The sequence below is a fragment of the Lolium perenne genome, chromosome 4, assembly GCF_019359855.2.
Source record: "Lolium perenne isolate Kyuss_39 chromosome 4, Kyuss_2.0, whole genome shotgun sequence".
NCBI lineage: Eukaryota > Viridiplantae > Streptophyta > Magnoliopsida > Poales > Poaceae > Lolium > Lolium perenne.
The window spans coordinates 132,176,087-132,248,175 of record NC_067247.2 but is presented as its reverse complement, the minus strand read 5'-3'; the positions used below and the strand labels follow the sequence as shown (position 1 = coordinate 132,248,175).

Below are 72,089 nucleotides of genomic sequence, written 5' to 3'. Positions count from 1 at the left end.
AATCTTCTCTTCTTTTGTTATTCCGGTTATCCCGGTGTTGTTCGTGGCGCAGCTGTTCCGGCTCAGGTTGCACTGCCGGCTGCGTTGGGTCTCCCAACGCATAGCTATCCGCCACGCGTATCATCTCTGCCAACGTTGTCGGCATGTTCCGCTGTAGCTTTTGCCACAACGGTGAACCTCTTCTGCACCCACTTCTAAACCAAGCAATGGCCTGTGCCTCGATTACCCCTTCACAGGAGTTCCTTGTAGTGTTCCACCGGGCCAGATAATCCCGGTCTGTTTCGTTCGGGCGTTGTACGTACAGAGCGAGTTGCTGCGGCCTGTTTGGCCTCTGATAGGTACTGCTGAAATTACTCACAAAAGCTTCCTCAAAATCCAGCCAACCATTTATGCTGCCTGCCGGCAAGTTGTTTAGCCAGATTCTTGCCGGTCCAACCAAAAACGATGGTATGATCCTCACGGCCCAACGCCGATTTCCTCCTCCTGCTACGGTTCCTCCACCGCCTGCGACGTACACCGCGGTCACGTAGTCCGCGAGCCAGTCTTCCGGCTTCGTAGTGCCATCGTATGTTTTTGTGTCACGCGGCAACATAAAGTTGCGAACTGGTGGTTTTTCTTTCATGATCCTTGGGCCAAAGCACTTTGGGCCTGGGGGACCTTCCTCCTCGATCATCTCCGACAAGTACACTCTATCCAGACGGTGCCTCGCATCCCGTTCCGGTAGGTATCTCTCTCCCAGGCGTTCTCCCAATGGGTTCCGGTATGCTGCCGGTCTTGCGGAATCAGCTTCATCGTAACATTCCGGTACCGCGGCCCTTGCCTGCCGGTACCTTGGGGGATCTATTTCCTCCTCATCGTACGCTGCCCTTGCAGCTCGATAATTTTGCCCGGTTTCGTATCTACCGGCATGATTGTTTCCGGCATAGCCTCCTCTGGCGTAGCCTCGTTCTGCCCCTTGGCTTTTTCTACCGGCATCGTGTTGCCCGGCTTGTTGCTTTCCGGCAAGAATCGGATCGTACACAGTCATCTGCTGTGCGTTCATCTCTTTTTCTCTTCTTCTATCCGGATGGGGGGACGATGCCTACCCATGGGACTTGCTTCCGGCATTCTTTGTTGAACGCACGGATTTTGAGGCCGCGGCCTTGTTCAGCTTAGCCAGCTGCTCAGCATTTTGCTGCTCAATAGTTTCCAGTAGCTCTCTAACACGCTCTTGCTGTTTTGCCAAAGCATCTCCGGAAAGCGACTCGCATAGCTCTACCGCAGCTTTAGCAGCTTTTATAGTTTTATCCGGGCTACTGTACTTAGGTTTTTCCATGATACTAACAGATGCAGAGGTACTCTTGCCGGCATGAATCTCTTTGCGCAAATCCTGATCTAGGTTGCGAGCTCTTAGCCGGTTTTCCGGCATCCTAGCAGCATGCGCGCTAACAGAAGCAAAGCCATGGGCAGCGTTGTACTCACGTAGGGTAAGGTTCAGCTCGCGCTGCGCCCGGAGGATGTCCTTGCCGCTCTCGAGCACCTTTTGGCGCTGCACCTCCAGCTCCGCCTGAGCCACAGCCGGATCGATGTTCTGCGCGATGGGGGTGGCGAGGACGTTCATCGCCACTTGGAGCGGTGTTTCCGGTGGCGCAGATGATGCTCCCGCTGCGCCTGCGTCGCGCTCCAGCGGCGGCTTGGCCGCACGGGTCGAAACCGCGCGACCAGCACCTTCACTCACAGCTTCTTTTCCTGCACCAACCACGCCGGTCATCATTACCTCGATGCTGCCGGCGGCGCGGCCTACACAGAGCCATCTCGGCGGGTCCGGTGCCACCAGCACCGGCGAGAGGCGCTGGCGCACAGGGACGGTGCCGAAGTAGACACGGTGGCTGCCAAACTCGATGATGCGGCCGTTCTTGGGGAAGATTCCGCCGTTGGCGAAGCAGCCCGCGTTGTCGTTGATGAAGTCCATGGCGTAGATGCGCTGCACGAGCGCGGACACTGTACGCTCGCCGGAGATCTTGAGGATGCCCGCCCGAATGTGAACTCCATCAAGCGCCACTTCATGCCCCACGGTGGGCGCCAACTGTCGTCGTGGTGAACGGACAGATGCCATAGGATGGCTTAGATTGGGGCCGAATGGACGCTAGAGGATTCGGGGGAGGGTTTGTGATCAGGTGGGATGAACTTCCGGATGGTTTCCTCAAGAACTTGGCCAAGGCCAGAGGTTGAAGAAGAAAGACACAAGGAAGAACTCGCTCTAGATCACCATGTTCATTGATTCTCACAGGTTACAGGTTTGTGCTTCGTGCCTTGCTACTATCGTGCGTCCGCCCGTAAGGAGGGCTGCCCCCTCTCCTTATATAGAGGAGAGGGTGGCTTACAGGGCAAGAAACCCTAATGGCATCTTTGACTAGACAAACTACTTTATAAAGCTACTTTACAAAGCTACTTTAATCATAGATGACACCGGGGTCCTCTTTAATCAGGGAGGTTGACGTCCTCCGGCTTCTTTCTTCGTCATCTTCTTCTTTATCGTCAGCCCTTCGTTTAAAGCTACTCTGCTTAGCTCATCTTTGTCTTCTAGCTCTGGAGAGGATCTTTGAACAGCCTTGCCGACAAGCTCTTCCTTCCGGTGGCCCGGTACCTTTTCTATCCGGTTCCGGTATCCCTCCTCTGAGGATACCGGCTTAGCCTGTTCAGCCAAACGCCTATCTTAGACTCCGGCATGAACATCTAACTGGTATCCTGATGGCTCAAACTATCCGGTTTGGCATGCCTTTGGCATACCGGGGGTCATCCCCCCAACATCATTAGAGGGTTAGTGCACAATAAAAATTAACATATTCAGAGGTGACACAATCATTCTTAACACTTCTGGACATTACATAATGCTACTGGACATTAGTGGATCAAAGAAATTCATCCAACATAGCAAAAGAGGCAATGCGAAATAAAAGGCAGAATCTGTCAAAACAGAACAGTTCATATTGACGAATTTTAAAATGGCACCAGACTTGCTCAAATGAAAATGCTCAAATTGAATGAAAGTTGCGTACATATCTGAGGATCATGCATGTAAATTTGCTTAATTTTCTGAGCTACCTACAGGGAGGTGGCCCCAGATTCGTGACAGCAAAGAAATCTGGAACTGCGCAGTAATCCAAATCTAGTACTTACTTTTCTATCAACGGCTTTACTTGGCACAACAAAACACAAAACTAAGATAAGGAGAGGTTGCTACAGTAGTAAACAACTTCCAAGACACAAAATAAAAACAAAGTACTGTAGGTAAAAACATGGGTTGTCTCCCATAAGCGCTTTTCTTTAACGCCTTTCAGCTAGGCGCAGAAAGTGTGTATCAAGTATTATCGAGAGACGAAGTGTCAACATCATAATTTGTTCTCATAATAGAATCAAAAGGTACCTTCATTCTCTTTCTAGGGAAGTGTTCCATACCTTTCTTGAGAGGAAATTGATATTTTATATTACCTTCCTTCATATCAATAGTAGCACCAACAGTTCGAAGAAAAGGTCTTCCCAATATAATGGGACAAGATGCATTGCATTCAATATCCAAGACAACAAAATCAACGGGAACAAGGTTATTGTTAACGATAATGCGAACATTATCAACTTTACCCAAAGGTTTCTTTGTAGAATGATCAGCAAGATTAACATCCAAATAACAATTTTTCAGCGGTGGCAAGTCAAGCATATCATAAATTTTCTTAGGCATAACAGAAATACTTGCACCAAGATCACATAAAGCATTACAATCAAAATCTTTAACCTTCATCTTAATGATGGGCTCCCAACCATCCTCTAGCTTTTTAGGAATAGAGGCTTCGCGCTCTAGTTTCTCTTCTCTAGCTTTAATGAGAGCATTTGTAATATGATGTGTGAAAGCCAAATTTATAGCACTAGCATTAGGACTTTTAGCAAGTTTTTGCAAGAACTTTATAACTTCAGAGATGTGGCAATCATCAAAATTCAAACCATTATAATCTAAAGCAATGGGATCATCATCCCCAATGTTGGAAAAAATTTCAGCAGCTTTAGCAGTTTCAGGCAGTTTCTCGCGCTTTGCATTAGAAGTGGAAACATTGCTAACACCAATTCTTTTATTAGTATTAGTAGGAGGTGCAGCAACATGTGTAGCATTAGCATTACTAGTGGTGGTAATAGTCCAAACTTTAGCTACATTCTTCTCTTTAGCTAGTTTTTCATTTTCTTCTCTATCCCACCTAGCACGCAGCTCAGCCATTAATCTTATATTCTCATTAATTCTAACTTGAATGGCATTTGCTGTAGTAACAATTTTACTATGATGATTTTCATTAGGCAAAACTTTTGATTTCAAAAGATCAACATCAGCAGCAAGACTATCGACTTTAGAAGCAAGTATATCAATTTTCCCAAGCTTTTCTTCAACAGATTTGTTAAAAGCAGTTTGCGTACTAATAAATTCTTTAAGCATGGCTTCAAGTCCAGGGGGTGAACTCCTATTATTGTTGTAAGAATTCCCATAAGAATTACCATAGCCGTTGCCATTATTATAAGGATATGGCCTATAGTTGTTACTAGAATTGTTCCGGTAAGCATTGTTGTTGAAATTATTATTTTTAATGAAGTTTACATCAACATGTTCTTCTTGTGCAACCAATGAAGCTAATGGAACATTATTAGGATCAATATTAGTCCTATCATTCACAAGCATAGACATAATAGCATCAATCTTATCACTCAAGGAAGAGGTTTCTTCGACAGAATTTACCTTCTTACCTTGTGGAGCTCTTTCCGTGTGCCATTCAGAGTAATTGATCATCATATTATCAAGAAGCTTTGTTGCTTCACCAAGAGTGATGGACATAAAGGTACCTCCAGCAGCTGAATCCAATAAATTCCGTGAAGAAAAATTTAGTCCTGCATAGAAGGTTTGGATGATCATCCAAGTAGTCAGTCCATGGGTTGGGCAATTTTTAACCAAAGATTTCATTCTTTCCCAAGCTTGAGCAACATGTTCAGTATCTAATTGTTTAAAATTCATTATGCTACTCCTCAAAGATATAATTTTAGCAGGGGGATAATATCTACCAATAAAAGCATCCTTGCATTTAGTCCATGAATCAATACTATTCTTAGGCAGAGATAGCAACCAATCTTTAGCTCTTCCTCTTAATGAGAAAGGGAACAATTTTAGTTTAATAATATCACCATCTACATCTTTATATTTTTGCATTTCACATAGTTCAACAAAATTATTAAGATGGGCAGTAGCATCATCGGAACTAACACTGAAAATTGCTCTCGCATAACAAGATTCAGTAAAGCAGGTTTAATTTCAAAGAATTCTGCTGTAGTAGCAGGTGGAGCAATAGGTGTGCATAAGAAATCATTATTATTTGTGGTTGTGAAGTCACACAACTTAGTATTTTCAGCGTTGGCCATTTTAGCAACAAGAATAAAACAAACTAGATAAAGTAAATGCAAGTAACTAATTTTTTGTGTTTTTGATATAGCAAACAAGATAGCAAGTAAAGTAAAACTAGCAACTAATTTTTTGTATTTTGATTTAGTGCAGCAAACAAAGTAGTAAATAAAACTAAGCAAGACAAAAACAAAGTAAAGAGATTGAGAAGTGGAGACTCCCCTTGCAGCGTGTCTTGATCTCCCACAACGGCGCCGAAATTTAGCTTGATGACGCGTAAAGCACACGCTCGTTGGGAACCCCAAGTGGAAGGTGTGATGCATACAGTAGCAAGTTTCCCTCGATAAGAAACCAAGGTTTATCGAACCGATTAGGAGTCAAGAAGCACGTCGAAGGTTGATGGCGGCGGGATGTAGTGCGGCGCAACACCAGGGATTCCGGCGCCAACGTGGAACCTGCACAACACAACCAAAGTACTTTGTCCCAACGAAGCTTGATGAGGTTGTCACTCTCACCGGCTTGCTGTAACAAAGGATTAACCGTATTGTGTGGAAGATGATTGTTTGCAGAAAAGAGTAGAACAAGTATTGCAGTAGATTGTATTTCAGTAAAGAGAATTGGACCGGGGTCCACAGTTCACTAGAGGTGTCTCTCCCATAAGACAAACAGCATGTTGGGTGAACAAATTACAGTTGGGCAATTGACAAATAAAGAGAGCATGACCATGCACATACATATCATGATGAGTATAGTGAGATTTAATTGGGCATTACGACAAAGTACATAGACCGCCATCCAAGCGCATCTATGCCTAAAAAGTCCACCTTCGGGTTATCATCCGAACCCCTTCCGGTATTAAGTTGCAAAGCAACAGACAATTGCATTAAGTATGGTGCGTAATGTAATCAACAACTACATCCTTAGACATAGCATCAATGTTTTATCCCTAGTGGCAACAGCACAACACAACCTTAGAACTTTGCATCACATCGTCCCGGTGTCAATGCGAGGCATGAACCCACTATCGAGCATAAATACTCTCTCTTGGAGTTACAAGCATCTACTTGGCCAGAGCATCTACTAGTAACGGAGAGCATGCAAGATCATAAACAACACATAGATATAACTTTGATAATCAACATAACAAGTATTCTCTATTCATCGGATCCCAACAAACGCAACATATAGAATTACAGATAGATGATCTTGATCATGTTAGGCAGCTCACAAGATCCGACAATGATAGCACAATGGGGAGAAGACAACCATCTAGCTACTGCTATGGACCCATAGTCCAGGGGTAGACTACTCACACATCACACCGGAGGCGACCATGGCGGCGTAGAGTCCTCCGGGAGATGATTCCCCTCTCCGGCAGGGTGCCGGAGGCGATCTCCTGGATCCCCCGAGATGGGATCGGTGTTGGCGGCGTCTCCGGAAGGTTTTCCGTATCGTGGCTCTCGGTGCGGGGGTTTCATCACGGAGGCTTTAAGTAGGCGGAAGGGCAAGTCGGGGAGGGGGCACGGGGCCCCACACCATAGGCCGGCGCGGCCAGGGGTGGGCCGCGCCGCCCTAGGGTTTGGCCACCCTGTGGCCCCACTTCGTTCGTCTTCGGACTTGGAAGCTTCGTGGAAAAATAGGCCCCGGGCGTTGATTTCGTCCAATTCCGAGAATATTTCCTTACTAGGATTTCTGAAACCAAAAACAGCAGAAAACAGAATCGGCACTTGCATCTTGTTAATAGGTTAGTTCCAGAAAATGCACGAATATGACATAAAGTGTGCATAAAACATGTAGATAACATCAATAATGTGGCATGGAACATAAGAAATTATCGATACGTCGGAGACGTATCAGTCCCTAATGTTGCTTAAGATGAATAAATTCCCTCTAATCACCATTTGGAGATCAAGACTAGTTCTTGATTTCCATTAGCTAGACTCCAATATGAATGCCACTGTGGTATCCTTTGAAGAAAATGGGAAGTTTCTGATGGTTTAAAAGACTAGGTGATGCTAGGTTATTAAGTTGGCTGTCAAGGTTGGTTTTATCTGGTTAACTTGGATAGGCTATGTGTTCTTGCTTACTTATGCATATCCATCTCTACTGGATTGACTAGCTCAGGCTTGGCCTCTCTCTTGCCAGCATCACTTGGTTACTACCAAGTGATGAGTAATCCCTTATGGTACCCCAGCTTTGTTTTGAACTCAACTGAGTAATGATAAATTTCTATTTCTTGTTGGCTTTGATGAAAATAGAGATATCCACAGTAGGGGATCATGTAAATGAATGCCACTGTGGTATCCTTTGAAGAAAATGGACTGTTTCTGATGGTTTTAAAAGGCTAGGTGGTGCTAGGTGATTAAGTCGGCTACCAAGACTTGTCTCATCTGGTTAGCTGGGATATGCTATGTGTTGTTGCTTGTTTAGGCATATCTATCACTTACTGGATTTACTGGTTCTTGATTGGTCTCTCTTTTGCCAGCATCACTTGGTCTATATACCAAGTGATGAATAATCCCTTTGGAGCATCTGCTCCATGCATGCTATGTGTGTTTGAGAATCTTGACTTATGTCACCATGGTTGCTGGTTTGGTGGTGTTTTTGTACTTGCCGATGATTAGATGGTTGGTCAATCACTCGTACACTCGGGGGTGGAGCAAGTGAGCCTGGTGTGATGGCACAAATATCAATATCTTGTGCATCCTACCTGGCCTCACTTACTCCATCCCTAGATGTTAATATTTGTGGCAATGTTGAGAGTGTCCACTAGTGAAAGTATGATCCCTAGGCCTTGTTTCCAAAACATCGAATCATCGCTTATTTACTGTTTTACTGCATCTTTACTTCCTGCAATATTATTACCATCAACTGCACGCCAGCAAGCACTTTTCTGGCACCGTTACTACTGCTCATATTCATTCATACTACTTGTATTTCACTATCTCTTCGCCGAACTAGTGCACCTATACATCTGACAAGTGTATTAGGTGTGTTGGGGACACAAGAGACTTCTTGTATCGTGATTGCAAGGTTGCTTGAGAGGGATATCTTTGACCTCTTCCTCCCTGAGTTCGATAAACCTTGGGTGATCCACTTAAGGGAAACTTGCTGCTGTTCTACAAACCTCTGCTCTTGGAGGCCCAACACTGTCTACAGGAATAGAAGCGTGCGTAGACATCAAGCACTTTTCTGGCGCCGTTGCCGGGGAGGAAAGGTAAAAGGCATTCATACTCCGGTCCCAGGTAACTAAGTACTTTTCTGTTGCCGTTGTGTGTGTGCTCGAAGCTATTTCCTTTAGATCCTGCAATTGCATCTTTTTGTTTCTTGTTTTACACTAGTAAGGCTTAATGGAAGACAACAACAAAATGAGAGATCTTTATGAACTTTATCTTGAATTAGGACATGATGTGTTTGAAGAGAAAATTAAAAAAACCCATGGAACTTATGCATGCTAATGGGAATGTTATTAGTATGAATGCTTTGAACACCATTGTTGCTAATGCTATGGAAGAATTTAAGCTTGGGGAGGTCGGTTTTGATGAAAATGATCTCTTTAGTCCTCCGGGTATTGAGGAGAAAGTTTATGTTGATTATGATATGCCTCCTATTTATGATGATTATAATGATAGTGGTCTTTTGGTGCCGCCTACTATGGAGAGTAAATTTTATTATGATTATACTATGCCTCCTACACTTGATGAGAATAATAATGATAGCTACTTTGTTGAATTTGCTCCCACTACAACTAATAAAATTGATTATGCTTATGTGGAGAGTAATAATTTTATGCATATAGCTCATGAAAAGAATGTTTCATGTGATAGTTATATTGTTGAATTTGTTCATGATGCTACTGAAAGTTATTATGAGAGAGGAAAATATGGTTGTAGAAGTTTTCATGTTACTAAAACACCTCTCTATATGCTGAAATTTTTGAAGTTACACTTGTTTTATCTTCCTATGCTTGTTACTTTGCTCTTCATGAACTTGTTTATTTACAAGATTCCTATGCATAGGAAGCATGTTAGACTTAAATGTGTTTTGAATTTGCTTCTTGATGCTCTCTTTTGCTTCAACTCTTATTTCTTGCGCGAGCATCATTAAAATTGCTGAGCCCATCTTAATGGCTATAGAGAAAGAACTTCTTCGGAGATAACCCATGTGTTTATTTTACTACAGTACTTTTTTTTATATTTGTGTCTTGGAAGTTGTTACTACTGTAGCAACCTCTCCTTATCTTTATTTTATTGCATTGTTGTGCCAAGTAAAGTCTTTGATAGTAAAGCCGGTACTAGATTTGGATTACTGCGCAGGAACAGATTTCTTGCTGTCTCGAATTTGGGCAGGGTTCTCTGTAGGTAACTCAGAAAAATCTGCCAATTTACGTGCGTGATCCTCAGATATGTACGCAACTTTCATTAAATTTGAGCATTTTCATCTGAGCAAGTCTGGTGCCACTTTAAAATTCGTCTTTACGGACTGTTCTGTTTTGACAGATTCTGCCTTTTATTTCACATTGCCTCTTTTGCTATGTTTGATGGATTTTTTGTTCCATTAACTTTCAGAAGCTTTGTGCAATGTCCAGAAGTGTTAAGAATGATTGTGTTACCTCTGAACATGTGAATTTTGATTATGCACTAACCCTCTAATGAGTTTGTTTCGAGTTTGGTGTGGAGGAAGTTTTCAAGGGTCAAGAGAGGAGGATGATATACTACGATCAAGAAGAGTGAAAAGTCTAAGCTTGGGGATGCCCCCGTGGTTCATCCCTACATATTTCAAGAAGACCCAAGCGTCTAAGCTTGGGGATGCCCAAGGCATCCCCTTCTTCATCAACAATTTATCAGGTTTCTTCTCTTGAAACTATATTTTTATTCGGTCACATCTTATGTACTTTACTTGGAGCGTCTGTGTGCTTTTATTTTCGTTTTGTTATTTTCATTTTCTGAATAAATGCTTGTGTGGGAGAGAGACACGCTCCGCTGGTTCATATAAACACATGTGTTCTTATCTTTACTCTTAATGTTCATGGCGAAGGTTGAAACTGCTTCGTTCATTGTTATTTGGTTGGAAACAGAAAATGCTTCAAGTGGTAAATGGTATAATGTCTTAAATAATGTGATACTTGGCAATTGTTGTGCTCATATAGATCATGTTTAAGCTCTTGCATCATGTACTTTTCACCTATTAATGAAGAACTACATAGAGCTTGTTAAAATTTGGTTTGCATGATTGGTTTCTCTAGAGTCTAGATATTTTCTGGTTAAGGTGTTTGAACAACAAGGAAGACGATGTAAAGTCTTATAATGCTTACAATATGTTCATATGTGAGTCTTGCTGCACCGTTTTATACTTGAGTTTGCTTCAAACAACCTTGCTAGCCTAAGCCTTGTATTGAGAGGGATTACTTCTCGTGCATCCAAATCCTTGAGCCAAAAACTATGCCATTTGTGTCCACCATACCTACCTACTACATGGTATTTCTCTGCCATTCCAAGCAAATACTTCATGTGCTACCTTTAAACAATTCAAAAGCTATTATCTCTTATTTGTGTCAATGTTTCATAGCTCATGAGGAAGTATGTGGTGTTTATCTTTCGATCTTGTCATTTACTTCGAACAGACTTTCACAATGGACTAGTGGCTTCATCCGCTTATCCAATAACTTTGCAAAAAGATATGACAATGGGGTTCCCAGCCCCCAATTAATCAACCTTCATTAATAATTCTCTTCACATGTTTTGCTCTGATTCATCAGTAAGCAACTTAATTTTGCAAATAGACACTCCTTCATGGTATGTGATTGTTGGAAGGCACCCGAGGATTCGGTTAGCCATGGCTTGTGAAAGCAAAGGTTGGGAGGAGTGTCATCTAAAAAATAAAAAATAAAGACTAAACTAAAGTACATGTGTAAACAAAAGAGAAGAGGGATGATCTACCTTGCTGGTAGAGATAACGTCCTTAATGGGAGCCGCTCTTGAAAGTCTGGTTGATGAGGTAGTCAGAGTACCCATTACCATTCGTTGACAACAACAAACACCTCTCAAAACTTTACTTTTATACTCTCTATATGATTTCAAAACTTAAAAAGCTCTAGCACATGATTTAATCCCTGCTTCCCTCTGCGAAGGGCCTTTCTTTTACTTTATGTTGAGTCAGTTTACCCACTTCTTTCTATCTTAGAAGCAAACACTTGTGTCAACTGTGCATTGATTCTTACATATTTACCTATTGCACTTGTTATATTACTTTGTGTTGACAATTATCCATGAGATAAACATGTTGAAGTTGAAAGCAACCGCTGAAACTTATATCTTCCTTTGTGTTGCTTCAATGCTTTTACTAAGAATTTATTGCTTTATGAGTAACTCTTATGCAAGTCTTATTGATGCTTGTCTTGAAAGTATTATTCATGAAAAGTCTTTGTTATATGGTTCAGTTGTTTACTCATTGTCTTTACCATTGCTTTGAATCGCTGCATTCATCTCATTTGCTTTACAATAATGTTGATCAAGATTATGTTGGTAGCATGTCACTTAAGAAATTATTCTTGTTATCGTTTACCTACTCGAGGGTGAGTAGGAACTAAGCTTGGGGATGCTTGATACGTCTCAAACGTATCTATAATTTCTTATGTTCCATGCTTGTTTTATGACAATACTTACATGTTTTGTTCATACTTTATGATGTTTTGATGCGTTTTCCGGAACTAACCTATTGACGAGATGCCGAAGTGCCAGTTCCTGTTTTCTGCTGTTTTTGGTTTCAGAAATCCTAGTAAGGAAATATTCTCGGAATTGGACGAAATCAACGCCCAGCATCTTAGAATCACACGAAGCTTCCAGAACACCCGAGAGCCGCCAGAGGAGGGCCCTGTGGGCCCCAGATGATAGGCTGGCGCGGCCAGGGGGTGGGTCGCACCCCCCTATTGTGTCACCGCCTCGTCAGCCCTCCGACTCCGCCTCTTCGCCTATTTAAGCCTCCTCGACCTAAAACCTCGATACGGAAAAGCCTTGGTACGAGAAACCTTCCAGAGCCGCCGCCATCGCGAAGCCAAGATCTGGGGGACAGGAGTCTCTGTTCCGGCACGCCGCCGGGACGGGAAAGTGCCCCCGGAAGGCTTCTCCATCGACATCACCGCCATCTCCATCAACACCACTGCCATCTTCATCACCGCTATTGTCTCCCATGAGGAGGGAGTAGTTCTCCATCGAGGCTAAGGGCTGTACCGGTAGGCTATGTGGTTAATCTCTCTCTTATGTACCCCAATACAATGATCTTATGAATTGCCTTGCATAATTGAGATCCATATGATGAGCTTTGTATCACTATTAGTCTATGTGCTACTCTTGTGATGTTATTAAAGTATTCTATTCCTCCTTCACGGTGTAATGGTGATAGTGTGTGCATCGTGTAGTACTTGGCGTAGGCTATGATCATAATCTCTTGTAGGTTATGGAGTTAATTATTACTATGATAGTGTTGATGTGATTTATTCCCCCTTCATAGTGTAAAGGTGACAGTGTGTATGCTATGTTAGTACTCGGTTTAAATTGCAAAGATCTATTATGCTCTAAAGGTTACTTAAATATGAATGCCGAATGTTGTGGAGCTTGTTAACTCTGGCATTGAGGTGCTCTTGTAGCCCTACACAACGAATGGTGTTCATTATCAAACAAGAGTATATGTAGCACAAAGGAAGAGAACTTATTTATTATGTGATCAATGTTGAGAGTGTCCACTAGTGAAAGTATGATCCCTAGGCCTTGTTTCCAAAACATCGAATCATCGCTTATTTACTGTTTTACTGCATCTTTACTTCCTGCAATATTACTACCATCAACTGCACGCCAGCAAGCACTTTTCTGGCGCCGTTACTACTGCTCATATTCATTCATACTACTTGTATTTCACTATCTCTTCGCCGAACTAGTGCACCTATACATCTGACAAGTGTATTAGGTGTGTTGGGGACACAAGAGACTTCTTGTATCATGATTGCAGGGTTGCTTGAGAGGGATATCTTTGACCTCTTCCTCCCTGAGTTCGATAAACCTTGGGTGATCCACTTAAGGGAAACTTGCTGCTGTTCTACAAACCTCTGCTCTTGGAGGCCCAACACTGTCTACAGGAATAGAAGCGTGTGTAGACATCACGCAGCTGGTCCATATGCGCCACAGAACACCTTGCTTCTGTGGCGCATGGTCCGGTGCGCCACAGAAACCCTATTTTTGTGGCGAAGTTTCTGTGGCGCACCGCCCATGCGCCACAGAATCATGTTTTCATGCGCCACTGATGAGGCTTTTCCTACTAGTGACCCGTTCTCGTTAGGAATCAATCCTAGGAGTGTGTTCATCGACTCATAACTAACCACGTGATAGACGAACCCAATGCATTGATATCGAGCTAATATCTTAGTCAAAGTTATCCTAAATTTGTAATATAGGTATCCACCTCGACGTGGAACACATAGGTATCCTAATCTTGGGCCAGAGAAGTTCCTTTTCAAACTAATAACATATCCATGCATGCATCTCATAGGATCCATGCGCTTTGTTGTGAGTATCCACAGTTGTCGTGTCCTGCATGATGTGACCCACAAGAGTGTATATCCCACATTTTACTAGTATATAGTTCTGTAGTCACAGTACAAGGTATCCATACCCATTATCGTTGGGAACCAATCCCAGGTGTAGTTTTTTTAACCGACCCTTGGATACATAGTTGATAAACAATCCCGGTCATAGTTATAGTAGATTGCCTCCATGAGGTGCTCTAGAAGCCAACTAAAGTTTCCCTGCGCTTTGGTGTGAGTATCCACCGTTGACGTGTCCCGCGTGATGTGATCCGCAAGAGTGTGTATCCCACATTTGACTAATAAAGTTCCATAGTCGCAGGACAAGGTATCCATACACATTCTCGTTAGGAACCTATCCCAGGAGTGGGTTTAGTATTGAACCGACCCTTGGATACATAGTTGATAAACAATCGCGGTCATAGTTATAGTAGATTTCATCAATAAGGTCCCCCAGACGACAACTAAAGGATTTGTGCGCTTTGGTGTGAGTATCCACCATTGTCGTCTACCACGTGAAGTGATCCACAAGACTGTGTATCCCACATTTGACTAGTAAAGTTATGTAGTCGTAGGACAAGGTATCCGTACCCGTTATCATTGGGAACCAATCCCAGGCGTGGGTTTTTTGTTGAACTGACCCTTGAATACATAGTTTATAAACAATCCCATGAGGTCCTCTAGAATCCAACTAAAGGATCCGTGCGCTTTGGTGTGAGTATCCACCATTTGTTGTGTATCTCGTGATGTGATCTGCAAGAGTGTGTATCCCACATTTGACTAGTAAACTTATGCAGTCGTAGGACAAACTATCGATACCCATTCTCGTTAGGAACCAATCACAGGAGTGGGTTTATTATTGAACCGACCCATGGATACATAGTTGATAAACAATCTCGGTCATAGTTATAGTAGATTTCATCCATAATGTCCTCTAGAAGCCAACTAAAAGATCTGTGCGCTTTGGTGTGAGTATCCACCGCTGTCGTGTCATGCATGGTGTGATCCACAAGAGTGTGTATCCCACGTTTGACTAGTAAGGTTCTGTAGTCGCATGACAAGCTATCCGTACCCGTTCTGGTTAGGAACCAATCTTTGGAGTCGGTTTATTTTTGAACCGGCCCTTGGATACATAGTCGATAAACAATCCTGGTCATAGTTATAGTAGATTGCCTCCATGAGGTGCTCTAGAAGCCAACTAAAGTTTCCCTGCGCTTTGGTGTGAGTATCTACCGTTGACGTGTCCCGAGTGATGTGATCCGCAAGGTGTGTACCCCACATTTAAATAATAAAGTTCTGTAGTCGCGGGATAAGCTATCCATACACATTCTCATTAGGAACCTATCCCAAGAGTGGGTTTAGTATTGAACCGACCCTTGGATACATAGTTGATAAACAATCCCGGTCATAGTTATAGTAGATTTCATCCATAAGGTCCTCTAGAAGACAACTAAAGGATCCGTGCGCTTTGATGTGAGTATCCACCGTTGTCGTGTATCGCGTGATGTGATCCGCAAGACTGTGTATCCCACATTTGACTATTAAAGTTCTGTAGTCGTATGACAAGCTATCCGTACCCGTTCTCATTAGGAATCAATCCTAGGAGTGTGTGCATCGACTCATAACTTACCACGTGATAGACGAACCCAATGCATTGATATCGAGCTAATATCTTAGTAAAAGTTATCCTAAATTTGTAATATAGGTATCCACCTCGACGTGGAACACATAGGTATCCTAATCTTGGGCCCGAGAAGTTCCTTTTCAAGCTAATATGATATCCATGCATGCATCTCATAGGATCCATGCGCTTTGTTGTGAGTATCCACAGTTGTCGTGTCCCGCATGATGTGACCCACAAGAGTGTATATCCCACATTTTACTAGTATAGTTTTGTAGTCACAGTACAAGGTATCCGTACCCGTTATCGTTGGGAACCAATCCCAGGTGTAGTTTTTTTTAACCGACCCTTGGATACATAGTTGATAAAAAATCTCGGTCATAGTTATAGTAGATTGCCTCCATGAGGTCCTCTAGAAGCCAACTAAAGGTTCTCTGCGCTTTGGTGTGACTATCCACCATTGACGTGTACCGCGTGATGTGATCCGCAAGAGTGTGCGCCAACTAAGATCATTTCTACATGTGTGAAAACGGGATCCTATCGTTGTATCATAGGTAACTGTGGGCACTGACTCATAAGTAACCGTGTGATAGATGAACCCAATGCAGCGATATCTTGTAGTTGCCCAGTGAAGTCCTTCTAATGTTAGCGAAGGTATCTGATGTCTACGGGTGCTTCTATTCTTGTAGACAGTGTTGGGCCTCCAAGAGCAGAGGTTTGTAGAACAGCAGCAAGTTTCCCTTAAGTGGATCACCCAAGATTTATCGAACTCAGGGAGGAAGAGGTCAAAGATATCCCTTTCATGCAACCTGCAACCACAAAGCAAGAAGTCTCTTGTGTCCCCAACACACCTAATAGGTGCACTAGTTCGGCGAAGAGATAGTGAAATACAAGTGGTATGAATGAATATGAGCAGTAGTACGGCGCCAGAAAAGTGCTTGCTGGCGTGCAGTTGATGGTAGCAATATTGCAGGCAGTAAAGATGCAGTAAAACAGTAAACAAGCAGTGATAGCAGTATTTAGGAACAAGGCCTAGGGATCATACTTTCACTAGTGGACACTCTCAACATTGATCACATAACAGAATAAATAAATAGATGCTAGACTCTACACCCTCTTGTTGGATGATGAACACCACTAACTGTGTAGGATTACACGAACCCTCAATGCCAGAGTTAACAAGCTCCACAATATTCGATATTCATGTTTAAATAACCTTAGAGTGCATAACAGATCAACATAACCAAACCAAGTACTAACATAGCATGCAATAATCGTCACCTTCACACTACGAAAGGAGGAATAGATCACATCAATACCATCATACCAATAGTTAACTTCATAATCTACAAGAGATCACAATCATAGCCTACGCCAAGTACTACACGATGCACACACTGTCACCATTACACCGTGCAGGAGGAATAAACTACTTTAATAACATCACTAGAGTAGCACACAGATAAATTGTGATACAAAACACATTGCAATCATAAAGGGATATAAATAAGCACTTCACTATGCCATTCATAACAGTGAATAAGTATTCTGTGAAATATAGCCTAAGAGACCCACACGGTGCACACATTGTCACCTTTACACACGTGGGACAAGGAGTCTCCGGAGATCACATAAGTAAAATCCACTTGACTAGCATAATGACATCTAGATTACAAGCATCATCATATGAATCTCAATCATGTAAGGCAGCTCATGAGATTATTGTATTGAAGTACATAGGAGAGAGATTAACCACATAGCTACCGGTACAGCCCCGAGCCTCGATGGAGAACTACTCCCTCCTCATGGGAGACAGCAGCGTTGATGAAGATGGCGGTGGTGTCGATGGAGGAGCCTTCCGGGGGCACTTCCCCGTCCCGGCGGCATGCCGGAACAGAGACTCCTGTCCCCCAGATCTTGGCTTCGCGATGGCGGCGGCTCTGGAAGGTTTTTTCTGGTTTCGTCGAACGTATCGTGGTTTTTAGGTCAGGGACCTTTATATAGGCGAAGAGGCGGAGTCGGAGGGTCGACGAGGCGACGACACACTAGGGGGGCGCGGCCAAGGCCTGGGCCGCGCCACCCTGTCGTCTGGGGCCCACAGGGCCCTCCTCTGGCGGCTCTCGGGTGTTCTGGAAGCTTCGTCCAAAAATAGGATGCTGGGCATTGATTTCGTACGATTCCGAGAATATTTCCTTACTAGGATTTCTGCAACCAAAAACAGCAGAAAACAGGAACTGGCCCTTCGGCATCTCGTCAATAGGTTAGTTCCGGAAAACGCATAATAATGACATAAAGTATGCAAAAAACATGTAGATATCATCAATAATGTGGCATGGAACATAAGAAATTATCGATACGTCGGAGACGTATCAGCATCCCCAAGCTTAGTTCCTGCTCGTCCCGAGCAGGTAAACGATAACAAAGATAATTTCTGGAGTGACATGCCATCATAACCTTGATCATACTATTGTAAGCATATGTAATGAATGCAGCGATCAAAACAATGGTAATGACATGAGTAAACAAATGAATCATAAAGCAAAGACTTTTCATGAATAGTACTTCAAGACAAGCATCAATAAGTCTTGCATAAGAGTTAACTCATAAAGCAATAAATCAAAGTAAAGGTATTGAAGCAACACAAAGGAAGATTAAGTTTCAGCGGTTGCTTTCAACTTGTAACATGTATATCTCATGGATAGTGTCAATGTAAAGTAATATAACAAGTGCAATATGCAAGTATGTAGGAATCAATGCACAGTTCACACAAGTGTTTGCTTCTTGAGGTGGAGAGAAATAGGTGAACTGACTCAACATAAAAGTAAAAGAAAGGTCCTTCAAAGAGGAAAGCATCGATTGCTATATTTGTGCTAGAGCTTTGGTTTTGAAAACATGAAACAATTTTGTCAACGGTAGTAATAAAGCATATGTATCATGTAAATTATATCTTACAAGTTGCAAGCCTCATGCATAGTGTACTAATAGTGCTCGCACCTTGTCCTAATTAGCTTGGGTTAATACTGATCATCATTGCATAACATATGTTTCAACCAAGTGTCACAAAGGGGTACCTCTATGCCGCCTGTACAAGGGTCTAAGGAGAAAGTTCGCATTGGATTTCTCGCTTTTGATCATTCTTCAACTTAGACACCCATACCGGGACAACATAGACAACAGATAATGGACTCCTCTTTTAATGCTTAAGCATTCAACAACAGTTAATATTCTCATAAGAGATTGAGGTTTTATGTCCAAACTGAAACTTCCACCATGATTCATGGCTTTAGTTAGCGGCCCAATGTTCTTCTCTAACAGTATGCATACTCAAACCATTTGATTGTGAAAACCGCCCTTACTTCAGACAAGACGAACATGCATAGCAACTCACATGATATTCAACAAAGAGTTGATGGCGTCCCCAGGAACATGGTTATCGCACAACAAACAACTTAATAAGAGATAAAGTGCATAAGTACATATTCAATACCACAATAGTTTTTAAGGCTATTTTGTCCCATGAGCTATATATTTCAAAGGCGAATGATGGAATTTTAAAGGTATCACTCAAGCAATTTACTTTGGAATGGCGTAGAAATACCATGTAGTAGGTAGGTATGGTGGACACAAATGGCATAGTGGTTGGCTCAAGGATTTTGGATGCATGAGAAGTATTCCCTCTCGATACAAGGTTTAAGCTAGCAAGGTTTATTTGAAACAAACACAAGGATGAACCGGTGCAGCAAAACTCACATAAAAGACATATTGTAAACATTATAAGATTCTACACCGTCTTCCTTGTTGTTCAAAACTCAATACTAGAAATTATCTAGACTTTAGAGAGACCAAATATGCAAACCAAATTTTAGCAAGCTCTATGTATTTCTTCATTAATGGGTGCAAAGTATATGATGCAAGAGCTTAAACATGAGCACAACAATTGCCAAGTATCAAATTAGTCAAGACATTTTAGAATTACTACATGTAGCATTTCCCGATTCCAACCATATAACAATTTAACGAAGAAGATTCAACCTTCGCCATGAATACTATGAGTAAAGCCTAAGGACATATTTGTCCATATGCAACAGCGGAGCGTGTCTCTCTCCCACACAATGAATGCTAGGATCCATTTTATTGAAACAAAAACAAAAACAAAAACAAACAGACGCTCCAAGCAAAGCACATAAGATGTGACTGAATAAAAATATAGTTTCAGGGAAGGAACCTGATGATGTTGTCGATGAAGAAGGGGATGCCTTGGGCATCCCCAAGCTTAGACGCTTGAGTCTTCTTAAAATATGCAGGGGTGAACCACCGGGGCATCCCCAAGCTTAGAGCTTTCACTCCTCTTGATCATAGTATATCATACTCCTCTCTTGACCCTTGAAAACTTCCTTCACACCAAACTTCAAGCAAACTCATTAGAGGGTTAGTGCATAATCAAAAATTCACATGTTCAGAGGTGACACAATCATTCTTAACACTTCTGGACATTGCCCAAAGCTACTGGAAGGTAATGGAACAAAAAAATCCATCCAACACAGCAAAAGAGGCAATGCGAAATAAAAGGCAGAATCTGTCCAAACAGAACAGTCCGTAAAGAAGAATTTTAAAATGGCACCAGACTTGCTCAGATGAAAATGCCCAAATTGAATGAAAGTTGCGTACATATCTGAGGATCATGCACGTAAATTGGCAGATTTTTCTAAGTTACCTACAGAGAATTCTGCCCAGATTCGTGACAGACAGAAATCTGTTTCTGCGCAGAAATCCAAATCTAGTATCAACCTTGTTATCAAAGACTTTACTTGGCACAACAATGCAATAAAATAAGATAAGGAGAGGTTGCTACAGTAGTAAACAACTTCCAAGACTCAACAAAACAAAAATTGCTGTAGCAAAATAAACACATGGGTTATCTCCCAAGAAGTGCTTTCTTTATAGCCATTAAGATGGGCTCAGCAGTTTTAATGATGCACTCGCAAGAAATAGTAGTTGAAGCAAAAGAGAGCATCAAGAGGCAAATTCAAAACAAATTTAAGTCTAACATGCTTCCTATGCATAGGAATCTTGTAAATAAACAAGTTCATGAAGAGCAAAGTAACAAGCATAGGAAGATAAAACCAGTGTAACTTCAAAAATTTCAGCATATAGAGAGGTGTTTTAGTAACATGAAAATTTCAACAACCATATTTTCCTCTCTCATAATAATTTTCAGAGGCATCATGAACAAACTCAACAATATAAGTATCACATAAAGCATTCTTATTCACATGCATACAAGTATCATTACTCTCCACATAAGCATAATCAATTTTATTAGTTGTAGTGGGAGCAAATTCAACAAAGTAGCTATCATTATTATTCTCATTATCAAATATAGGAGGCATATTGTAATCATAATCAAATTTATCCTCCATAACAGGCGGTACTAAAAGACTACTATCATCATCATAAATAGGAGGCAAAGTATCATCAAAGTAAATTTTCTCCTCAATGCTTGGGGGACTAAAAATATCATGCTCATCAAAGCCAGCTTCCCCAAGCTTAGAATTTTTCATATCATTAGCAACAATGGTGTTCAAAGCGTTCATACTAATATGTTCCATAGGTTTTTTAATTTTCGCATCAAACCATCCATGTCTTAAATCAGGAAATAGAATAAGAAGCTCATTGTTGTCTGATACGTCTCCGACGTATCGATAATTTCTTATGTTCCATGCCACATTATTGATGTTATCTACATGTTTTATGCACACTTTATGTCATATTCGTGCATTTTCTGGAACTAACCTATTAACAAGATGCCGAAGTGCCAGTTGCTGTTTTCTGCTGTTTTTGGTTTCAGAAATCCTAGTAAGGAAATATTCTCGGAATTGGACGAAATCAAAGCCCAGGGGCCTATTTTTCCACGAAGCTTCCAGAAGTCCGAAGGAGAGACGAAGAGGGGCGACGAGGGGCCACACCCTAGGGCGCGCGGCCCCCCTTGGCCGCGCGGCCCTGTGGTGTGGGGCCCCGTGCCGCCTCCCGACCTGCCCTTCCGCCTACAAATAGCCTCCGTGATGAAACCCCCGGTCACAGAGCCACGATATGGAAAACCTTCCAGAGACGCCGCCGCCGCCGATCCCATCTCGGGGGATCCAGGAGATCGCCTCCGGCACCCTGCCGGAGAGGGGAATCATCTCCCGGAGGACTCTACGCCGCCATGGTCGCCTCCGGTGTGATGTGTGAGTAGTCTACCCCTGGACTATGGGTCCATAGCAGTAGCTAGATGGTTGTCTTCTCCCCATTGTGCTATCATTGTCGGATCTTGTGAGCTGCCTAACATGATCAAGATCGTCTATCTGTAATTCTATATGTTGCGTTTGTTGGGATCCGATGAATAGAGAATACTTGTTATGTTGATTATCAAAGTTATATCTATGTGTTGTTTATGATCTTGCATGCTCTCCATTATTAGTAGATGCTCTGGCCAAGTTGATGCTAGTAACTCCAAGAGGGAGTATTTATGCTCGATAGTGGGTTCATGTCTACGTGAATGCGGAGGGTGACAAGAACCTCTAAGGTTATGGATGTGCTGTTGCCACTAGGGATAAAACATTAGTGCTATGTTCAAGGATGTAGTCACTAGTTACATTACGCGCAATACTTAATGCAATTGTCTGTTGTTAGCAACTTAATCTTGGAGGGGTTCGGATGATAACCTGAAGGTGGACTTTTTAGGCATAGATGCAGTTGGATGGCGGTCTATGTACTTTGTCGTAATGCCCAATTAAATCTCACTATACTCATCATGATATGTATGTGCATGGTCATGCCCTCTTTATTTGTCAATTGCCCAACTGTAATTTGTTCACCCAACATGCTGTTCGTCTTATGGGAGAGACACCTCTAGTGAACTGTGGACCCCGGTCCAATTCTCTATACTGAAATACAATCTACTGCAATACTTGTTCTACTGTTTTCTGCAAACAATCATCTTCCACACAATACGGTTAATCCTTTGTTACAGCAAGCCGGTGAGATTGACAACCTCACTGTTTCGTTGGGGCAAAGTACTTTGGTTGTGTTGTGCAGGTTCCACGTTGGCGCCGGAATCCCTGGTGTTGCGCCGCACTACATCTCGCCGCCATCAACCTTCAACGTGCTTCTTGACTCCTACTGGTCCGATTAAACCTTGGTTTCTTACTGAGGGAAACTTGCCGCTGTGCGCATCACACCTTCCTCTTGGGGTTCCCAACGGACGTGCCAACCACACGCATCAAGCAAATTTCTGGCGCCGTTGCCGGGAGATCAAGACACGCTGCAAGGAGTCTCCACTTCTCAATCTCTTTACTTTGTTTTTGTCTTGCTTAGTTTTATTTACTACTTTGTTTGCTGCACTAAATCAAAATACAAAAAAATTAGTTGCTAGTTTTACTTTACTTGTTATCTTGTTTGCTATATCAAAAACACAAAAAAATTAGTTTACTTGCATTTACCTTATTTGATTCATCATGTTTCCTTTTAATTTTACCACAAAAGACATACCGGTAGGACGTGGGTCTATAGTTGGGAAAAATAATATAGAAGAATTTTTCAATCATGTTAGTACTATTGAAAATTTTGAAGATAGACACTTGGTAGACCTTGCGCCTACTTATGAAATTGCTGCTGCGCATTTAGTTACTTTGTTGGAAACTAAATTTGTTAATCTTAATCCTATAATCCAACACATGTTTTTCACACTTGGCGATATGGAAGAAGGGGAAAAGAAAGATTTTGTATTAGAAACCCTTCTTAGAGAATTTGGTGGTCTAGCAAGAGAAGCTAGAAAGGTGTTTGCTAAATTTAATATGCTTGGTTCTCCTACTAATTTTGTTAGTCTCCTTGAAAAGATGGATATGGATAGAATAAGATACACTAATAATATTGATGATGGAGGGGAGATCAAAGCACCAATACCATGTAAGCTCCTAGCTATGAATGATGCACTAGAAAATAACTATGCTTGGCTTGTTCCTGAAAATTTGTTTGATGAGAGTAGCACGCCTAAGACTAATGAAAAGGGAGATGCTAAAACTTATGTATCAAATATACTATGCCTGGTTGAGAAAACTCCACACCCCGCTGAGAATGCATCATCCTTTGATAATACTTGATACACACTTTCTGCGCCTAGCTGAAAGGCGTTAAAGAAAAGCGCTTATGGGAGACAACCCATGTTTTTACCTACAGTACTTTGTTTTTATTTTGTATCTTGGAAGTTGTTTACTACTGTAGCAACCTCTCCTTATCTTAGTTTTGTGTTTTGTTGTGCCAAGTTAAGCCGTTGATAGAAAAGTAAGTACTAGATTTGGATTACTGCACAGTTCCAGATTTCTTTGCTGTCACGAATCTGGGTCCACCTCCCTGTAGGTAGCTCAGAAAATTAAGCCAATTTACGTGCATGATCCTCAGATATGTACGCAACTTTCATTCAGTTTGAGCATTTTCATTTGAGCAAGTCTGGTGCCATTTTAAAATTCGTCAATACGAACTGTTCTGTTTTGACAGATTCTGCCTTTTATTTCGCATTGCCTCTTTTGCTATGTTGGATGAATTTCTTTGATCCATTAATGTCCAGTAGCATTATGCAATGTCCAGAAGTGTTAAGAATGATTGTGTCACCTCTGAATATGTCAATTTATATTGTGCACTAACCCTCTAATGAGTTGTTTCGAGTTTGGTGTGGAGGAAGTTTTCAAGGATCAAGAGAGGAGTATGATGCAACATGATCAAGGAGAGTGAAAGCTCTAAGCTTGGGGATGCCCCGGTGGTTCACCCCTGCATATATCAAGAAGACTCAAGCGTCTAAGCTTGGGGATGCCCAAGGCATCCCCTTCTTCATCGACAACATTATCAGGTTCCTCCCCTGAAACTATATTTTTATTCCATCACATCTTATGTGCTTTTTCTTGGAGCGTCGGTTTGTTTTTTGTTTTGTTTGAATAAAATGGATCCTAGCATTCACTTTATGGGAGAGAGACACGCTCCGCTATAGCATATGGACAAGTATGTCCTTGGTTTCTACTCATAGTATTCATGGCGAAGTTTCTCCTTCGTTAAATTGTTATATGGTTGGAATTGGAAAATGATACATGTAGTAATTGCTATAAATGTCTTGGGTAATGTGATACTTGGCAATTGTTGTGCTCATGTTTAAGCTCTTGCATCATATGCTTTGCACCCATTAATGAAGAAATACATAGAGCATGCTAAAATTTGGTTTGCATATTTGGTTTCTCTAAGGTCTAGATAATTTCTAGTATTGAGTTTGAACAACAAGGAAGACGGTGTAGAGTCTTATAATGTTTTCAATATGTCTTTTATGTGAGTTTTGCTGCACCGATTCATCCTTGTGTTTGTTTCAAATAAGCCTTGCTAGCCTAAACCTTGTATCGAGAGGGAATACTTCTCATGCATCCAAAATACTTGAGCCAACCACTATGCCATTTGTGTCCACCATACCTACCTACTACATGGTATTTTCCGCCATTCCAAAGTAAATTGCTTGAGTGCTACCTTTAAAATTCCATCATTCACCTTTGCAATATATAGCTCATGGGACAAATAGCTTAAAAACTATTGTGGTATTGAATATGTAATTATGCACTTTATCTCTTATTAAGTTGCTTGTTGTCACACGATAACCATGTTTCTTTGGGGACGCCATCAACTATTCATTGTTGAATTTCATGTGAGTTGCTATGCATGTCCGTCTTGTCTGAAGCAAGAGAGATCTACCACCTTATGGTTAAGCATGCATATGTTAGAGAAGAACATTGGGCCGCTAACTAAAGCCATGCTCCATGGTGGAAGTTTCAGTTTTGGACAACAATCCTCAAATCTCAAATGAGAAAATTATTAATTGTTGTTATATGCTTATGCATAAAGAGGAGTCCATTATCTATTGTCTATGTTGTCCCGGTATGGATGTCTAAGTTGAAGAATAATCAATAGCGAGAAATCCAATGCGAGCTTTCTCCTTAGACCTTTGTACAGGCGGCATAGAGGTACCCCTTTGTGACACTTGGTAAAAACAATGCATTGTGATGATCCGGTAGTCCAAGCTAATTAGGACAAGGTGCGGGCACTATTAGTACACTATGCATGAGGCTTGCAACTTATAAGATATAATTTACATGATGCATATGCTTTATTACTACCGTTGACAAAATTGTTTCATGTTTTCAAAATCAAAGCTCTAGCACAAATATAGCAATCGATGCTTTTCCTCCATGGAGGACCATTCTTTTACTTTCAATGTTGAGTCAGTTCACCTATTTCTCTCCACCTCAAGAAGCAAACACTTGTGTGAACTATGCATTGATTCCTACATACTTGCTTATTGCACTTATTATATTACTCTATGTTGACAATATCCATGAGATATACATGTTACAAGTTGAAAGCAACCGCTGAAACTTAATCTTCTTTTGTGTTGCTTCAATGCCTTTACTTTGAATTATTGCTTTATGAGTTAACTCTTATGCAAGACTTATTGATGCTTGTCTTGAAGTGCTATTCATGAAAAGTCTTTGCTTTATGATTCACTTGTTTACTCATGTCATATACATTGTTTTGATCGCTGCATTCACTGCATATGCTTTACAAATAGTATGATCAAGATTATGATGGCATGTCACTCCAGAAATTATCTGTGTTATCGTTTTACCTGCTCGGGACGAGCAGAACTAAGCTTGGGGATGCTGATACGTCTCCGATGTATCGATAATTTCTTATGTTCCATGCCACATTATTGATGTTATCTACATGTTTTATGCACACTTTATGTCATATTCGTGCATTTTGGAACTAACCTATTAACAAGATGCCGAAGTGCCGATTCTTTGTTTTCTGCTGTTTTTGGTTTCAGAAATCCTAGTAAGGAAATATTCTCGGAATTGGACGAAATCAAAGCCCGGGGGCCTATTTTTCCACGAAGCTTCCGGAAGTCCGAAGGAGAGACGAAGAGGGGCGACGAGGGGCCACACCCTAGGGCGGCGCGGCCCCCCTTGGCCGCGCGGCCCTGTGGTGTGGGGCCCCCGTGCCGCCTCTTGACCTGCCCTTCCGCCTACAAATAGTCTCCGTGTGACGGAAACCCCCGGTCGAGAGCCACGATACGGAAAACCTTCCAGAGACGCCGCCGCCGCCGATCCCATCTCGGGGGATCCAGGAGATCGCCTCCGGCACCCTGCCGGAGAGGGGAATCATCTCCCGGAGGACTCTACGCCGCCATGGTCGCCTCCGGTGTGATGTGTGAGTAGTCTACCCCTGGACTATGGGTCCATAGCAGTAGCTAGATGGTTGTCTTCTCCCCATTGTGCTATCATTGTCGGATCTTGTGAGCTGCCTAACATGATCAAGATCGTCTATCTGTAATTCTATATGTTGCGTTTGTTGGGATCCGATGAATAGAGAATACTTGTTATGTTGATTATCAAAGTTATATCTACGTGTTGTTTATGATCTTGCATGCTTTCCGTTACTAGTAGATGCTCTGGCCAAGTAGATGCTTGTAACTCCAAGAGGGAGTACTTATGCTCGATAGTGGGTTCATGCCTGCATTGACACCTGGGACAGTGACAGAAAGTTCTAAGGCTGTTCGTCTTATGGGAGAGACACCTCTAGTGAACTGTGGATCCCGGTCCAATTCTCTATACTGAAATACAATCTACTGCAATACTTGTTCTACTGTTTTCTGCAAACAATCATCTTCCACACAATACGGTTAATCCTTTGTTACAGCAAGCCGGTGAGATTGACAACCTCACTGTTTCGTTGGGGCAAAGTACTTTGGTTGTGTTGTGCAGGTTCCACGTTGGCGCCGGAATCCCTGGTGTTGCGCCGCACTACATCTCGCCGCCATCAACCTTCAACGTGCTTCTTGACTCCTACTGGTCCGATTAAACCTTGGTTTCTTACTGAGGGAAACTTGCCGCTGTGCGCATCACACCTTCCTCTTGGGGTTCCCAACGGACGTGCCAACCACACGCATCATTGTCCATTATGCCTAACTAGTGTAAACAAGAAACAAAAAGATGCAATTGCAGGATCTAAAGGAAATAGCTTCGAGCACACACACAACGGTAACAGAAAAGTACTTAGTTACCTGGGACCGGAGTATGAGTGCTTTTACCTTTCCTCCCCGGCAACGGCGCCAGAAAATAGCTTGATGTCTACGGGTGCTTCTATTCTTGTAGACAGTGTTGGGCTTCCAAGAGCAGAGGTTTGTAGAACAGCAGCAAGTTTCCCTTAAGTGGATCACCCAAGGTTTATCGAACTCAGGGAGGAAGAGGTCAAAGATATCCCTCTCATGCAACCATGCAACCACAAAGCAAGAAGTCTCTTGTGTCCCCAACACACCTAATAGGTGCACTAGTTCGGTGAAGAGATAGTGAAATACAAGTGGTATGAATGAATATGAGCAGTAGTACGGCGCCAGAAAAGTGCTTGCTGGCGTGCAGTTGATGGTAGCAATATTGCAGGCAGTAAAGATGCAGTAAAACAGTAAACAAGCAGCGATAGCAGTATTTAGGAACAAGGCCTAGGGATCATACTTTCACTAGTGGACACTCTCAACATTGATCACATAACAGAATAAATAAATAGATGCTAGACTCTACACCCTCTTGTTGGATGATGAACACCACTAACTGTGTAGGATTACATGAACCCTCAATGCCGGAGTTAACAAGCTCCACAATATTCGATATTCATGTTTAAATAACCTTAGAGTGCATAACAGATCAACATAACCAAACCAAGTACTAACATAGCATGCACACTGTCACCTTCACACTACGAAAGGAGGAATAGATCACATCAATACCATCATACCAATAGTTAACTTCATAATCTACAAGAGATCACAATCATAGCATACGCCAAGTACTACACGATGCACACACTGTCACCATTACATCGTGCAGGAGGAATAAACTACTTTAATAACATCACTAGAGTAGCACACAGATAAATTGTGATACAAAACACATTGCAATCATAAAGGGATATAAATAAGCACTTCACTATGCCATTCATAACAGTGAATAAGTATTCTGTGAAATATAGCCTAAGAGACCCACACGGTGCACACACTGTCACCTTTACACACGTGGGACAAGGAGTCTCCGGAGATCACATAAGTAAAATCCACTTGACTAGCATAATGCATCTAGATTACAAGCATCATCATATGAATCTCAATCATGTAAGGCAGCTCATGAGATTATTGTATTGAAGTACATAGGAGAGAGATTAACCACATAGCTACCGGTACAGCCCCGAGCCTCGATGGAGAACTACTCCCTCCTCATGGGAGACAGCAGCGTTGATGAAGATGGCGGTGGTGTCGATGGAGGAGCCTTCCGGGGGCACTTCCCCGTCCCGGCGGCGTGCCGGAACAGAGACTCATGTCCCCCAGATCTTGGCTTCGCGATGGCGGCGGCTCTGGAAGGTTTTTTTTGGTTTCGTCGAACGTATCGTGGTTTTTAGGTCAGGGACCTTTATATAGGCGAAGAGGCGGAGTCGGAGGGTCGACGAGGCGACAACACGCTAGGGGGGCGCGGCCAAGGCCTGGGCCGCGCCACCCTGTCATCTGGGGCCCACAGGGCCCTCCTCTGGCGGCTCTCGGGTGTTCTGGAAGCTTCGTCCAAAAATAGGATGCTGGGCATTGATTTCATCAGATTCCGAGAATATTTCCTTACTAGGATTTCTGGAACCAAAAACAGCAGTGACAGGAGCGGCCCTTCGGCATCTCGTCAATAGGTTAGTTCCGGAAAACGCATAATAATGACATAAAGTATGCATAAAACATGTAGATATCATCAATAATGTGGCATGGAACATAAGAAATTATCGATACGTCGGAGACGTATCAGTATCCTAAAGTTGTAATGTAGGTAACTACCTCGACGTGGAACACACTGGTATCCTAATATTGAGCCCGAGAAGTTCTTTTTTGAGGTAATAAGACATCGAAGCATGTGTCTCAAACTAACCATTGGTGGTGTATCTCTAACCATTATTTCAATAGTAATATCGTAGTTAAATCCATGTAATAAATGAATCCAACGCATTGATATATTATGGTTGCCCGATGAAGTCATTCTGAAGTCTGTTTAACTACCTCGATATGGAACACTTATGTAACCATGTGGTAGATAAAATCTAAGGCATTGATATCGGAGTGTTCAATGGTTAGGTCCTTCAAATCATATATAACATCGCCATAGACTCTCACTATGGTTGTGGTGTAAGGCTGCCGGGTTAGTTAGGCCCTTTGATCTTTGGTGAAGGCTTCCTAAATCTTTAGGGTAGATATCCTCCTTGACGTGGATATGCATTCGTCGTGCACGCCAACTAAGATCATTTCTACTTGTGTGAAAAAGGGATCCTACCATTGTATCATAGGTAACCGTGGGCACCGACTCATAAGTAACCGCGTGATAGATGAACCAAATGCAGTGATACCTTATAAATGCCTAGTGAAGTCCTTCTAATGATGGAGAAGGTATCCTAAAGTTGTAATGTAGGTAACCACCTCGACGTGGAACACATTGGTATCCTAATATTGAGCCATCGAAGCGTGTGTCTCAAACTAACCGTTGGTTGTGTATCTCTAACCATTGTTTCAATAGTAATATCGCAGTTAAATCCATGTAATAAATGAATCTAATGCATTGATATCTCATGGTTGCCCGATGAAGTCATTCTGATGTATGTGAAGGTATCCTAAAGTTGTAATATAGTTAACTACCTCGATGTGGAACACATATGTAACCATGTGGTAGATAAAATCTAAGGCATTATTATCGTAGTATTCAATGGTGAGGTCCTTCAAATCATATATAACATCGCCATAGATGCTCACTATGATTGTGGTGTAAGGCTGTCGGGTTAGTTAGGCCCTTTGATCTTTGGCGAAGGCATCCTAAACCTTTAGTGTAGATATCCTTCTTGACGTGGATATGCATTCGTCGTGTACGCGAACTAAGATCATTTCTACATGTGTGAAAAAGGGATCCTACCGTTGTATCATAAGTAACCATGGGCACTGATTCATAACTAACCGCGTGATAGATGAACCCAATGCAGTGATATCTCATAGTTGCCTGGTGAAGTCCTTCTAGTGTTGACGAAGGTATCCTAAAGTTGTAATGTAGGTAACTACCTCGACGTGGAACACATTGGCATCCTAATATTGAGCTCGACAATTTATTTTTCAAGGTAATAAGACATCGAAGAATGTGTCTCAAATTAACCATTCGTGGTGTATTTCTAACCATTATTTCAATAATAATATCGTAGTTAAATCCATGTAATAAATGAATCCAATGCATTGATATCTTATGGTTGCCCGATGAAGTCATTCTGATGTCTCCGAAGGTATCCTAAAGTTGTAATATAGTTAAGTAACTCGATGTGGAACACTTATGTAACCATGTGGTAGATAAACTCTAAGGCATTGATATCATTGTATTCAATGGTGAGGTCCTTCAAATCATATATAACATCGCCATAGATGCTCAGTATGGTTATGGTGTAAGGCTCCCGGGTTAGTTAGGCCCTTTGATCTTTGGCCAAGGCATCCTAAAGCTTTAGTGTAGATGTCCTCCTTAACATGGATATGCATTCGTCGTGCGCGCCAACTAAGATCATTTATACATGTGTGAAAAAGGGATCCTATTGCTGTATCATAGGTAACCGTGGGCACTGACTCATAAGTAACCGTGTGATAGATGAACCCAATATAGTGATATCTTGTAGTTGCCCGGTGAAGTCCTTCTAATGTTAGCGAAGGTATCCTAAAGTTGTAATGTAGGTAACCAGCTCGACGTAGAACACATTGGTATCCTAATATTGATACCGAGAAGTTCTTTTTCGAGGTAATAAGACATCGAGGCATGTGTCTCAAACTAACCGTTGGTGGTGTATCTCTAACCATTCTTTCAATAGTAATACGGTAGTTAAATCCATGTAATAAATGAATCCAATGCATTGATATCTTATGGTTGCCCGATGAAGTCATTATGATGTCTGTGAAGGTATCCTAAAGTTGTAATATAACTAACTACCTTGATGTGGAACACATATCTAACCGTGTGTTAGATAAACTCTAAGGCATTAATATCGTAGTGTTCAATGGTGAGATCCTCCAAAACATATTTAACATCGCCATGGGTGCTTACTATGGTTGTGGCGTAAGGCTGACAGGTTAGTTAGGCCCCTTGATATTTGGTGAGGGCATACTAAAGCTTTAGTGTAGATATCCACCTTGATGTGGATATGCATTCGGTCATTTCCACATGTGTGAAGAAGGGGTCCTATTGTTGTATCATAGGTAACCGTGGGCACCGACTCATAATTAACTATGTGATAGATGAACCCAATGCAGTGATACCTTATAGTTGCCCGGTGAAGTTATTCTAATGTTGACGAACATATCCTAAAGTTGTAATGTAGGTAACGACCTCGAAGTGGAACACATAGGTATCCTAATCTTGAGCCCGAAAAGTTCCTTTTCGAGCTAATAAGACATCCAAGCATGTGTCTCAAACTAACCGTTGGTGGTGTATATCGTTAACTATGATTTCAGTAGTAATATCATTGTTTATCCATGTATTAGATGAACCCAATGCATTGATATCTTATAGTTGCGCGATGACGTCCTTCTAATGTTGGCGACGCTATCCTAAAGTTGTAATATAGGTAACCACCTCGATGTGGAACACATATGTAACTGTGAGGCAGATAAACAATAAGGCATTGATATCGCAATGTTCAATGGTGAGGTTCTTCAAATCATATATAATATCGCCATAGATGCTCATTATGGCTATGGTGTAAAGCTGCCGGGTTAGTTATGTCTATCAAAGAAAAAGGTATTAAAACTTCCCATTTAAAGGAACTTTCTAAAATGAGTGTTAAGCTCCCTATTGATGAACCATGTTTTTCTATCCAATTACATGTTATATGTTCTGATGAAGGTAATGGAAAGGTATCACCTACTAATGAGATATCTTATGTTGATCGTTGGGATGACTGTACCTATCATAAAAGCGATTTTAAGCACGATATTGAAAGAGATATAATGGAAAACTCTCATAACATTAAGGTCATTCATGATGCAGTAAGCTCTTGCATAGATTCTATTAAGATGACTATTAAGTACTCCCTCCGTCCCAAAATATAAGGCGTCTAAGGATTAGTTAAAAATCAATGTTTTTAAAGTTTGACCAAGTTTATACACAAAAATATAAATATTTACAATACTAAATCATTATCAATAGATTCACCCTAAAATATATAATCTTAATATGTCAATTTGATATTGTAGATGTAAATATTTTTTTTCTAAATATTTGATCAAAGTTTGTAAGATTTAACTTTTGAGTAATCCTTAGATGTCTTACATTTTAGGACGGAGGAAGCATTATAAAATAATGAATAATCAAGTGGAGCAAATGATTTCTCTCTTTCTCCCCTCAACATGAGACTACTTTCTCCAGCACTACTACGTGTCTCTCCTCTTTTTCTCTCCTTGATCCCCTCACCCTAAAAAATGGCGACAGCCACGAATAGAGAGAAAAAGAAGGAGACGGGCAAGGCAGCATGAGTCCCCGTCCATGCAGCGAGATCAGTTGGTCGGTTACAAGGACGGATCGATCGGAGATAGAAATTAAAGAACCATCCATGGCAGCCTGATCCCGATCGAATCCATCCGTCGTCAGATTATCACCAGAAGTATTCCACACCGATCCTATTTTTTCTGACGGCGATCAAGAATTAATTATCCACCGGCGGCGAGGGCGGCGGCGGTGACTGATAGGACGATCGACCCTCCCCGTTGGTCGCGATGGCGCGTTCAAGCGCGGACGACATGGACCTGAAGCGCGCGTGCGAGGCGGGCATTCTGAGCAAGGAGAAGGTCCCCGAGAAGGTGGCGCTGTCCATGCGCGTCGCCAAGGGCCGCGTCGGCCCCCCTCGGGGATTGGGAATAGCCGGCAAGCTCACCTCCCGCCACAACCAGGGCATGGCCAAGCCCCGCGTCCTCGCCGTCACAAGTGAGCATTTTAATCGATCTATCTATCGTCCATCTAAGCGCCCTTTATCGAAAAAAAAAAATCTATCGTCCATCTATCATGCATGCATTTACCCTCATGAATCTTCTTCCTTTTTTCCACTGCGTTCGTGTGGTGGTAGCCAAGGCGAAAGGGCAGAAGACCAAGGCCTTCCTGCGAGTTCTCAAGTACTCCAATGGCGGAATCCTCGAGGTGATTAATTTATTCAGTAATCAGTTCAATTCCTTGAGTAATTAGGAGTGACGGATTGATTCCTTACATACATATATGCCCCCATCGATTACCAGCCAGCAAAAGTGTACAAGATAAAACATCTCCACAAGGTGGAGGTCGCTTCCAGTGATCCCAGCGGCTGCACCTTCATATTGGTATGTGCATATCGCTGTTTGTTCCTCGCAGTTACTTACTTTGCAAAACTACCTCCGGTCACGGCAAAATGAACTCTGCAAAGAATTGTGTATCTTTTCTGTGCAACACAGGGGTTTGATAACCTCAAGAGCCAGAGTATTTCGCCTCCTCAGTGGACGTTGCGCAACAAAGACGACAGGTGACGCATCAATTGTTTTGACTCTATATATATCGCTGCCATAACTGTTGCATTCGTTTATGTCTGCATATATATGATATATCTGCATCTTGCAGGAACCGGCTGCTGATGTGTATTCTCAACCTGTGCAAAGAGCTGTTGGGTGGCATCCCCAAAGTTGTTGGCATGGACATCGTCGAGATGGCTATCTGGGCCAAGGTACACACACGAATAGTTTCTTCTTAGGAAACGTAAGAATGTGTTACTGAACATTCCCACCAGTAGAAACTTTCAAAATGCGATTACCCCGGTATTCCTGAGAATTCCAATAGTTAAGGAATGTGTAGTAGACTAGTGGTAAATGTCCACTCTGTTTTGCAAACCATCGTTTCTCCGATAGCTCAGCATGCAGATCAGGATTTGTGTCGCTAGAGAGTGAGGCGATGAGGTTGATAACCATATAGCATTAGCCTGTAGAATTCCTTCAACTTTATTGTGCTCTCAGTATGACTAGTGAGAATAACCTTTGAGCACTGGATCCTGCAATAGTCAGTTCGGAGTGGAGGGCTTCCATTGGCCAAAACGAGAGTGAACCTGTAGAGTTTCTATAGAGTTCAGGATTTTTGCCTGTTTAATTTTATTTCTTGATGTGTTGCATCTTTACCCCTGTAACTAGAGTTCCCCCCCCCCCCCCCCTTCTCTAATGCAATGAGCAGAGCACCTGTTTTTCGCCGTAAAAAAAAAAAGAGTGGAGGACTTGAGTTTTCGGTTCAGCGAGTTGGGGGACATTTTTCTGTTCAGATGGCCTGGAATTAGAACACCAGTTCTTTCAAATCCAACGGTATTGGCCAAGTTTCCGTGTCCAACAAGCATAAGCTCCAACTTTAAATACAGTACCCTCCAGTTTCAACACGAATGGGCACAGTCAGGAAATGCCAAAGTTGTGCATCCAGGCTCCGGCTCGCAACGGCGCCAAGGCGGAGGGTAAGCTGCAGCCTTAGCAGTTGAGTCCTCACGGAGGGTAAGCTGGCCCACGGACTTTTCCTAGCATCCACTGACATCGCCATAGGCTGTAGATATGGGAGTTTTGCACTTTGCTTGTTGCCACTGCGTTAAAGCTATTCGATGAAATGCCCAGCAGAGCAACAATGCAGTGACCGAGTGAGTTGCATCTTGTTTGAAGATATCAGATCTTCATAATCATAAAAAAGGTCATATTTGACCCGTCGAGTCTTGCTAGCTTATTTTTCGGTGTGCCCTTTACGCACCAGTTTATGCAAAAAAGAAAATTTATGGAAAATTGTGCATATGTATGGCACTTTCAGCACCGCAATTTGGACCACTTGCATTTATAAAAAGTACCAAGTTTCGCATAAAACAATACTAAGCTTTATCATGGATAGATTGTGTAGTAGTAGTCTAGCCGGTTTTTCGACTGCATCTATGTTTGAAGTTGTTACCTAGGACACATAATCCATACTCCTCATGGTGACGGCAGATATACATATTCCTGTATTTTACCTGTACTTGTACTATTTCGTTATTCAATACTATCGAAGATGTAGCATTTCAGACTCAGAGTTCCTATATCATTTCGTACAACACGAAGCACAATGCTAAACTATAATGCAGGAGAACACTACGACAAAGGTTACACAGGTCAGCACGAAAGATGGCCCAATTGAATCTGTATTTGGAGAGGTTGAGTCACAAGTTACCGTTGAAAAGGACCTGGTTTCACAAGCGGAGGAAGAGGACATTGAAGCTCTCCTTGGCACGTAAGTTACCGAATCTGTTGTGACTTACTTGAGCATCTCCGTGGAACAGAAACTTCAACTTTTTCAAGAAAATAGGATAATGATGTTGGTCATTTTATTATCACAGCTATGTCATGGCAATTGGTGAAGCAGAGGCATTTTCAGAAAGGATGAAACGTGAACTTGTAGCTCTGGAATCTGCAAATGTTTATGCCCTCATGGAAACAGAATCTGTTGTGGAAGAGGTATGTGAGAATTTTCGCTATTCTGTAGATGCATTCTCATTCTAGATGACAATTGGAGTACTACTGTTCCTTTGTGTAGCACCCAATGTCAATTCAGTATCTGACATTTGGCTTTTAATCTCGTGTATCCCCCGTTATCATGAGGTTCCCACCAAAATGTTAGTTATTTGAATTTTATACTACTTCCGTCCCAAAATAAGTGATTCGGCTTTGTATGGATAGAGATGTATCTAGAGGCATTTTAGTGTGTAGATTGTAGATACACCCGTATCTAGATAAAGTTGAATCAATTATTTTGGGACGGAGGGTATATTATTTTCAGTTTACCCTTCCATGTAAGAATAATAATTATCCGTAAGCACCTCCTTTTTTTGAAATGGGCATCAATCGATGCATATGACTTTTTATTATATTATTATAAAACTGAGTTGCACAAAGTGTTACAAATCATGAATCACTTAAAGTCTCTACAAAAACAAGCCAAAGAAAAATGAACAAGAGCACTAGGCGCCACAAGATCTTCATGTGAGTCGCCTCTCAGAACGCCAATAAATCCCAGGCTACCGTCGTCAAACGGTTGCACCCAATCCATGTCCTGGTGCACATCCTCTGGCTGGAGATAGGACCACATATGGATCCAGTGGGTAGCCAAAGGAATAATCTGCATAAAAGATGGGAAACTTTTTCCGTTAAAGATAACATCATTGCGGACCGTCCATACAACCCATAATAAGGCGCACACACCAACTCTAATGTGTCCCTTATCTTTCTTTGCAACTCCATTTAACCAATTACCAAACATATTTGTGACATTTGTTTGTGGAGGAATATTAAAAGTCATGTGTACAATACGCCACACTATTTTAACAAAAGGAAACGAAAAGAAAAGATGTTGTATTGTCTCATCTTGATCACAAAAGCAATATTTAGAGCAACCCTGCAAATTTCGTTTTAAAAATGAGGTAAATGGCCATTTTCATGAAGTAAGATGACAAAATGCAAAGTTAATTAGAGGTAAAACTTGGCAAAAAAACTAAGATACACCCTCTAAGCCGGCCATCCTGTAACATGGCAGCCTACAGCCTGCATCATTGACCATCGTACTACCAACAACAGACTCCATACACTCCATACAAAGATTAAATTATTATACCTGATTTATTTTTTTCTTGACCATGAAATAGTAGGAGAGCCCCCTTTGAATTGTATTTGATTATTGTGAATAATCACATTTGAATGTCCCAGTTCTGAACTTAATTTTACATTGTTATACATATTATTTATTGCCGGAGAAATCTAATGCCTTACAACTTCAAGTTTTGGGTTCACAGGTATTGCAGGGCCTAGAAGTAGCCAGTATATGTGTTGAAGATATGGATGAGTGGCTCGGCATTTTCAATATCAAACTCAGACATATGAGGGAGGATATACAATCTGTAATTTTCCTTGCCTCTACTAACCTATATTTGTGAACTATATTCTCTTGGTTCTCCTAATATGTTAATCATGTATATCGCTTCATCATTGCTTGATACCTCTAAATGCCAAGATTTGATACTGTCTTAAGCTAAAAGAGATTTGAATCATTTTTCTTGTAGTGTTGTTGTCACAGGTTCACAGCTGTGTTTACCTTATCATTTGGAACTCCAATATCTGGAAATCTAACACTTAACAAATATGATGGGTTTTTTCCTTAAGAAAATTATTATTGACTTTTCTCTTCACATATATTTCATTGAAACCGTAGTTAGAAGCAAGAATACTGAAGACAATCATAGAAAATTATAATATCCTGTTACTGTTTTAGAGTGTGTTTTCTGTAGGTACGTGGGTTGAAGTCAATGAGTAGAATATTTATTTCATCACCTTGAGTATAAGATTAAGTAATGCCTTTCTTTGATTTTGCAGATAGAATGGCGTAATAACAGGTTGGAGCTGCAATCTGTTAGTAATGTGGCATTAGGTGAAGAGCTAGACAAATTGCTTGTATTCTTGCAAATACCACCTGAGGTTAGCACTGAATAAGCTCCCTACTATATCTACCTATGATATGGTAATTACCAAACTCATGTGATTAATCATGGTGTAGTACGAGGAATCATTGACTGGAGGCTCATTCGATGAGGGTAATATGGTCAAGAATACAGAAGCCTGTGAATGGTTGACCAGTGCTATAAAGAACCTAGAAGCGTCTAATCTGGATCCATGCTATGCAAAATTGCGTGCTGTATGTTCTCTATTTTCCTTGTATCATCATTTTTCAGTCTTGGTGATTACCTTGCTCAAGTATTTCCTTAATATTTTTTATGCATAATTATTTTGGCATATTCCAAAAAATTCTGGTAGAACTCCATTTGCTGGTAAGCTTCCCAATGTTTTGGACCACATAAAGTACATTGAAATATTAATATGTACACAGTAAATGCATCCATCTACTAGAAACCTGGAGAAACTTACAGCAAACAAGTAGAATTTTCCAAAATGGAAGCTTGCTGAAATGATATAGTCACTACACATAAAATTACACATGAATATTTTAGAATCGCTTCGAAGCTTTGCTCTGTGTTTTTTTTCTTATGTAAAGTGATAGCAGTGTTCAGAAACTCATACTTTTGAAGCTGGTATTCAGTTCCTTCACAAGCTAAGTACTCAGGTTTTTCCTAGTTAACTTCCCTAGGAATTTCCAGTATCGATTGTACATCCTATCAACATCAAAAGTATCTTAGGGTTTAACTATCCATAGAGATCTTGAGTTCGTAATAGGAAAGATTCAACATATTTATTTTTAAAGGTTTCCAAAATAATGTTTTCTCGGATAATGTGCATTTTCCGTTGAAATTCATACAGGTTAGAGAAAAACGAGCAGAATTTGTACTTCTGAAGTGCACATTTGTTCGGAGGGCAGCAGAATTTTTACGGAATTACTTTCCAAGTTTGATTGATTCTATGCTAAATGATAAAGGCAACTTCTCTCAGGTAAGACTGGCTGCTATAATTGCAAAGATTTTAATTTTTGGATTAAAATAGGACTTGTGGGAACTTAACTGTTGAAACTTGCAGAAAGGGCAACTGCAGAGGCCTGACCATGCTGATATGAGGTACAAATGCAGGAAATATGCACGGCTTCTACAATTCATCAAGGTTACTTACGTGTCGTCTTGGTGTGAGATTTGTCCCTTTACAAATACGGAATGATTAACTTACTTGATGCTCACTTCATATTATATTTTTGTAGAGTCTGGACAAAAGTTGTTTGCCCCCTTTGCGGAAATCTTACTGTCATTCTCTGAATTTGCTAATTCGACGGGAGGTAAGGTAGTTTGTGTGCTTTCTCAAGTGAAACCTTAACTGTTTACATTTCAAGGTACATGATGAATCAATTTGGTAGAGCTTCTATGACTTGCAAAACAAAGACTTGTTTTTGCCATTTTTTATTACTGGACATTGATTTTGGTTTCACACGTACGCCAACAATGGCGTTTTTATCAACCCGTCAACTTGTGTGACATGCCATGAATGTGAAGCAAAGAGTATCGAGGTAAATGCCACACATCGGGATGAGCAACTTCTTTTTTTGATAAAGGGAATATATTAATATCGCGAAGACACCAATTACATCCAACCTCTGCAACATCGTCATACATTAATGGTAGTACGGATGCACACATCCAAAAAAAGAAGAAGAAGCTAAAAAAAAGTAAAAGACACGACGAGCATCTTATGTTAGCTATGTAGCACATTTACAAGAGTCTGGAAGGCACGGAAACAATCTACAAAATTGGTTGGAGATCAACTCAAGAATATCGCCTAACAAACTATATATCGAAACATACTTAACCTCTCTACTCAGTCACTTCACTCGGTAAGCAAACAAATAGACTATACTAGAAGTCCAAAAACAGCTGAGATGGAAATCCCTTTGCCATGATGTCGGCCAAGAACTACGTTGACAACATTTGAAGAACCCTTATGTGACCGAGGGACACCTTCTCGCGAACAAAGAGGATGTTGATCTGGATATGTTGTGGGCATTTATGTTACACAGGGCTGGAGGCCATGTAGACATGGCAAACATTGTTGCGGAAGATGATAATCGTTGTTTTGAGGGATGATGAACCTCATGGAGCTGGTGGATCCAACAACACTTCAGCATTGAAGTGAGAGACAGAAGCCTAACGCCCAGAGGACCATGTCATGAGGTTGTCTCCGAGATATGTATAGTAACCGGATATGGAGCGGCTAGTGTCAGGCCAGCCAGGAGAACCCTTTATGTAGAGAAGAATCCGCTTCACAAGGTTGAGATGAGAGGCTCTCTGGGGTGCATGCAAGTACAAGCCAAAGTAAAAAATAATAATCTAGTAAGTTACCTGTTTTTCTACTGTCTGTCGTCGACCTTGTTGTGGCGTGCCTAGGATTACACGTACATTGTATGGAATAACTGTAGCATGAGGAAAACTTGTATATAGGTTGTACTGGGAAAAAATATATGGAGAACAAAGAAATAATCTAGTTGGGTTGATCTAACCCATTACAGCACTGGCCCATCTACCAGTTCTCCTACTGTTAGAAAATTAGGGTTCATCCCTCAAGCCTTCGGGGTCTTCAAACTCTTTCTTTTCTAAGACACAATCTTGTACTTTTCGGAAGTCAACCATAGAAAAATAACATAGATGCAAAACCATAGACATGTAAATACCAATGAGGGTTCTCTCATATATAATTTTGAGCTGTAGTGCAAAGGCTAGGCGCACGACGCAACCAATAAAGTAATCAACCAACATCAGCAACATCAGCAAGAGTACCAACACCAGTATTCGGAAAAGCAACTCAACAACCTGGTCGACGTCGTTTGGAAGCCGAGAGTACGAATCACCATTGTCGAGGAAGTAGCAGCCGGGACAAATATTGTGAGGAATCCTCCTCGTCACAATCATGAGAACAAATCCAAAATAGATCTGACGAAGCAAGATCTAAAGATCCATACCTAGAGAAAATTAATCTTTCAACACCACCATTGACATCGGGAAGGAGGTCATCACTTATTGTAGACAAACCCATCTCCGTTGATGCGGAAGCTAATAAGAAGACGGCTATCGAAACCCCAACCTAATCTATTGAAAATGATATTCATAGATCAGGTTTCCCACCCCTCCCGACGTCGGAAAGGCCCGCCGGGGGGGCGGGGGGGGGGGGGGGGGGGCTGACGTATGGTGGAGGTGGAGGCAGTGGGTAGGTTTTGTTACAGGTGGAAAGATCACTTAAACCTTATGGTTTATTTATTTAAGTCAATGGCCAGATGTAACATAGCCCACTCAACTTCTTTCTAGCATGATCTCTGGCATGAAAGTTTTCTAAACCAACATTTTCCCCATCTCTTTTGCTAATGACATAAGTGCAACATGAGTGCTTTCATTTGCCCGTATCAGGAAATTCCTCAAATATTGGTCATTTCTGAATCTCTTGTTGCCACTATTTAGAATGGTTAGGCTGTTGGTGTTACATTAGGGGTAGTACCCATTGGCTAGTCAAAGCATAAGGTGATCGCTACCACTGCCATTGCCTCCGTTTAAGCCTTGACTTTAGTTGCCGTAGTGGGCAGTCTGCGGTGTCATCTGCCCGGTGTTGATGAGCTGTGTCTCGCGGAGCAGCAGCAGGGACCACATCTGCATGAATGATGAAGGTGATCTGCATGGTGACGAGTGTGGGCCAAGTGCAGATTGATACCGCGGAGGCAGGTCAGAATGATAGCCTAATTGCACACTCTTGACCGATGTCACGGAGCGCATAAGATGGCCTTCAGGCAGTGGCAGTAGGCGATAATGGTCAGGTCATCCTGGACAATGGAGCAGAACTGCGTTTCTAGGTAAACAGTGTGCTTCATCTGATTGTTGAGGAAGAGGTTGCGGATGAGCGTGTATGCCTCGTGAGCCATTTTCTCCTCTGCCATGATGATGTTGAGGATATCCTTGCTGATGGAGACACACAGCCACGAACCAAAGTTGTTTTTAACACAAGTGAAGGACCAAAAGGATCCAGTTTCTGCATTTACTCAAAAACGTGGGCATACAGATTATATATCAGACCTCCAAATGAAATAAAAATACATCGCAGTCCTAACTTTTGCAAAAGGTACCCTAAGAAGATAGTTGACCCTAAGAAGATAGTTGAAAACGCCATTGGGACCCTCTCCACCGGAGGTGTAGACAAGCTTGACGCCTTGGCCGCCCACACACCGTCGCCGGGAACGATGCCACTTGGAGACAGGCAGACATTGATCACCGCGATAGAGCTGCAAAAGACCCTCCCCTTTGGCATGCCTGCTAAGAGGGAGAAGATGGAGGGCCGCCTTTCAGCCATGAGAAGCAACGGGGCGCTAGCTGTTGAAGAACCGGTGCGAGGACAAACTCTCCAAGGCCGCCATTCGACCAGAATAATAAGCAGAGATAATGCCCTCAAGAGGAACCTCTAGATCCCGAGCCAGCGCAGTAGAACTGGCCACCGTGGGAGCTTGTTTAGGAGCTCCACCAGAGTGACGACCTCCAAACGCCGGTCGCAGACGTCGGAGTAGAACACCATGAAGCAGAATCAGACCAACCCGAAACGAGTCAGTCCACCTTTTCTCTTCCACATACATGACGATTGGGAAAAGAAGAGAAGACCGGCTCCTCGGCTCAATTTTCTCCACAAGTGACATGGGTATACCATATTGGGTACTCGACATTACCATCCCTGGTGCGGAGCGGATCCAGGAAGGAATATGCGAAGCCCATGAAGAATCCAGCATGGAAAGCTCACGAACTATGTAAAATAGGCAGGTTAGGTCCATATCGTGTAAATAGAGATACCGACATGTAACCGACCCGGGTGCAAACTCTGAGACCTAGCCCACTATATAAGGGCTAGGAGGATCCACCGGGGAGGGGATCCAGAATCATAATCACGCAACACCCCTGTAACCCCGATTTTGCAATACAATCTCGGCGACATCGCCCTTGATCTTACTTTCGTCGGATACTTAGTTTGTAAACCACCAGCGTTCTCCTTCCACGAAACCCTAAGTCCATAACCATGGGCATTGCCAAGGTTACCCCTTGTCAACAAGCAAGCTTATTTGAGGAGACAACACCAGATTCCGCCTCCACCTCTGCCGGCCACCATGGATGACCATCGCAAGGACCTAGGAACCACCATATGCCGCTTGAAGGCGCCATGGTGAAGCTCCAAACAGGCATAACGCTAAAATCCACGAGGGCAATAAATCTACCACTACAGCTATGTATAAAGATTTGCCAGCCTCCTAATTCATCACCGCAGCGACCGAGAGAATTCGGGAGATCCCAAGCGACTCCCGAACCAAATGTGAAGTCTTTGCATCTCCACGCAGGCGTACGATCGACAGATGGTGCTGTCACGTTAACATGGTCGGTAAGTTCATACTTTCCTATGTGGGTGCGACGAGCATGTCTACTTAACCAAATTCGACACCTTGAGGTTGAGGACTGTCTGCAAACACTAGCATTGCACCCTTTCTCTATGTTTTTATTAAAAGACTGGCCTTGAAGTTTGTGTAACTTTATTAGCGATGCTAACCATGCTGAAAGAACAATCCACCGACTCGTTGACCACGGCATATCCCAGCTTGTCGTGCCGAACGACAACTAGCCTATGGGAAGATATCCTGCAAAACAAGCAAGAACTATATCTATAATGCATAATAGTACCTCCGTTCCAATGAATAAGACTTATAAAGTTAGTTAAAAGTCAAATCATGCTAAGTTTGACCATATATATAGAAGAAAATATTCACATTAAAAATATTAAATAAATGTATTATGAAAGTATATTATATGGTGAATCTATTGATATTGATTTGGTATCGTCAATGTTTATGTTTTTGTTTAAAACATTGGTCAAACTTGGATATCATTGACTTTTAACTAAATTTATAAGCCTTATTCATTAGAATGGAGGGAATACAACCTTATTTGTTTTTTCTTAGGATTAGCTAACCGAAACCTTAGTTGTTTTGTAAGCATTTTTTTGAGCCATGCAGCAATATGGAAACTGGAACATAACATAACATGTGTATGTATGTATGTCTGTAGGCCCGGGAATTTTCTAATGAGCTCCGATCTAGTTCAAAAGTATCAAAGAGCAGCACACCATTGTTTGAGGGTCCTGCAGGTGCAAATCAGTTAGCTGGTATTACAGATAGTTCTGCAGATGCGTACTCCAAGATGATTACTGTATTTATTCCGCTTCTTGTTGATGAGGTTGTTCGTAATTCTACGCATTTTTTAAGTCCTGTTATGATACTATATGTCACATGAAATCTTTTTCATCATGCATATCCGTGATGCAGAGCTCGTTCTTGGCACATTTTATGTGCTTCGACGTTGCATTGGATGCTTCAGATAGTGAGGAAAATAGTACGTCTCCAAGATCTTCAGAAGCCTCTGGGAGTAGTGTTAAACCAAGTAAATGAGCCACCGACACTTAAGTTAAACAGTGTTCATGATGATTAAACTATTCATACTTTTTGCATGCTATAAAACTATCATCTTACCAATTTTTCCAGGTAGCAGTGGAGCTGATATTGGAGTGCTGAACCAATGCTTACAGGAGTTGCTCGATGGTATTCAGGTTGGTGTTCTTGTCTTTTCCACTTGTAAATTTTGGAGACAGGTTAAATACCAAAAGTTATTTTTGGATAAATACGAGACTAAATTTATGCTATTCCAGCCGTGGAAGCTTCACATGTTTTATATACCATATTTTCAGGAGGACTTCTACGCTATAGTTGACTGGGCATTCAAGCTAGATCCATTGAGTTGTATAGCAATGCATGGCATAACGGATCGATATATTTCTGCTCAGAAGGCAGAGGTTGCAGGATATGTGCCTGTGCTTCTTGATGACTTGGAGACAAGAATAACCATTTTGTTTGGCAGGGTTTGTCTCTACCTCTAGGTAGCCTCGCTCGAGACTCTGTTTCGTTCTTTACTGTTTATTTTTTTTGGGCAGGACAGTTCGTTGATGATGCATGTTACCAGATCGAAAAGTATGAGCGAAATGTAAGACAAATTGGAGTGGTGCCATATATTCCCAGGTACATTGTTATTTGTTTCAAAATACTTGTGCAAAATCCAGAAAGGCCAGTGTTTAGCTTAACGTATTGTGTAGCTAGCTTATGTCTATATCTATATGTAGTTTTCACTGTTTATTTTTTATATATAGGTTTTCTCAACTTGCAGCGCGTATGGAGCAGTATATCAATGGATCCAGGGATCTTGTTGACCAGGCATATACAAAAATTGTAAGACTTTACTGCAATGCGGAGCATTTGTTTCTCAGTGAACAAATTATTTTTAACTAAAAACCATGTTAGATGATAATCACTGACAGTTCTGTTCAACCTAGTTCAATACTACTAGTCGGCACTATAATTACACTATATAATAAGTTCCTGATTTAGGTAATATTTTTCTGTGGCTGAAATAGGTTACCATTATGTTTGTGACTCTGGAGAAAATTGCTCAAGTTGAACCCAAATATGTTGATATAGTACTCTTGGAGAATTATGCAGCTTTCCAGCACAGGTTTTATTTCTTGCCTTTGTGCACCTTCCTCATACAACATTTTCAAGAGTTAACACCACTTTTATAGAAGTGCTGGATATCTATGTATGTTTATCCAGAATACCTAATGGTCTCGACAACTCTTTAACCTGTTATATTATATCTTCTGTACAGTCTATATGATTTAGCGAATGTTGTGCCAACACTTGCTAAATATTATCATCAAGCCAGTGAAGCTTATGAACAAGCTTGCTCGCGCCATATTAATCTTGTTATATATATTGTAAGTTTTTTGTAACTCTTTTTGGTTCCATACTGCCTTTGGCCATGTATACAGTGAGGCCTCTATATTACCTCATTCCAACATTTTTTGTTTATTTGCTTATTTCAGCACTTTGAAAAGTTATTCCAATATGCTCGGAGAATTGAGGAACTGATGTACAACATGAGTCCTGAGGAGGTAAGTAGTGCCTTTAGGTTTTGCACTTCTTTTTTCGAGAAAACGCAAAAGACTTTTGCGCTTCATTTCATTGAAAAGATAGAGTTGGATTCCCACCTTAATTTTGTAATCCAATTCAGATCATGGTGCATGTCTTGATCAGTTATCTATTCTCGGTAGAAAAGTGATATACCACTTATATATGTCACAACTCACAACCCACAATAATATTAAATTAGTTATGCCGTGATATAATACAAACAGGAACACAGAAATACTACTGATTCTTTCCCTAATGAAGCTTCTTATTGTTCTAGATTCACGCACGAAGTTGTAATATGAAATCTCTCATGTAAAATATGTCGCTAACATGTATTTGCTTGCCATACACATACATTCCCTTGCAACTATTTAATGTATACAAAGTTTGAGTACTCCAGGTTTAGTCCATGTTGATCTTTTTGTTAATATCTATTTTCCATGGATCTTCCTTATGACATAATTGTACAGATACCGTTCCAAGTTGGAATGTCGAAGGTAGATTTCCGCAAGATGCTGAAGTCGAGCCTAACTGGTGTATGTAAAGAGTAGAACAATTTTTCTTCTGTTTCCTATGAATTATCTCAACTGATCTAAAAACATATTTTTGACCATTTTCATTTTAACTTTATGACAGCTTGACAAAACAATCAACGCCATGTATAGAAAACTACAGAAGAACATAACCGCAGAAGAATTGCTACCTTCTCTATGGGAAAAATGCAAGGTATTCCATCTTCTTCACTATAAGACTAATAAATAATAAACAGGGAAACTCACCATTGAATATTTTAAGGATGAAAGGTCGTTTACTTTGAATAGATTGCTGGACTGAAATAATGGAAGCGCTAGTGCTAAAAGTGCTAGTTTCAGTGGTACTTATAGTTTCATATTGGCTGGTGCATTTGATCACTGCACCCACTAAAGTTTAGCTTGTAATTCTCGAGTAGTCCGTTCCAATTAACATTGAGAATTATACTGCTAATTCTATGTTGTGTCATTTCTTGGTTGCAGAAGGAGTTTCTCGATAAATATGCAACCTTCCTCAAACTGATTGCCAAAATATATCCCAATGAAACCGTGACATCCGTCAACGATATGAGAGATACCCTAGCAGCTCTATAACAACATTGCTGTTTGATTAACTTTACAAGGTAACTTTGCCCAATTTCCCTTTGGTTATTGTATCTTGGTACTTACTTTTTCTTTTGGATGAATCTTATTGGCATTATATGTTCTTTCTAGTATGGCGTATGAGTTTTTTTTTGTAACATGTAGAGTATATTCATTTCACACCATGCTTTGAGGTAATATCATTGTAGAGAGGACTGAGCCAATCTGGGTATGAGCCTGAGCGAGTGAGGTGGTTGACGGCATGCTTCACCGACAGCTCGTGATCATGTAGAAGTATATCTAAATTAGCAGCAAGAACCCAACGTTTTTTTTTTCCTAATTGCCAAAAAAGGACGGCAGTGTTCCATCTACTTTTGCATGTATGTAAGAATAAAAGTAACACTGTAGATTTAGTCAGACTTAATCCTGCATGTATTCTGCGTTTGCATGTGAAACATAGCACCCGCGTATGTTGGCAAGTGAGCTTGCTAAAGTATTTTCACAAATGCAACCATACTCTGTGGATGATTACATGACATCGCAATGTTGTTGAAAACTGTCCCGATGAGTTTTAAGTTCTCAAGAAAACATTAAAAATTGAAATCGTATATAAACAAGTCTGCAGTATTTGAAGGCTCTTCCAGAAGCACCTCGGATGTTGAGTGTGCTCCACCACTAATATCCCGCATTACAGTTCTACATTGCCATGTGTTCCTTCACGAACAACCTGTTAACACCACTCTACTCAGAGGAATCTATTTCTCAGGAACTGGTATTACAAGCCATGAATTTAGGTCTTAGCCATTACAAAGGAGAAGAAGAAGAGCGGAGGAGGAAGGAGAAGACAGAAACAGGGAAGGCCGAAGCCGTTCAGACCCCCCTCGCAGTTGCTCTCTGCCTTGTATTTATATCACTGTCCAAGTCCAGTTTCATACCAACATGCTCACTGACGCTTGGGTCCCACCGTATTAGTAGAGGCAGGCATTAACACAACCATCCAAAGGTCATCGGCACTTTACCACAAGATGCTCCGCGCTCGGCATTTCACACCCCTAAGATAGATGGGTGCAAATGGGCAACGGAGGATGGACACCTTGTCAGCCGAATGTAGTGTTTGGCTATTTAGCTACGCACCTTTGTCCATCGTCTAAATTCTGTCCATTGGCTATTTGGCGACGTACTGTTACTGTTTTGAAGAGATTACACTGTCTAGCATATTTCGATGAAGTTCCATGGATGTTTCTACTTCTAAAGATCAATGAAACGTACGTGGCACACTAACTATGAAATATTTGTGAAACTCCCTCGAAATATCTCTCTCCGCGTGGAAGACTTGTTTTTGTTTGAACAGATACGAGCAAAATAAACGAACAACAGACAAATATGAAAGAACTAGCAAGATGATCTACATGCACACCCGATCACACAGCAACCAACAAAGTTCTGGTATTGTTACTGTTAATCCAGAATTTCTGCTAGTTAACAAGAATTTTGTACCTATATTTAAGCCTTGATTATTGTTAAGATACCAAGGAAAAATAAAATTTGTATATATACATTCTAGCGGCTTTTACATGCATGCAGTATTTATCGTGAAGAAAATACAGTTCACTACAACTATTGCTACGTTTAACGAGGTTCTGAACTGATATACATACTCCGTATTCTAGCAGATTGATCTTTTACACGACCATGTATTAAACATACCAGAAGTACAATAAAGAGACAAGTAGGAAATTACAGAAAAATAAACATGTGATATTTTTCCATAATAACGGGATAAATGATTAAGTATTTGCATAGTTGTGATCGATACAAATGAAGCTTTGCATAAGGTTGGAGTCAATTGAAAATTCTTCCAAAATTATCTGCAAAGTACTAGTTCGTAAGAAAAATGACTATGACATTCTGCAAATCAAACATGCCTTATAGGAAAAATGACTATGACATTCCTCTAAAAATCGAACTTTCCGAAATAGGATCGAACTAAGAAATGAAAAATGCTAACTAGCAACAGCAAGGGGTAGGAATGAGCGATCGTCACACCATTGTGTGCTCTCAGAGTTCTCTATTTGTTGGGTTGCCTGATAATTGGTTTTCTCTTGCGAGTCCTCTTGACAGAACGCCGATCGTCAGCACAATGTGGCGAGCATGCAGAAAATCGTTTATTTGACGAGTTTTTGCACCTGAGAGCATGTACAAGGGCATTCTGATAGTGTTCTTCTTCGTCATGGGGTTGTTGTAACCACATTGAAGGAAATGCAAGACGAGGCGAGAGTAGGCTAGGACGGTAGCCCCCATAGATGTTCCACCGTTTGTCTTCTTCGTCGTCTAGGTATACTTTTGGAGTCGCCGTCGCCGGTGCCAGTATCCGGTGGTCCCATTTCAAGAAAAAACTAGGGGGCGCTTTGTTCTCGGTGGTGGTGTCATACTTGTAGATACGATCACCCTGCCTGTAGCACAGCGTCCTATCATCATTGTCAACCCAGGCGCCCCTCGGGCAGTCAACACGGTAATTGTTGGCATCGTCCTTGTCCAGGTAGAAGCGATAGAGCAATTCCCACCCCAGCTTCTGGTCGTTCTTGCGGTCCACGAGCCTTCGACCCTGCAATGGTGGCATGACCCTGAAGTAGAGCTGCCGGTCCTCGAGGATGCGGTCTGCGATGCACAACCGTCCGTCGAGGTCGAATGCATGCCTGGCCACCATCTCCCCAGGGAAATCCGGGAGAAGGTAGGTGCAATGGGCCTCGCTCGCGATGTCGATCACTAGTACCCTTTCAGGGAAATCCCTTGAATGTTGAGTAAGCACGTAGAGCTTGCCGTCTATTAGCACCGGCGGTGCGTGCGTGCTCCTTGTCACGCAAAACGGGCGTGGGTGCCGGCGCCACCCGCCGGCGCCATCATCTAAGGTGCACACGTCCATGTAGCCGTCTTGCATCCCATGGAAGAAGAAGAGACAAAACAGCTTGTACTGGCCCGTGGACGGGCTGAACCCCATGGCGTACGAGTGCCCGTTCCTTGATTCAGCCTCCGGCGGAGGGGCAATCTTCAAATTCTCGCCGGCGATGGGGTTGCAAACATAGAGGCAGCCTTCGATGCAGGACTCGAAGAGAATAAAACCGTTGCAGGCGTTAGCGGGACCATACTTTCTGGGGAGGTCGGTGACGCGGCACAAAGGCTTTGCCAAGGAGGAGATGTTTTGGACCATCATGTGGAGACCAATATAGTCATCTCGGGTCTCCGTGATGAGCAAGGTCTCCGCTGTGGTGCCGCCGCCGGAGCCGGAGACGACGTGGGCGGCCTTGCCGTGGAGTCTGCGGAAGGATGGATCACGGAGGAGGATGGACCATAGCCTGGAGACGTAGCTGGATCGGGCGACGTCTCTGGTCGGCAGCTTCAGCAGGATCATGCGCAGAATCTCCTCTCCGATGGTTTCCATTGTCGAATCCTGAATCCAGTCGACGATCTACTCTTAGGGTTTTTTTTGGGAGGGCTATAAATATAGTTGATTGATGATGTACAGATCGCGTCGCAGCAAAAAAAAAAAAAAAAATTAACTGCAGCATGTTTTGTTTGACGGTGCACAGATCTCGTTTCTGGAGTCCTAACCAGGTCCTAACCAATCGGAACTCCACTTTTTTAGGAAAATTATATTGGGAAAACGTTCCCTCCGAGATCCCTGACAACTTTTTTTTTTTAACTTTTTTGCAAAAAATGTCTCGCTAGATCATGCGGCTTACAGGGCGTCAGCCGTCAGGCCAGCGTGCCTATTTCCAGACGTTCCCACGTTATTTTTGTCCTTTTTGTATCTCTGTTGTTATGGCCAGAAGCCTCTAGAAGGTTTCCTCGTATCGTCAAACTACATCGCATCGTGTACCCCTTCTCGTGACGGTGGTTGGATGTTGGTCGACCTGCGTCGGTCTTCCCAGGAGTCAGGCATTGCAAGCTGGCGCAACATTAATTTAGCCAATTAAAATGGTAGAAATATAACATATATAGTATGGCTATTATAGAAGAACAAACAAATCTAAGAATTAAGAGTAATAACTTCATTCTTCAGTCAATCAGTCTGATTGTGTGCACGTAGTATAAACTTAATAAAGAATGGAGGATTTTTCAGCAATTTCATCCGTTACAATCGATGATAATTGTAATGTAATCTTTGGAGAGGGTTTGATATTTTATGAAATTTGATGTGCATGGTTTCCAGTCCGTACGTGTCTGTGGAACATTCTAATAGAGAGCCAATCCAGTAGCGCATAAGCTTACTAGGGATGCTTTTTTTTTTGAGAAAACTAGGGATGCTTACATATCTTGTATTTTTTGTATTTGGGTTGATGGGTTCTCTAAGTTTATTCTTAGCAAGCTGACAAACGATGCAGTTATGTTATATAATCAATAAAGCATGCTGCGTGGCTTTCCCTCAACATAAAAAGAAATAAGAAATAAGAGTTGTTCATGTGTCAATTAATGGATGGGTTCCGGGGATTGATGGGTGAGCAGAAGGCATGAAGTCATAAGTCAAGCGCTAACCATACATGGCCATTGCAATGATGGGCTTACATATATAGAGGCATGTTGAAGAAAAGAGGTACTTCCTCCGATCTCTAATAAGTGTCAAAATATTTACTACAAAGCTATGATTTTGGTGGAGAGGATCGTTCGGATGCGTAGTGCCACAAAGTGGTGACGTGGAGGATGGTCGTGTAAATAAGGCATCTCCTAACTGAAGTGGGTAGGAAGAGAAATTGTCGTGCCTATTTCAAATGTGTGGTGGAGAGTGGCTGGACATTGGAGGGTATATTTACAAGAACCCATGTGGTTATGAACTCAAATTTTGAACTTGGCAAAAGTCATATTTGTACGTTTTAGATATAAATTACTTATTACACGAAGAGAAAAAGGGAAATTTTACTTTCAGATTTCTAAGAGAACGTAGTGTTCATTTATGTAAAAATACAAAATTCTTTTTTGTCTAAATATGTGATTTTGATATTCTATGCAAATGTACCGATCAAAGTAAGAAACAACATCATGACGCTTGATATGTTTGTTTTCAATATATAACAACCAAAAAATGCTATCCCCTACTATTCTGCAACAAGGCACCTGTAGGATACTAGTTCTTTATAGTCAAAAAAGTATACTAATTCTTTTTTTATTTACGGGCCTCAAAGAGGGGAAGGTGGTACCTGCAATTCATTTTAAGAAGAGAGATTTAACCTATTAATTAGGAAAACCAGGCAAAAAATCGCGCAATGCACAATTATGGAAGAAAACTGACAATGGGGAATCTCGAACTAGGCCTTCACCCAAGCGACAACCAAACCAGCAAAACTAAAGTACACCACCACGCACAACCATTATCACAAGGGTAGGAATGAAACTAGCTCTTCGGCAATGCCTCCAAGGAGGCAAAGAACACCCGGCGACACAATTATCAGCGGCATCGGCCCCTATTGGCTCAAGCTTTTGCTTAGAGCATCGGACTCACCTTTCCAATCCCCTAGCACTGGCATCGACCCCCATTGACTCAAGCTTTCGCTTAGAGCATTGGACTCACCTTTCCAAGCCATAGGAAAGGGGTCCAGTCCCACCAGCAAATGTAGCATCACTCCTCAGCAAAAAACGATAGACTAGGGGACGAGATAAACCACTCTTCGACGATGCCTCCAGCCCTCCACATAGGAAAAAAGACGCACAAAAGCATCGTCATCTCCGGTATCAACCCATGTCGAGGCTTTCGCCCAATGTTGTATCTCTCCGCCTAGTCGAACCTCGAGGAAAGAGGACCGGCGACAACCACTGACGAGATCCGGTCGCACCAACAACGAGGAATCAAGAGCCGCACCACGAGTCCCTACATGTCAGCCACAGGATCGCCACCGACCTGGCCGCCACGATGCACTTCACAGGTGCCCACAACCCAAAACCAACAAGATATGGCACGCTCCGCCCATTCCCATGCACCTACAGAGCAGAGACTCCGGCACCACACCGAAGAGCCACCAAACCAAGGAGAGGGTAGAGAGCAATGGGAAGGAGCACCTCTGTCCACCACCCTAGCCGTCGTGACAGGCATGTCGACTGTTGCATCTAGGCCGCAAGAGCCCACAAGCAGCCTGCCCACTACGCACACTCCTTGCCGCCAGCACCGAGCTCCATCGTGCCGCTGTGTGCTCCGCCAGAGTGCCCACCACCAAACATCTCCAACTCCAATCTCGATGCTCCACACTCCTGTCAGCCACATTCCCACACCACACGCCTTCATGAGGAGAAAGCGTCCCGCCACCACCCTCACCTTCCCTGCAGCGTGCCCAAGCTTTGTTAGCGACCCTTTCCAACAATGGCGAGACGGGGAAGCGAGAGGGTTGCTCCTAGAGATGGCGGCTATGGTTCCCCTTATCCCCAGAGGAGGGCAGCTATGGTTCCCTTTATCCCCAGAGGAGGGCAGCGAGGGGGACTTCATGGCAGACTATACATTTGTTGTCCGATACTAGTTTTCCACTACATGACGCACGAGGAAGAACGTAGACATAATTTGGTAGCAATCCCGGCATGATTCAGAACGCCATTTTGGCCTGCATTCTGCAAGATTTTCAGTTTCAAATAGCTGGACGGTGCGTTGCAAGCAGAGTGAGGCAATATCCCATATTTATAGGAAGCTGAATTAAGAATGCACATGTCTGCTCTGTCATTTAAGAGAGCAAGCAGGGGAACTAGTTGAGACAGTTCTAGAAGTCCAGTTAATTAAGGGTACCGTTTCTAGACAGTTCAATTCCAAGGGGAAATCATGGATAATATTCTGAACAACAGTGACATCGACTAGGTCGAGAGCATCAAGCATTGTAGCATTCTTTTCTTGGGCAAGATAATATACATAGACAGTATGATAATACTATTGAAATACCAGGATCAACATTATTGTAGGAATCAGATGCACAACTCCAGAGTGATGGTACAAAGACGCGAAAAATCTACCGCACAGCAGGACAGATATCTTCCAAGCTGCAATAAGAAAGAGTAGGAAAATTTCAAAATAAAGAACCGTCATAGAAGCTGAAATCTACTCTAGTTCAGATACAGCCATGCAGGTCACAGCATACCTTTGACCCAAGAACTCAATAATGTCCGTAGTGACGGTTGATCTCTTGTTCTTCTCAAATGCAAGCAATGCGGCTTTCCTGAGCAAAAGAGAGCCAGCTATGCACCCAAGGATCATAGGATTCACACTGCATTGCAGACAGACAAAAGCACGCCTTGTTTAGATGAGAGAGTTGAATTAATTAGAGACAAGAATAAGTATTACCTCTTCTCTGTAGGTTGCTCATTTGACAAGAGAAATTGCCGTCCCCATGATGCAAATACTGCCACGCTATCAGCGGTAAACGAGGTTAAACAACTAACTATCCTTAAATTCATTTGAAGTGTATTTGAGATAAAGGGAACATCAAAAGTCCGCATTCATGGTTACAAACTGAATACAATATTGAACACCAAAAGGAAAACGAAATAGAACATGTCAAAAACACTAGTACTTCATTAACTTGTGAACTAATGTTGAACTGTGATTAGTTTGCTTAAATAACACTGACTGTGCACAGTACAACTGATGTAGGGACTTGTCAGAAGTAAATTTATAAATCAACTATGGGCAAAGTGGAATTGTTAAAGAAATTTGAAGTATAAGCAACACACCAAGATAACCTCTGGTAATTAACTACAAGATAGTATTCCTGAGCAATTATGGGTCCAAGTCATATTTTCAAAGCACTATATCAAGGATTAAGAGTCGAGGAGTCGAGCCGATTCGCTGGGGTACCGAGTCATAGACTAGTCGTGACTAGTCTAGACTACTGCTCGACTAGTCGATATGTACTGCAGCAGTAGCTAGTAGAAAATACTATCGTATATAGTAACTAAAACGACATTAGTTCAGCACAAGTTACATAACATAATAATGCTAGAACCTAGAAGTTCACGGCATAGGCCTCAAATTATCTTGTCTAGATGATGAAGCAATGTCTTTGAACTTCAGCTTACTCCTCCGTGTCTAAATATTGCTCTATAGCTCTAAACTTCCTTGTATTTAAGAAGTTGTGAATTTCATTCTTAATTTCCACCGACGCCTTTGAACAGTAATCTATCCCGAATTGAGTCGATCGACTCGAATACCACGACTAGTCTAGACTAGTCCACAACTAGTCGCTTGACCGCTCGACTCTTCGAACTAGTCGAGTCGAACAAGCTAGTCGGCAGTCAAGTTAGGACTCATAGACTAGTCGTTAGACTCATAATCCATGCACTATATACATACATGCGGAGAAAACTTTAACGCATATCATCAACATGACCTCAGGAGAAGTATGGTTGTGTGGATGGGCCGTTAAAAATGTAGGCATAGGTATACATATTGTTTCACTTGTTTGGTATTTGACAACGACAAAGATAGAACTTATAAATATTTTAGAGAGAAAAAATGGCAGGTTAGAACTTAGAATAGACATAACTATTTTTTTCATAACGTTAGTTCATTACGTTAACTAATGAAGATTTACAGAAACAAATTCCCGAGAAAGCTACAACGAATAAAAGAATGTTTACAAATAAAATATTGATATTGGTGAAAAAGAACAAAGACATTAAGATCAAGTATATTAATGGTGAGCGCTAATGTAAAGCTGTACAAATCACAATGAGAGATAAGACAGTTAGCAGGGTGTGGGGAATACTCAGCAAATAGAAGGCAACATACCTTCCAGAGAGAATGTCGCCTTGACCACCACATCGCCTTGGGGAACCAAAGGTACTCACTTGTGTAACTTCAGAAAAGAAATATCAGTAGTTCAAAGAAAACGAGTTAGCAGTGATCCCAAACAGAATTGCAGCACTGAACACAAAAAGTAGGCAAGCTGCTTTCTAGCATACCTTTTTTACCATCACTAATCAGATCTGCTTTTCCTTTCCTCATGATGGTTACACCGCCAATTCTGAAAGAAAAGAATATTACAAACAAACATTATAGAAAAAAAATGTAGTAAATATTGTGTTCATACTTTTGACAAAGTGCAGTCAGTTGCTCCGAAGCATTTTCCTCATTTACTTCACAGTTGAGAACCTTCTGGATAAGACGCTTGTACTCATATACATTTGGTGTTAAGATGGCAAGAGGGTTGTCTTCAACAAGACCAATGTTATTGGTTATAAGGAAAAGGCCATCCTGCAGACCATACAAAAAAAATTCAAGATCGACACCTTAGATGAAGAACATTAAGTACATTAAGTTAAAGTCATACCCCATCGACAACAGTTGGAATATTAGCCTGACGCGCATGCCTCATGATATTACTGACACAATCCTACAAGTAGGTAAGGTGAGGTAAAGTTAAGACATAAGATAATTTGACTAAATATTTGTAGTTAGACCTAGATAACAGAATCCCAAGGACAAATCATTGATATGAGATGCTAATACAAAAGGGACTTTTTAATTATATTGAAGAATTATTGCATTGTTATATCTCTTTTAGTCTCAACTCTCAAGACTTTCAACAGTGAAACTTCCATGCCTAACGATTCAGGACTAAGTTTACCTTGTACATGTGCATATTCCTACACGCAATAAAAAACATACCCCTTACATCTATCAACTTTATGATTACAAAATTATTGCAAATGCTGGAAAGATTAACAAATTAGACTCGATAATAGGTTTTGACTTAGCAAAAATATGAATATAACTGCCACCTCATTCAAGGTTCAAGCTGACCACAAAACAATAAATGCAAAAGAGACAAAGAAAAATCTGAATTAAAAGATTTTTTCGGAGTCGATATTAACTGCAGCAACAGTTCAGTTGTATAACTAGCAACCAATCAAAAGAAGAAAAAATTAGGACAGAGGTATTAGTTATATTTACAGAAGATGCCAGGTATGTAAGCAAACCATAAGAAAGGAGTCCCTTCCGAGGCCGGGACCAACAACAATGCAATCAAAGCGCTCCATCCACTTTGTAACTTCAGCGAGAATGCTAGAAGAAACAGATTCTCTTTCATCCTCCCTACAAAAATAGATTTGAGGTTATCGAAAACATTATATTGATATTACAACAAAGTGCAATTTGAAATTACCTTACACTATAGGACTCCTCTAAGATTGGATGCACAATCAGCTCAGGGCTATAGCTTTTGATTACTGTTGCAGCATCTTTTGTGCAGAAAACATGTGAGAGATCTGCACCCTGAACAATAACATGTCAAAAATTCGCATTGACGCACAGTTAATGAGATTAAAAAAATTAAAGATACTGACAACTTTCAAGGCAGAGATGGCAGCAAAATAAGGAGCGCCAGTATACTCGCGACATCCACCAATTACTGCTATCTTCCCTACAAACATAATGACAAATTACCAATTCAACTTGTAAGAATATTTTTGCTGTAATTTTGAACACCAGTGAACAAACATGAATGCACAAGCCACAATTTTACATAAGGTGCAACACCCATTAGAAAGATTCCATGAATTAGGAATGTTCCACTTCTTTTAGAGCTGAAACACTGGAAAATAAGATGTGATAACTTTTCTGCTAAAATCTTGAAACGCTGCATATGTGTAACTCAAAGGAAACTATAAGAAATTCAAAATCCACAAAAAATAGGTATTCCTGTATGTGGGATAAAAAAAAAGTACATTACATGTAGGTGAGTCCCATGTATTTATCATTGTCCAGTTTATTAGCTCAATAGGCAATTAGTTGGATTCCTGTTTTTTTCCCTCTCAAAAGCTATGTTTTAATATGAGGAGTGTATATTCTTTCATGGTTTCAAATCCATTGCTTTGCAGATGTATTGATACAAAAATACTTCCTACTACCTCTGTTCCAAATTAATTGACTCAGCTTTGTCTAGATATGCATGTATCTACAAACTAAAACGCGTCTAGATACATGTGTATCTGGACAAAATTGAGTCAATTAATTTGGAACGGATGGAGTACCAAACAGGCCCTAATATGATGGTGTTTGTCAGCCATGCCTATAGTTAGGCTTGCACCTTACTTAGGCTCAACGGCAGACCCAGAAACTTACTGAAGCCTGGGAAAACTATATAATTTGAAAATTCTTACAATGATACACTTTTTTCTAAGCGGTGTAAGAAAGCTATGGTGTCGTCCCGCCATCAATTCCAGGGTGCCAGGTTCGCCTCTGCTTAGGCTTTTAGTTCTCCAAGCTCTACCGCTCAGAATAACAATGCAAAGCAAACCTCCCAAAATGGGCTTCCAAACTTGAGGCGAGGTTCCTAATGAAAAAACCTGAGGCCTGCACCAACTCATCATACCCCCCAAACACCAATATTCTCCCATGATGCATCATGTTTCCCAGTTCATACAAGCCAAAAGCTCATGCTCCAATTTGAATTAATATTTCAAGATATTTAACATCCACGCCACAATTCACTGAAAGACAGCCATTTGAACCATGGGTACCCAACCCGACTGGTAGAGGCATGGGTCTCTTTGTCTCACCTGTAATACTAAATATTTCAATTTTCTTCCATCACATAAGGACCAATAAGTCTTCGGTGGAGAAACACACAAAGAGTTAATAAGCCCTACGTAAATCCTAATTGATAGTTACATTTTTGGACCCTCAACATGTCGTAAAGTGTGCATTTGGTCCCTAACTTCCTAAGCCATACAAAACTACAGCCTTGCCTGACCCAGAGCGGCATCATTGCTTATGTGGTGTGGTTTTTCACCTGAAACGCCACATATTCGTCCATGCTGGCATGTGTAAGTATTCTAGTTCCCAACACTCCACTCAACAAGGTCACCTCTGCCGCTGATGATACACCACTACTTTCCCTCACGTTTTCCCCAAAAAAAAATTTAGGCGATGTGTGTCCTTCCTTTCGGAGGCTGGCAACTGCCGCATCTTGAACCCTGCGACCACCATATCTCCACCTCAGCACCACCACAAGGTCTGCATCCTCCATCCCAGCAACCACGGGTATTGTTGTGGGCCAGCAGCAAGCACATTTAAGAGTCTGCAAGAACTGAACCCGTCCAAGCGTGGAAACCGGCTAGCATCTCCCTACATCAATTTCCTTCAGAGTTGCAAATTGGGGTGGCAAAACTAGTACTGAACTACGGTTTGGAACGGTTCCATTTTTTGCACACCCTGGAGCACATTCGTGTGTTTGGCCATGGGTTTGGTAAAGGTCGACCATAACGAAACCAACCCGACTGCAACTTCGCTCACACTCACAGACTGAGAAAACAATCTATACTAAGATCCCAAGAATATCACTAGCTAGTAGTTACTGAACCTACAATACAAGAGCACTCCGCTCTGGAGCATTCTAACGAACACCGATTGCGCAAGTGTGGGCACGGCCCGCCCAATTCATCACCGAACACGCACGCACGCAGGAAACTAAGATGGGCGGGGGCTTACAGACCTGCCTGACCCTTATGCCGGGCGCGGTCGAGCGGCGGCGTGATTCGCCGGACCACCGCCTCCGCGTCCGCCTCGTACACCGGCCCGGCCGCCGCGGACATGGCGTGGACCTGGAGAGAGCTGGAGGAGGCGCGGCCGCCGTGTGCGCAGGTGGGCGCAAGAGCGCGGAGCAGGAACAGCTGCCTTCGGAAGACCGGCGAAGCGGCCCACATGCGGCCGCGGTGGTGCAGATGGTGCCGCCACGCGTGGGGGCACGCGCCCATTGACAGGCTCATCGTCGCCTCGCCCTGTTTGGCATTATATATTTTTTGAGTAAAAATTATCTTACAGCATCTCCACTCTCGTCCCTAAAAAAAGCGTCCGGCACAAATAATTTGGGGCACGTTTGGGATCACGCCGGACAAAAAGAGACAAAAAAATCTGTACAAAAAAAAAGGCCCTTCCCAGCCGCGTCCCTCAAACAGCGTCCGGATGCATACATTTTAATAGAGGGGACCACTCCATGTGGAAAAAGTAGGTGAGAGAAAGTGTGGGGAAAGAGAATGACATGTGGGGACTAGGGGCTGCATGCATGTGGACGCTGATTTTGTGTCCGGCGTCCCCTAGAGTCTCTACCGGGGACGCGGGACACAAAATGAGGCGCTAATTAGCTTTGGGGGACGCGACTGGACAGTTTTTTTCCCCATTTCTTGTCCGCGGTCCCCCAAACCTCATTTGAGGGACGCGACTGGAGATGCTCTTAGACCGCCTCCATCACCATACATAGGAATACGCATTCTATGGTCACTAAATACGGCTGTGAGATCCACTGATAGTCACCTGCTTGTGTACATCGATGTATTCGCTGATGTGGCGACTAGTGGGACCTACCTGTCAGCCAGTGGCGAAGGACGAAAAAAATTAAGGTCAGACGAACTTTAAAACGTAAAAAAGTTGACGCAAAAGAAATGGTCTTGACACAATAATATTTTATATGATGTTAAGCATAGTCAATGGTACTATGGTAATAGCAACATATTCAAATATAAGTATAACCTATGAACATACCAACAATAAAGCTTTAATGTCATCTAGAAGTTCCAGGCAATGATAAAGCTCTACCTTCACTTTGAAAATCTTTTTTAAATTTCACCAAGATCAAGACTTTTGAATATCCCTCGCTCGATGTAGCACACCATCAAATCATTAAGCCAACCATCGGACATCTTGTTGCGCAACTCTGTCTTGATAATCTTCATAGCTGAGAATAACCTTTCAACTGTTGTTGTCCCAACCGGTAAAAGCATTGCCAACTCAACAAGGCGGTAAACTGTAGGGAACATGATATGCCTTTCAAGTTCAACCATCTTTTTAGCTAGGCTTGCAATGTCAAGAAAAACTCTGAAATCTTCAACTCTCTTCATATGAATAAGGAATAGCTTAAGGGAATCTTGCATATGATCTCGCTCATAATTAGAGAAATCCTCATGATAAATCTTTGTAAGCCGAGCAAGTTTACTCACATTGAACCTAGCAAATGAGTCTCTTGGATCAAGACCGGAGAAGTTCTGAATAACCTCTGAAAATGCCTCATTAAAGCGATGATCAAACTCTGTGATAATAGAGTCTATGACAACATAGAAGGTGTCAACACGATAAAAATGATCAGTGGTGACCGCGCATCTTCCCCCTTTTCTTGTTTTACCACATTATGTTACCATGGTATCCATACTCGGGATTATGATCTCATTTTCAATGCAAAATGGTTGGACATCTTCCAAGAGTGAATCTCAATCATGATTTCTCCAATTAACCAAACATGTTTTCACATCCGTAACCAAAGATATGGCTTGAAATAATACAAATAGAAGTTTAGATCAACAAAATATACATAGAAAAAGTAACCATTAAACATTATCGAATACATGAATAATATTTTGATCCTTATTTTGCAATAGAAGAGATACATCACTTGTCATACGGAGCAGTCTTAACATCATCTTCATGTGGAACACTAAAAAAAAAAATTGCGGGGCAAACGGGATTCTATTAATTAGTAACAATGTGATTACAATCCCGAAGGATACGACTCATAAGAGACTCTAGAGCCGCATCTAACCAAAATTCAGTCCTATTTTGAAACATACTAAATCTAGCTAACTCATGACTTGCACTATTCTGCCCTCGAGGAATTTTATTAAACGCTATAATACGCTTAGACTTGATTAGCAGCCTTAGGTCCTCCATCAGATGACTCAAAGTAGACGCATCCCTCGCCGCAGACTTTGCCATCAAAGATAGCTCCAGATTATCAGTCTCCACGATGATATCATTCGTGCAACCATCAAGGGCCAAGCGAACGCCCTCCAAACATGCTTGTAGCTCAGACTCGAGTGCCGAGGAACAAAACTTCAAGGATCTGCAGGCCGAGAATATAATGTAGCCATCATCGCGCCTCAGGATCATTCCAGCCCCAGCAGAGCCAGTCTGTGCAATGTAAGCACCATCTATATTAAGCTTGACCGTACCATTCGGAGGCCTGGACCAAGCCACTGCAGTAGATGGTTGTTGTTGTAGCTTAGCTTCCACTGGCTGACTAGTAGCCCTCTTCCCTTTCACAATTTCTTCAGGTGTGAGCCGACCAATATTGTCGAGGTTTTGGATATAGCTACATATGAAACGCCTAGATCCTTCAATCGCTGGAAGTATTTTATCGTGTGTGACTTCATTGCGAGCACACCATACCCTCCAAGCAATCATCAATATGCGGCCACATATCTCAAGCGGCACTCCCAGCAACCAGGCCTCTAGCCAGTCATCCTGAATAGGAGCCACAATCCTCGGTACCGGCCATATTTCTCTCATTGCCTCCCACAAGCCAGCAACATGTGGGCACTGGATCAAGGCATGATAGGAGTCTTCCACCAAACTTCCACATATATGGCACCCACCATCGACTGGCAGATGTCTTTGTTTTTTATTTGCCTCCGTCGCTAGAGCGTTTGCAAAGATTCAGACATTTTCTGGTATATTGCACTTCCAGATTTTCTTCCAGATGGGTTTATCTCCATGTGGAGATGTACTAGACGCTCCCACCACCAGATCTTGATGAGCTATCCGTAGACCAATACGGTATGCACTTCTTATTGAGAATATTCCATTTTTCTCCATCTGCCATGCCAAGAAATCATCCGGCCTGCGGCCAGAAATTGTAATACGCATGATCACTTCAGCGTCTATAGGAGGAAATGTTTTACGTACTAGCGCCTCATCCCAATTTCCATGATCATCCAGCAGGCTAGCCACTCGAATAAGACGTGACTTCCCCTTATCACCAATAACTTTAAGTTCATGCTCCCGTGGGATCCAATTGTCGCGCCAAATACGAATCGAGCGACCGTTTCGAACTCGCCAGATAAGACCATGTTTAAGCAGCTCTAGACCATAGGTAACAGTAGTCCATGTAGGTGACGAATTACCAGGAAAAACTGTGTCCACCAAGTTAGCACACGAGCACAAAGGCTGCCAGGTCTACTTATCAGGCGCCAAGCTTGGCGTGCTAACAAGGCCCGGTTAAAAATCCGCATGTCCCCGATGCGTGCAGTTGACACACGTCCGTTGGGAACCCCAAGAGGAAGGTGTGATGCGTACAACAGAAAGTTTTCCCTCAGTATGAAACCAAGGTTATCGAACCAGTAGGAGTCAAGGAACACGTGAAGGTTGTTGATGACGGAGTGTAGTGCGGCGCAACACCAGGGATTCGGCGCCAACGTGGAACCTGCACAACACAATCAAAGTACTTTGCCCCAACGAAACAGTGAGGTTGTCAATCTCACCGGCTTGCTGTAACAAAGGATTAAACGTATGGTGTGGAAAATGATGTTTGTTTGCGAAGAACAGTAAAGAACAGAGTTTGCAGTAGATTGTATTTCAGATGTAAAAGAATGGACCGGGGTCCACAGTTCACTAGTGGTGTCTCTCCCATAAGATAAATAGCACGTTGGGTGAACAAATTACAGTTGGGCAATTGATAAATAGAGAGGACATAACAATGCACATACATATCACGATGACTACTATGAGATTTAATCAGGGCATTACGACAAAGTACATAGACCGCTATCCAGCATGCATCTATGCCTAAAAAGTCCACCTTCGGGTTAGCATCCGCACCCCTTCCAGTATTAAGTTGCAAACAACAGACAATTGCATTAAGTATGGTGCGTAATGTAATCAACACAAATATACTTAGACAAAGCATCGATGTTTTATCCCTAGTGGCAACAGCACAGCCACAACTTTAGAACTTTCTGTCACTGTCCCAGATTCAATGGAGGCATGAACCCACTATCGAGCATAAATACTCCCTCTTGGAGTTACAAGTATCAACTTGGCCAGAGCCTCTACTAGCAACGGAGAGCATGCAAGAACATAAACAACACATATGATAGATTGATAATCAACTTGACATAGTATTCCATATTCATCGGATCCCAACAAACACAACATGTAGCATTACAAATAGATGATCTTGATCATGATAGGCAGCTCACAAGATCTAACATGATAGCACAATGAGGAGAAGACAACCATCTAGCTACTGCTATGGACCCATAGTCCAAGGGTGGACTACTCACACATCAATCCGGAGGCGATCATGGTGATGAAGAGTCCTCCGGGAGATGATTCCCCTCTCCGGCTGGGTGCCGGAGGCGATCTCCTGAATCCCCCGAGATGGGATTGGCGGTGGCTGCGTCTCTGGAAGGTTTTCCGTATCGTGGCTCTCGGTACAGGGGTGTTCGCGACGAAGGCTATAAGTAGGCGGAAGGGTAGGGTTGGAGGCGGCGCGAGGGCCCCACACCATAGGCCGGCGCGGGCCCCTCCCAGGCCGCGCCGCCCTATGGGTATAGGCCCTCGTGGCCCCACTTCATATCCCCTTCGGTCTTCTGGAAGCTTCGTAGAAAAATAAGACCCTGGGCATTGATTTCGTCCAATTCCGAGAATATTTCCTTTGTAGGATTTGTGAAACCAAAAACAGCAGAAAACAACAACTGGCTCTTCGGCATCTCGTTAATAGGTTAGTGCCGGAAAATGCATAATAATGACATAAAGTGTGTATAAAACATGTGAGTATCATCATAAAAGTAGCATGGAACATAAGAAATTACAGATACGTTTGAGACGTATCAGTCCCTAAACCCGAGGCCACCATGGGGTTTGGATCGTATCAGCACATCCCAACTGACCCGGTGGGTTTTTCTCTTCCCTCTCGCAGCACCCCACCAAAAATCTCGGGTCAGTTTCATCAAATCATCGCACACAGACATTGGCAGCTTAAAGACGCCTATAATGCATGTTGGCAGAGCCTGAGCCACTGCTTTAATCATAATTTCCTTTCCTCATTGTGATAAATCCCCCCACATCAACAAACGTTTTGAGAGCTTGGATTGTAGATTATCAAACTTGCCTTTATTCATTCTTCCCTCAGGTGTAGGTAACCCAAGATACTTCTCCTCAAAATTATCTCTCTGGACATTAAGAGTGCCTCTAATCTCCTCTTGTACTTCCCCCTGGCATTGTGGGCTAAATAGTATTGAACATTTCGAAGGGTTAATAAGTTGCCCCGTAGCCACTGCATAAGAATCAATAACATATTTAACCCTTTCCGCTTGACAACCCTCTGCCTTGAAGAACAACACTGTGTCATCTGCAAACAGGAGATGAGAAATTCCTGGTGCACGCCGACAAATCTTGATGGGGGAAATACCTCCTGTGCTAATTTCTGATTGCAATAGGGCAGAAAGACCATCAGCAACAAAGAGAAACAAGAACGGAGATAATGGATCACCTTGTCTTAGGTCCCTCGTGGGGGAGAACGCTTCTAATAGACCTCCATTAAATTTCACAGAGTACCTCACCGTGGTAACACACACCATTATCCACTGTATCCACCGGTGAGAGAAGCCCATCTTATACATCACTTCCTCCAGAAAAACCCAATCAACACGATCATATGCTTTAGAAAGATCCAGTTTGTAGGCACAAAAAGAATTTTGTGCATTGGCTCCATGTTCCATGTAATGAAGGCATTCAAAGGCCAACAGTGCGTTGTCCGTGATCAGCCGCCCCGGCACAAATGCACTTTGGTTCTCCGATATAATGTCTCCAAGTAAAGGTCTCAGCCTGTTTACCAAGCACTTAGATATTATTTTATACAAAACGCGTACGTACTTATAGGCCTAAAATCCTTGAGCTCAGTAGGGTTGTCAATTTTCGGAATCAAGACAATAGAGGTGTCATTAATACCCTCCGGCATCTTACCAGTATCAAAGAATTTTAGTACTGCCTGTATGATTTCATACTTCAGAATCCCCCAATTCCTTTGATAAAATGTCGCCGGAAATCCATCTGGTCCGGGAGCCTTAAGTGGCCCGATTTGAAAGATGACATCTGAAATTTTCAGCTCTGAGAATGGTCTACACAAGGTTTCATTTACTTCCTCCGAGATCACTTCGTGAAACAAATTCACCACCGGCCTAGGCAGAATAGACGGGTCCCGAGTATACACTGACTGAAAATAAGATTTTGTCATACGCTTCCATTTCATTTGGAGTATCCAGTACCACGCCATCTTGGTCCTTGAGTGAGGCAATCCGATTTTTGCGTGCTCGCCATACCGCCTTCCAATGAAAGAATTTGGTATTTCGATCTCCCTCCTTCAACCAAGATATTCTGGACCGCTGCAACCATAGCATCTCTTCTCTATAGAGAAGTTCGTTCATTACGTCCATTGTTTCACGTATAATCTCTCTAGGTGCATTATCCTGTTGTAGTTTCTCCAACTTCCTCCGTAAGCCAGCCATGTGGAACACTAAACTAAAAGTCTCCATTTTATGAACATAACCTCCTGCCTTAGTTGGATTACGAGAATCATACTCAACAATGCTTAAAATTTCTATCGTTGCATCCCACATTGATTCAATACGACATAAGGTTGTGTAGTGAGAACCCCACCTTGTATCTCCAGGTCGGCACAAAGATGTTTCTTGATTTTTCCCTCTTCTCGTGGGTATTTCACCTTTCTTGATCTTGGATAGAAGAATCTCTTTGTGCTTATCAAGCAATATATCCTTCCTCCCGCAAGATGAACTAGAGAGATTGGCAATCTCTTTCACATCCTCAAAGAAATCCTCAAGACCTTTGCAGCACCTCGATAAAGCAACAACAATCAGCTGCAACTGGTGAGCAAAGCAATGAACAATAAAAAGCATTTGGGTTCTATCACAGATTAATTTCTGAAGGCCATTAAATTCTCCCCTCATATTAGATGCTCCATCATACCCTTGCCCTCGTAGTCTTGCAATAAGTAGACCATGTTTAGAGAAAACCTCCAAAAGTGTCTTCTTTAAAGCTGGGGATGTTGTGTTTGGGATATTCTGAATACCCAAAAATCTTTCAATAATATCTCCAATCTTGTTCACATACCTACAATAAAATGATAAAAAAATCAGTTGAATAACACTACATAGAAAAGAAGTAAAGACACAATATTTAACATACTTCAACACTTACCTCACAACCATGGCCATTTGTTCTTTCACAGATATATCACTGGATTCATCTATAAGATCAGAGAAAAGACAACCATCCATCTCTTCTTTGATGGATTTGGTGACTGCCTGTGCGCACAATTTCTGACAAGTGCTTTCTGAATAATTGAGGAAGTCATTTTTTGGCATTTTTAGGACACAGCTCATCAAATGCAAGCTTCACTTCCTTATTTCTTGCTTTATACCAATCATGGATATCCAACAAATTGCCTTTGTTTAGAGAAGAAGCTGATTCATCATGTCCACGGAATGGTTTACCTTGCAATGCTAGATAACTTACAATGCCCAAAGAAGTATCAACATGAGTTTCATACTTTACTAGTGAATCACTTGTATAAGTTGTAACTTTGCTTTTCACACTTGCCTTCTGATTCTTAAAATCATCACATGTTGGCCTTGACATATTATGTATGCTACATGGCCCTCCGACATGCTTACGAAATGCATCCACCCCATTTTCCAATGGTTGTACCCAGATTTGGTAAAGACATCATGCCCAAATTTCTCATCAATACGATCATGTTTGAAAATATAACAATAGAAGCAATAAGCCCTATCCTTGTCCACACTATATTCCAACCAATCGAAATTCTAATACCATTGTGGCTAAAAGGATCTATTATCTTTATTTGAAGGGAAATTATGATCAGTTGGCTGAGTTGGACCATTCTTTAAGTAAGCAAATCTAACATCGTCCCTAACATTGGGAGCGAACCGATCAAGTGGAATGGGAAGCCCTGGATCAAGCTTTATGTAATCTATGAATTTAGTTATACCTTCAGCTCCTAGAACCTCAACATTCCCTGCCATCGTGGCTTCAATGGATTCTTCCACTTGTTCTGTGTCGGCGGCCATAGATCTAATCCATTCTTCCACTTCTGGATCTTCTCTCTTGATGTTCCATAACATTTTCATTTCGATCGGGTTCATGGGTGCTTGGTGAATTAGAGACGGTGTCACTAGCAAGTGGTAGAAAGTATCTTTTTATATCTGTAATCCACAACATTAAGACATGAGTATTTGCCAATTTACCTAGTTCACAATTCATAACTTCAAACCCTATTATCCTCATCCAATAATCAAATCACTACATGGTCAAAAAATTGTACCTCCCATGTTTGCAGCTGCAAGTCCCTTCATTTTTCTGTCCATCTGTACTCGGTCGTCGATCTACTCCGGAAGTCCGGATGCTAGCGTGGCCTAAGCGTTGGACGCTGCTCCGTTCTCTCCAGTAGGCAGCAGCAAGAGCAGCACAACGCCTGGTGGCCGGGGCACCGTTTTCGGTGGAAAAGGAATTCACGGCGGTGACAGCGCGTGTCGAAGAGGAGCCCTGGAGAGATCGCAGAGAACAGGCACGAAACGGAACCAGCGATCGTGGCTTCACGGCCTCGTGCGCTCACCCTGTCGTGGCTCCCCCGCGAGCGGCTCATCAGGCCCAGTTCGGCCGAGGCAATTGCAAACCAGCCCATTTTATGGATTTCTCTTCGTTTATTTTTCAGGAACGAGCTGAAACTGTTGTACCTCGAATATACACTGACAAATGCCTATATATATGTACTTTTTTGCTAAAAATCAAGGTAGGGCGGCAGCCCTACCTTGCCCTAATGGGAGCTTCGCTCGTGCTATCAGCCACTGCCTTAGACAGAGGGACTATTTCGAATAATAAAATCAAAGAGGGCTAAACTGCAAAATCAATAAAGGGATAAGGTTGTCCTCCTCCTAGCACCATTCCTCTCCTGTTTGGCTTTTTTTAGTAACAATAATCTTGTTCATTATTATTTTTGAAAAGGGATGGTACTGTTGTACTAGTATATATATATTTTTATTTTTTAATTTTGAACAGGGATGGGTAAGCTGTATTGCTGTATTGCTGTACTAGTATAATTCAATTGTGGGATTACAAATTACACAAGGGTCTGAAAAGAAAGTGAAATCACAACCAAGTATGTGTTTTCACACCATGAACCCTAAAAAAAATGCAAAACGTAATTAGGTCCTTCTCTAGCACACCGACGGAACCCACACCCAAACAAGCTTTTCTATCACCGAGGACGGACACTTGAGGCGCCACCGCTATGTTGTGTTATATGAAGTCGAAGATCCTCCATATCGGCTCCACGCAAGGAGGAAAAGCAGCCCCCATTGCGTGGCTGGGGAGGGTCGCCCTTCCAACCATGAGAAACAAAGGCAAGAAAACAACGAACATCGCAAGTTCCCTCCTAAAAAACCTCTAAGAACACCTGTATCATGAAATTCCCATGACACATAACGAAGGCATGGCTTCAAGCAGACATCCTCGAGTCCACCATCACCATGATGGTTGTGCATCGGGAAGAGCGATCGAACTAGGAGATCTGAGCCACCACCGAGCTTATTTGAAGGGAAGGTAGAGGACACACCACTGCCCAAATCCAGCTCCACCCTTTGGAGTGTCGTGGATAACGTAATCACCGCAGCCACCCACCAGATGCAGGTTGTTTTCTCCGGGGGAAAAATTCCTATTGGCATAATGCCAAAACCCACGGGGGAAACATAGAACTACGAGGCATACACCTACTATATAGATGACAAGCCTAGCCTCCTTTCCCGCACCTCCTCTAGCCAGCTAGGAAGCCGGAGGTGAGGGTGAGGAGGTAGAGAAGCGCACATGACTCTCAAGGATAGCTAGGAGAGAGAAAAATGAGAGTCGGCGTAATCCTATTGATGAGTCATGCTTTTAGTGCAAAGTCATAGATTGTTGGGGAGTCGACTGGTTAGAGAAACATACGAACCACGTTGAGAGCATCAGATAGATAAATATAAAAGAACTCATTAAATGTTTCTAATTTTTTTTGGAAAAAAGTTAGATATAACATCTATCTATCATGTCATAAAATTAATTTTGTACACGGCCTATAGTTTCAAAAGATAAAACATACAAAATAGAGCCATGGGTTGTATATCGTGCTAGTTAGCTATAGGAAGTAGATTTTGGTGTCTTTGCTTCACAATTGGTGTGCGATTATTGTGACATGGTAGATGTATTCTATGATGCTTAACATCGGTAAAAAAAAGTGACAGGAATTTTTGTTTCAAATGTGAAGTTTTTTGGAGGATTTGGAGGGTGAAATGAAAGGGACTTTCGTCGGCTAGATTTTTTTGGTGTTGTGAAATAGAGTTATTCAAAGCCGAACCATAAAAAAAACATGCCGGTGCAGCTTGGGCTACTAGTATATGTTTTCTTAGCTCTTTTTTTTTTGAGGAAATTTTCTTAGCTCTTCTTGTGCTACTATGTGTGTCCTTGGCAGTAGGCCCAGTGGGCTGTCCAGTGTGCTGACTTGCGGGCCTAGTTTTTTTGATGTCGTTCACCTGGCATTCTTCTTGAGCTAACAAAGATATATTGTTGCGACAGAGAGCATATAGTAGCCCAAGCTGCACGAACATGTTTTTGTTGTGGGGATCCTTTAAAAAAAGGAAGAATAAGACGCGAATATCGCTAGTCAAATGAGCATACTGTCTTCTTCCTGCAACTTGCTTCAGGTAACAGATAGCTAACTTTCAGCAATCACCAGTATATGCAACCAATAAGGTGTTCCATTTGTGCTGCGCTTGTTCTCGGAAATACTTCATCTTCTAGGATTTTGAGGTGGCAAAAAAGGTCGGTGGTACAATACTGCCCACATCACACAATTCCACAGCAACATTAGGCTTCGTAGCCATTCTAAAGAAAGGGGCTGGGTAGCCCAGCTTGGAAAACTATGGTAAATAGCTAGTACAAGAATTAGCGAATTTTTTTAATAATACTTTTTTTCCATTAATTCTACAAATAATACTTGATTTTAATTTTTTTCAAAAATAATACATCGTCGGGTTAGGAAACCCGATTAGTACTAGTCGGGTAGAGGAACCCAACTGCCCCCTAGGCTACATGGGAAACACTAACCCGACGGTGTATTATTTTTGAAAAAGTTCAAAATCGAGTATTATTTATAAAATTAACGAAAAAAAATTATTAAAAAAAATTCGCCAAGAATTAGAGCCGGAGTACAAGTAGAATCAGATATATCTTCCCAGATACTGGTTGGGACTCCGACGCCCGCTGAAATGCCAATTCTTTGTCTGGCTTGGTGCGCCTCCGTGATGTTTAACTACTGATAACCTTTGGAAGCGTGACATTCCGTGCAATCCTGTCTGCCCTTTGTGTAACGCTGAGCCTGAAACTGTCCTGCATTTGTTCGCCACTTGTGTCTTTTCGACACAAGTCTGGGGTCTGCCTTTGAGGAGCAGTACATGCTTACTTGCCCCATCACACTGCCAAGTGTCAAGTGCAGCCACTGAGCCACATACTACAGCACTAATGAAATCCCAAGTGCACGCTTACGAGCTAATCTACCTACCTGGCCAGTGGCCACCTTCCCCTCCCCAGTCGCCACCGTGCTGGAGCCAGTGGGTGGAGCCGACGCCGACGCCGCTCAGCCACGCACGCAGCCACCCTCTCGATCCGACGTGTGAAATCCACCGCGCCGCCGAGCATGATTTGATCTTAATTAACATGCTTTGGGTAATTAACCACGCCACTCTTGAGATAAGACGCAGAGGTGGCAGCCGAATTAGTCAGCTAGGCATAGGCAATCGTGATACGATCTTGTCT

The 72,089-nt window shown here is 42.1% G+C and overlaps 3 protein-coding genes across 5 annotated transcripts; 1 reads left to right on the top strand and 2 right to left on the bottom strand.

The window, feature by feature from the left end:
- The first annotated feature begins 33,158 nt into the window (after window positions 1-33,158).
- LOC127293940 (exocyst complex component SEC3A) lies at window positions 33,159-48,578 on the top strand. Of its 3 annotated transcripts, none has more exons than XM_051323661.2 (26): window positions 33,159-33,695; window positions 33,835-33,905; window positions 34,001-34,081; window positions 34,193-34,260; window positions 34,356-34,458; window positions 35,872-36,017; window positions 36,124-36,241; window positions 37,573-37,677; window positions 38,150-38,251; window positions 38,331-38,468; window positions 39,089-39,217; window positions 39,302-39,382; window positions 39,477-39,551; window positions 44,347-44,514; window positions 44,604-44,718; window positions 44,820-44,884; window positions 45,023-45,193; window positions 45,271-45,350; window positions 45,479-45,557; window positions 45,743-45,840; window positions 45,994-46,102; window positions 46,211-46,279; window positions 46,769-46,834; window positions 46,935-47,024; window positions 47,312-47,451; window positions 48,177-48,578. In XM_051323661.2, the coding sequence occupies exons 1-25, from the start codon at window positions 33,488-33,490 to the stop codon at window positions 47,420-47,422; spliced, it is 2,646 nt and encodes an 881-aa protein (XP_051179621.1). In that variant the 5' UTR covers window positions 33,159-33,487; the 3' UTR covers window positions 47,423-47,451; window positions 48,177-48,578. The 3 variants fall into 3 exon arrangements, with proteins under 3 accessions (XP_051179621.1, XP_051179620.1, XP_051179619.1); XM_051323660.2 differs by lacking the exon at window positions 48,177-48,578 and adding an exon at window positions 47,620-47,966; XM_051323659.2 differs by lacking the exon at window positions 48,177-48,578 and adding an exon at window positions 47,576-47,966.
- Window positions 48,579-54,249: 5,671 nt separating this feature from the next.
- Window positions 54,250-60,174, bottom strand: LOC127293939 (ATP-dependent (S)-NAD(P)H-hydrate dehydratase). Its single transcript, XM_051323658.2, has 11 exons — window positions 59,872-60,174; window positions 57,722-57,798; window positions 57,541-57,650; window positions 57,356-57,470; window positions 56,707-56,769; window positions 56,467-56,630; window positions 56,339-56,400; window positions 56,166-56,232; window positions 54,720-54,785; window positions 54,517-54,642; window positions 54,250-54,418 (listed from the first exon to the last, which is right to left on the bottom strand). Exons 1-11 carry the CDS (start codon window positions 60,143-60,145, stop codon window positions 54,388-54,390), a joined length of 1,155 nt encoding a protein of 384 aa, XP_051179618.1. The 5' UTR covers window positions 60,146-60,174; the 3' UTR covers window positions 54,250-54,387.
- Window positions 60,175-60,991: 817 nt separating this feature from the next.
- On the bottom strand, window positions 60,992-68,389 carry LOC139839126 (uncharacterized). Its single transcript, XM_071829172.1, has 6 exons — window positions 68,236-68,389; window positions 67,422-67,557; window positions 67,191-67,334; window positions 62,063-62,517; window positions 61,373-61,476; window positions 60,992-61,267 (listed from the first exon to the last, which is right to left on the bottom strand). The coding sequence occupies exons 1-6, from the start codon at window positions 68,387-68,389 to the stop codon at window positions 60,992-60,994; spliced, it is 1,269 nt and encodes a 422-aa protein (XP_071685273.1).
- Between the last annotated feature and the right edge of the window lie 3,700 nt (window positions 68,390-72,089).

Bases quoted from the DNA above. Each gene is read 5' to 3' on its own strand.
- LOC139839126 (XM_071829172.1), bottom strand. From the start codon at position 68,389: ATGAACCCGATCGAAATGAAAATGTTATGGAACATCAAGAGAGAAGAT. The intron at 67,558-68,235 runs GTATAACTAAAT...TCAATTATTCAG, and splicing joins TGAGGTTCTAGGAGCTGAAG to AAAGCACTTGTCAGAAATTG. The intron at 61,268-61,372 runs GTGAGTAAACTT...ATTCATATGAAG, and splicing joins ACTCATTTGCTAGGTTCAAT to AGAGTTGAAGATTTCAGAGT.
- LOC127293939 (XM_051323658.2), bottom strand. From the start codon at position 60,145: ATGAGCCTGTCAATGGGCGCGTGCCCCCACGCGTGGCGGCACCATCTG. The intron at 56,631-56,706 runs GTATGACTTTAA...TATGGTCTGCAG, and splicing joins TTCCAACTGTTGTCGATGGG to GATGGCCTTTTCCTTATAAC. The intron at 54,419-54,516 runs GTATGCTGTGAC...TTCTTATTGCAG, and splicing joins ATTGAGTTCTTGGGTCAAAG to CTTGGAAGATATCTGTCCTG.
- LOC127293940 (XM_051323661.2), top strand. From the start codon at position 33,488: ATGGCGCGTTCAAGCGCGGACGACATGGACCTGAAGCGCGCGTGCGAG. The intron at 33,906-34,000 runs GTGATTAATTTA...ATCGATTACCAG, and splicing joins CCAATGGCGGAATCCTCGAG to CCAGCAAAAGTGTACAAGAT. The intron at 38,252-38,330 runs GTTAGCACTGAA...ATCATGGTGTAG, and splicing joins TCTTGCAAATACCACCTGAG to TACGAGGAATCATTGACTGG.